The sequence below is a fragment of the Helianthus annuus genome, chromosome 1, assembly GCF_002127325.2.
Source record: "Helianthus annuus cultivar XRQ/B chromosome 1, HanXRQr2.0-SUNRISE, whole genome shotgun sequence".
Lineage (NCBI taxonomy): Eukaryota > Viridiplantae > Streptophyta > Magnoliopsida > Asterales > Asteraceae > Helianthus > Helianthus annuus.
In genome coordinates, this window is record NC_035433.2 from 81,278,733 (window position 1) to 81,350,821 (window position 72,089).

Here is a 72,089-nt window from a genome sequence, read left to right on the forward strand (position 1 = left end):
ACTTTTTTTAGTTTTTTATATTTTGAATTTTACTACTTGTCTTGTATAACAAAAAAGAAATACATATTATACAGTTACCCATTTTATATTAAACGAACCCTAACCCGAACCCAAACCGACAGATGAATTCGAACACAACATGAATATTTGTGGGTTGACACTAACACAACCCTTTTTAACCTAATTTGTTTATTTTTTTCGCATTTTAAATATGAAACTTTTCATTTTTACAACAAAAAATCCAAATTTATAAATAGAAAAAATACATTTTAATAATAAAAACTATATTTCAATTAAAATATTTTACTACGTTTCTATTTATTACATTTGTAATCATATGAAACTTAACTACATAAAAGAATGAATATACGTGATTTGTTTTAAACTTATCAATATATCTATCTGTATATAAGAAAAAGAAAAGAGGTTATAACGTTTCCAATTAAGAAAAAATATTAAAACAACATATCTGTATACTTAAAGTTTATTATTATTTTTTTCTTTAACTCTTGATAAATTCAATAATATACTTTAAAGGAAATTATTTCCATCCAATAAAATTAGGAGTGAGAAAAAGTAATTTTTTATAAAATATCCATTTTGGTAAATATTTTTTAAAGTATCCATTTTGGTAAATAAATTTTTGAGTAAAATGCACGGATAGTCCCTGTGGTTTTGCAAAATAACATCTATAGTCCCCAACTTTTGGAAATTACACTGGTACTCCCTGTGGTTTGACAGTTTGTTACTCGGATAGTCCCTGGAGTGGATGTCCGTTAGTTTTCTCCGTTAGGTGGATTAAAATGAAAAAATTACCCTTCATCTTCTCCATTCTATAAAAATAAAACAACCTATCCCCAATCCTATAATTAAAAGCCCTAGAAATCCCCAAATCCCCAATCCTATAATTAACAGCAGCATACACTACCTCTCCCATAACCCTAGCCACTGCAGATTCAAACTCCAGATAAAACACACACGCTTTACATACATATCCAAACAATTCGGCAGAAAACGAAGCAATTGAAGCGGAACCGAACGTATTCAGCCATAGTGACTGGTCAAATGAAGCTGGAATTGTGCGAATAAAGTCAATAATAATGGTTTGAGGACGAGTATCATTGTAATTACCGCATTTGGAGATGAATCTGGCTGTAATGAGGATTGCATTGAGGTGTTCAGGTGTGATTGTTGGAGATCTGGATGAGAAAGAGTCTGACGGAGGACATCGGTTGCAAATCCAGTCGATTTTGTCGGGGAATTGGCTAGGCTTTTGGGCGATCAGATCGCAGAGCTCCACCAAGGGTTTCATGATCTAGTTGTACTTGTTTGAAGATGATTTGGAGTCAGATCAGGTGTTCATGGTGGATTTTCTAGGGTTTTGAGTGTCTAGTAATTACAGGATACATGGTAGCCACGAAGATGGAGGAGAATAATTTCAGTGTAGAGGGACTGAATGTCGTCAAGGTAAACTGATAAACTGAAATGGACCAAACTGATAAACGAAGATGGTGGGTTGTTTTGATTTTATACGGTGGAGAAGACGAAGGGTAATTTTGTCATTTCACATCAACTTAACGAAGAAAACTAATGGACATCCATTTCAGGGACTATCCGAGTAACAAATTGTCAAACCACAGGGAGCACCGGTGTAATTTCCAAAAGTTGAGTACTATAGATGTTATTTTGCAAAACCACAGGGACTATCCGTGCATTTTACTCTAAATTTTTCAACAACACCTAGTTTAAAAAAAAAAAACTCTAGTTTTCTTTACCTAAAAAAATCTAAGGGGGAAACATGATAAAATTTAATGTATTTTTTTGAAAAAGGGGTATATAAAGTAATAAAAGGGGATATATTTCATCCAATAAAGTTAGGAGTGAAAACATTATATTCATTTATTGTATTGTGTTATATCCAATAAAGTTAGTATTGAGAAAATAATATATATAAAAAAGTTGACTTGTGGGTACATTTAACACTACTCATATGAAACCATCTAAATATATATAATTCATTTAATTTCGTATATGTAATTTATTAAAAAGAAGTTAAAAACTAAACTACTGAGTTGTGCTTGTAATAAATTGTGTTCATCATGTTTTCCGTGATACCATTTTTAAAGAATTCTGTTAGAATAGAAGAATAGAAGAAAGAATTCTGTTAGAATAGAAAACTCAGTTAACTTTGAAGATGAAAAAAACGGAATGGGGAAGCCAATTAAAAAAAAGTAGATGTCTAAATCGAAATTGGAGAATTAAAAAATATGCTAACGGTCATTACCAAAGATCCCAAAATCGAAATTCGAGAATAACTAGAGAAAGCCCTTTCAGCACTGTTACACAATTTCACCATGTCATATGATGAATCAATCATAAATTCATAATAACCTTTTCTATGCCACCTAAAACATTATAATTTAGCTTTTGGGTGGCATCACATACTCTTAATCACATTTTAATGTTTCAGAATCACATATTTTTTGTCACCAATGAACCTCCTAAACGTAATGCTCAAACTAAATTGATACAACATACCAAACTACAAATGAACTAAGAAGTCAAACTAACCACATAATGTAAATTAAAATTAATTTGTTTTATAATACAGAAGAATAAATTGGAAAAAAATCATGTAACACCCAAGACCAAGAACTACTCAAGAAGGTTATTAGCCACTGCATAGACCAAATAATCTTTCCGATTTATCAACCGTTCAGCCCATTGTTCACGTTTAAGTGGCGATCAAAGATTTGGACCTTAGAACTCTGAAATCTGAAGATTACCATTGATATTTTCCACTGTGCAAAACGATCTTCTCAGAAAATGAACGAAGAAGGTTTCAATTGGTGTGTTCTTTTCTTCTAATTACACAATTGTTGTAGTTTTGGCAATTCAAGAAATGATTTGATTTGTTAGAATAGAAGTAATATGATTTTGAGAAGGATTAACCAAAAAAAAAAACCAATTTTGAGAGGGCATATAAAGAGATTGTAACTAAAAAAAATGTAACTATGTAAAATAGTAGTATGTCCACTAAAATGCCGTTTATAAAAGTGATTGGTTACTTATAGTTATACTTATTATAATTATGTAGTTTTCTTATGAACTACTCTCTGTATATAAAAGTTATATATATAGAGGCCGATTATTGTACAAATTGCCTTAACGTACACGGTACACTGGACACCCGATACAGTATCAACATGCGAGGTTATTTTGAACATGCGATTTTGATTTTATAACATGCGATTTTTTTAACATGCGAATTTAATTTTTTTATAACATGCGATATTTGGTTTTTCAGAACATGCGATTTTCATTTTTGGTAACATAACGTGCGATTTTGCCATCACGTACGTTAAGGCATAGTGTGCGATATACTTTCTATCTCTCTCTCTCTCTCTCTCTCTCTCTCTCTCTATATATATATATATATATATATATATATAAGGGCTTGGCTATATAAGAAACTCTATCTTTTTAAGAAAACTATGCAAACCCATTGTCATCCATTGATTAGCTTTCATCTAACTTGATCAATGGCTCTCATCATTTTGGTAAGAATTAGAATTAAAAGAAATCTTATAATACACATTAATGATGCTGGAAGGGCATTTTCGGTAGAAGAAAAACACTTTTTGGCATTGGAAATGACAAAACCCACTAGTATCATCATCTCTCTCATCTTTCTTCTAGTCAAATCTTTCAATACACTATTATCTCTCTCCTCTTTCTTCATCATGTGAAAGAGAAAAGCTTCATGGTCTTCAATGGTGATCCTTCAATGGTGATCTTCATTTGAAGATAATTTCAGCATCATGTGGTCTGAAAAAATCAAAAAGACACACGCACGAGTGTGTGTGTGAGAAGAACGATGACAAGATGAATGTTTTTAGAGAGAGAAAGTTTCGATCTTCAAGTTCAGATCTACATTGTGTGAAAGAGAAAATGTTTGAAGATTGTTGTTTTAGAGAGAGAACGACAGCAGGATGAAGGTTTTTAGAGAGATGAATTTTTTGTTTTAGAGAGAGAAACAACAATCTTCATCATGTTCATCTATAACACCAAGAACACACATACAAGTGTGTGAGAGAGAAGAAGTTTGAAGTATGTTGTTTTAGAGAGAGAACAAGACACACGCACGAGTGTGTGTATGAGAAGAAGGTTTGAAGATCTTCTTCGTGTTCATCGGACGGTTATAGATCTGGTAAGTGTTCTTGAAATATCATTTCACACTTGATTTTGTGTTGAAATGGTTATTAATATGTTTTTGTGTACTGAAAGTGTTTTAGTAATGGTTGTTAATATGATTTTGTATTTTAAATAAATCAAAAACTTTAGGATGAGATTTTGAACGGGTTTTTTTTTGTTGGTTTGGTTGCTTGTTAGGGGCTTTTGATCTTAACAGTAGCTATTTTTTGTTGGTTTGGGTTGCTTGTTTGGGTTTTTGATCTGAACAGTAAGTGTTTTTTTGTTTGGTTGCTTGATTCACAGACTCAGGCCCATAACATGTGTTAAGCCCCCTGTTAGAATGTTATATAACGTGTGTTGATTTACAGAAACAAACCCATAAAGATATTCAATTGACAAGCTGGATGGATGTAGGCGAAGTTAATGCGTGTTCTAGTAATGGTTAATGTTCATGTATTTTAAATAAATCCAAAACTTTAGGATGAGATTTTAAACGGGTTTTTTGTTGGTTTGGTTGCTTGTTTGGGGCTTTTGATCTTAACAATAATTGTTTTTTTTTTGTTGGGTTGCTTGATTTACAGAGACATACCCATAACATGTGTTAAGCACCTGTTAGAATGATATGTAACGTGTGTTGATTTACAGAAGCAGATCCATAAAAGATATTCAATTGACCAGCTGGATGGATGTAGGCGACGTTAATGCGAGGAAATTGAATAAGTCACATCCTTTGGAAAAGAAGTCTTCGTTCATTTATAACATGTGTTGGTGGTTCATTCTGTAACAGAACACCAATGTAACCCAACTTGTATTCATGTATATGAAAGTGGTTTGCAAAACACCACGATGTGCATATACTGATCGTAACACGTGTACAAGTTAATATGGAACATACAAGTAAATATTGTAACACCGTATACCTGGGATAACATTTTGGAATGTATAACATGTGTTAAGCCTCTGTTATAATCTTTTTGTAACCTGACATGTATTCATGTATAAGCTAGTGGTTTACAAAACACCATGATGTGTATATACTGATCTAACATGTGTTACAATTTGTCTGTTCGGAACATGTAATTGCTTAACATGTGACAAGGGTAAAAACAGTCGACAGGGGCGATGAGTTTAATGGTGAGCTTAGTTAATATCGTAATCGTGTTGTAACCCCACTTGTACAATATCGTAATCTTGTTGTAACCCTACTTGTATACATATGATAACATGTAAGCATCCATTATAACCCGACTTGTATTCATGTATATGAAAGTGGTTTGCAAAACACCATGATGTGCATATACCGATCGTAACACGTGTATAAGTTAATATGGAACATACAAGTAAATATTGTAACACCGTATACCTGGGATAACATGTGTTAAGCCTCTGTTATAATCTTGGTTTAACCCAATATGGTGTCATGTATAAGATAGTGGTTTCCAAAACACCATGATTTGTATATACATACTGTAACATGTGTAACGTGTGTTAAGCCTCTATTATAACGTGTGTTAAGACTTCAAGAATGGATGCATAAACTCCAATAGTAACTTAATAACAACATAGTATACCTGATATAACGTGTGTTAAGCCTCTTTTATAACGTGTGTTAAGACTTCCAGAATGTGTTAAGTCCATACCGTTTTAACATCGTGTACTAGACAAAACAATAAGAGTCTCACATTACATATTACTAGTAAACGAAAATACATAGCACTAAGAAAATGATGTACTGGTAATTTTGGAATATATAATATGAAACGGGTCATTTGTTTTGCACATTTTGGAATGTATAACATGTGTTAAGCCTCTGTTATAATCTTTTTGTAACCTGACATGTATTCATGTATAAGCTAGTGGTTTACAAAACACCATGATGTGTATATACTGATCTAACATGTGTTACAATTTATTTGTTCGGAACATGTAATTTCTTAACATGTGACAAGGGTGAAAACAGTCGACGGGGGCGATGAGTTTAATGGTGAGCTTAGTTAATATCGTAATCTTGTTGTAACCCCACTTGTATACATATAATAACATGTACTAGACATCGTGTACTAGACAAAACAATAAGAATCTCACATTACATATTACTAGTAAACGAAAATACATAGCACTAAGAAAATGATATACTGGTAATTTTGGAATATATAATATGAAACGGGTCATTTGTTTTGCACATTTTGGAATGTATAACATGTGTTAAGCTCTGTTATAATCTTGTTGTAACCTGACATGTGTTCATGTATAAGCTAGTGGTTTACAAAACACCATGATGTGTATATAATGATCTAACATGTGTTACAATTTATCTGTTCGGAACATGTAATTTCTTAACATGTGACAAGGGTGAAAACAGTCGACGGGGGCGATGAGTTTAATGGTGAGCTTAGTTAATAGCGTAATCTTGTTGTAACCCCACTTGTATACATATAATAACATGTAAGCATCCATTATAACCCGACTTGTATTCATGTATATGAAAGTGGTTTGCAAAACACCATGATGTGGGTGTGCGTATGCCAGGGAAGTTATAAAAATGTGTTTTCATGTCACACGTAACACGTGTTACGTTGTACATAGGTTTCATGTCACATGTAACACATGCATATCCGAGAAGTTCAACCTATAACACGTGTTAGTTGTCTTCTGCTGTAACATAAACATGGTCATGATCCTTGAGCATCTGATCCACGTTTGACGAAACCAAACGGTCCCGAGAATTGGATCTTATTTCCCTTGAATCCATCACCGTCCTAATAACAAAAAGATAAGATAACCGTTAAGTCGTTAACCAGACATAAATATTAACACATTCATAGCCAGAAGTTCAGACCATAACACGTGTTACATTGGTTGTGCTGTAAGACAAACTTGGCTTAGCTGTGAAATAGGAGTTCAGACTATAACACGTGTTACGTTGGTTGAGCTGTAAGACAAACTTGGCTTTTCATTTTTAAAAACAGATGTGCCGATTATTAGACGTCTAAAAATAAAAAAAAATCGGGCATGTGTTAAACACGTCATAACTATTATAATTTAAACTGTATGGCTATGTCTAATAGGATAAAGTGTAACATGTATTAGGGTATGACGATGTTCAAAATTGCAATCAGATCCACATTGTTTGAGAATTAACCAAACCAACAAAAAACAATTATTGTTCAGAGATCAAAAGCCCTAAACAAGCAACCAAACCAAACACAAACTTTTTAACACAAAAATAAAAACCTACAAATTACATAAACATTCACCACTTTTTAGAACCATTTTAACAAAAAATCATGTTACTCTCTAAAACAGCCATTACACAAAAAACTATTAACAACTATTTTAACAAAAACATCAAGTGTGAAAATGATTTTTCAAAATAAAATACTCAAGAGATTGTTGTTTCTCTCTCTAAAGCAGCAACTTTCTCTCTCTAAAACACTAACCGGATCTAGAACCGTGCGATGAACACGATGAAGATCTTCCAACTTGCTTATATCTGTGTATTCTTGGTGTTCTTGATGAACATGATGAAGATTGTTGTTTCTCACTCTAGAAATCAGCTTTCAACAAGCATGAGCACACCCGAGATGAAGATGACGACGTGAGATGAAGATGAACACACCCGGAATCAGCTTTCAACAAACAGAGATGAAGTTCATGGAGTTTTGAAAATGGGGGAAGCTAAAAGGTAAAGAAATGGAGTTTTGAAAGTACATCTAGATGTGAGGTGGGTAAAGATCTAAGTAAAGACCTTGTTTAGGAAGTTGAATGCTCCATAGTATATTAATGGTGGATCTAGTATTAAAGAACTTGTTTAGGAAGATGAAGATATTTTGAAAAAAAAAATTAATTTTAAATACACTAAACGAAATGGAGGATGAAGGATGAGAATGATGTGATGGGTACATTAATGATGGTGTCAAATCATGTTGGTCAATAGATCTTTGGGGTGGGTAGGCATATGTAAATTTACCATAGTGCCCTCAAAAGCAAAAAAGGAGATGAAGTTGGGTGGGACATGTGGCCAAATGTAGGCCATGTGATGGGTTTTCAAGGTTTTCTTAAAATCTAAGGTTTCTTACAGAGCATTACCCTATATATATATATATATATATATATATATATATATATATATATATATATATATATATATATATATATATATATATATATATATATATATATATATATATATATATATATAGGGGAAGGTTCATTTGAGAAGAGAAGAAAACTTAATTGAGAAGAAAAAGAACAAAGGGTAATTTTGTAAAACATTAAATAGTTTTTTTCACTTGTCTCATTTATTATCATTTTTGACTAATTATTAGTCATAAAGACTAGTATCCTACACACTAACTTTTTTTTGCCTACACACATCAAAAGTTATCTTACATATTTCAAAATTCATCCTACACGTTGAAATTTATCCTACACAACTCGTAATTTACCCTACACAACTTGTAATTTATCCTTCACTTTAAATTATTTTGTTTTATTTTTTTTTGAAAAAATATATATTTTGAAGATAAGTTACAAAAAAATTAATGTAGTTAGCTATTAAAAAGGAAGACTACAAATTAATGACCTATGTAGATTTACCAATATACCCTTATAGTAACATTAAATACTTATATTAAATGACGTAAAATAAAGCATTCTTATTGGTTGAAATTTCTTCTTACAAAAATTTTCTTCTCATTCGAACTCTCCACTATATATATATATATATATATATATGGTAAGGTTATTGTAAAAAAAGTTAAAAGTGCGAGAAGTGTGAGAAATATTATAGAGATGACATGTGTCCTCATTCTAAATTAATACAAAAGGGTAAACAAGTAATTTTATCATTGATTTAAGTAATTGATAACCTTCCATAACCGCCACCCTTATTTATAGGAACATGATTTTTTTTAAAGATCTCTATAAAAACACTACGAATAACATTGCAACCACTATTCAGCACATATATAACACCATTCAATAATTATACAACACCATTCAATAAGTATATAACACCATTTTGGAAATCTCTATAAAAACACTACGAATAACACTGCAACCACCATTCAACACATATATAACACAATTCAATAATTATATAACATCATTCAATAAGTATATAATACCATTCAATAAGTATATAACACTATTTTAAAGATCTCTATAAAAACACTACGAATAACACTGAAACCACCATTCAGCACATATATAACACCATTTAATAATTATATAACACCATTCAATAAGTATATAACACTATTAAAGACACTAAACACCATTCAACAGTTCATAACACTGTAATAAGTACATAACACTACAAAACAAGATATAACACTAAAAATCAATATAAAAACACTATGAATAGTATATAACACCATATTACCCTATTATAACTCTGTATAAAACTACAACCCCGTCGTTCCACTGCCAGCACCACCACTGGCGCCCGCCGTCGTGGGGAGGTGGCCGGCGTCGCCTCTCTACAGTCTCTCTTCTTTTTCTCTCGCTCGAACCCAACCACCCGACACCACCTTGCCGTCGTTCCACTGTCGGCACCACCGCTGATGATGATGATGATTCGAGATGGACTGATTTGGAGAAGAATGAGGATTCGAAAATCTGGAGAAGAAAGAGGATTCGAAGATCTGGAGAAGAAAGAGGAATAAAAATGTAGGGATTTGATTTACAGTTTTCTATTTCAAGTGGATATTAAAGACTCTATTACTTCTACAATTTTCAAATCAGTCCAAAAAATAAAACACATTTTACAATTTGGTCCCTATTTGTCTCAACCATTAGATTAAAAGATCTAATGGTTGAGATGCTTTCTTACCTTTTTCACACTTTTGGTCTTTTTACAGGAACCTCAATCTATATATATATATATATATATACATATATATATATACATATATATATATAACCATATGATGAGGATCATTACAGAATACTAACTACTGCGAGAACAAAAAGAACAATTCTTGAAGAAACACTGGTTTAATCGACCGAATCAATTGAACTAGGGGGTTTGAATCTGCATAAAAGGGTTAGGTCTTCTTGTTTGATTCAAGGGTGAGTGATCTTCTTCTTCGAATGACAACTGCAAAACAAACAGCCGTTAGACTCGCCACGGGGAGAATGGGGGTTCTCTCCGTGACCACCCTCTGGCGTGAGAAAAGTATAGGGTTTGATGAAGAAGAAGAAGTAATAGTAAAGTGAAGTGTGTGTAACTTGAAGATTTATACCTGAATTATCCTTTATTTATAGCCGAAGTTTGGGCGGGAAAATCTGTTGGTCGAAAAGATGACGGAAAGTAATTTCCGTGAGCGGTTATTTCTTCCACCGTTAATCACTAACGGATGTGTGTACACACGGATCGCAATTATGATCAACGACTTGGGAGATACCACGTGGAAAGTGGGCAAGTGTGGATCTTGATTCAATTTTGGTGCCATCATCGTGACTTTGGGGAATGTCAAGGATGATGCCACGTGGCCATTCGGTTATAACCGAATGGTGATGCACGATAATGCCTTCTAGAAGGATTACAGCTGTAATCCTATGTGACTCTTCCTCATGATAATTCTGTTATGAATGAAAGGTTTATTCTTGTCCAAGTCTGGGTGACTTTTGCGCGGAGACATAGTTAGGATTTTATCATATTTGTTGCATGAGAGCTTGCGCAAGGATTTATTAGTTCCTTTTTGCGCGCGGATATTGAATACTGTTTTTCTTTCTAAGTTCTCTTTTAGAACCAGTGCGCGGCCACGCAAGGTCCATTCTAAAGAGGGTTTATTGACGAGGTTGTGGTATGGTTTTAAGCACCTGTGCAAGGTTTTTAGGACCTTACCCCTTCAAGTCCCCCAGTCTAGTGTTGCTCTTATGCAAGTAAGTGGAGCACTGGACTATGAGAGGTGGGGTGATTTTTGCTGTGGAGTTTTTAATGTTGGAAATCTTCTTGGAGAAGATCTTTCTTGATTGGAACTGTTCATTGTGTGAGAATGAAGTGTGTTTAATCATGAACCGTCTGAAGTGACGTGGCCCTATAGAGTAGGAGATGAACAGGTGTTTAGACTTATCACCTTCTTTCTGAAACTGTAGCTTCTAGGAATGCGTGTAGGCGCTGTCAGAGATCATTTAATGAAATGGATGATTATTGTGATGCCGCCATTTCATAAGGTGTTGATGTGACATTAATCATCATAATTTTTGCCATTTCCTTTAACGATGTTGACGTCAACTCGTTTTAATTATATATTGACAGAAAGGTTATTAAGATTTTACTAGATTTAGCAAAATGAGAACCAGGCGAAAGTTCCGTTCAAGGAAGATATCTGAAATTCTGAAGACCTTTGATGCTGCTGAAGCTTTGCTTCATCTTGGGGGTCTGACATCGGAAGAGGTTGCCGGAAGGAACGTTTCTTCCTTGTATTCAGGAGAAAATTATGCCTCCCTTCGTTCTAGAGGTGATAATGGTGAAGGGGTTACCCGATTATCGGCGAATGTCCTGATGCAGTCTTTTCCGTCTGATCGAAGGGGACGGTTCTCGGTGGTATACAAATGGCGTCAAAGTGGACGTACTCCTGTAGGCCCGGCCGACGTCCTGATGACTACTTCCACTATGGGTGATGGGGAGAGTGGAAACCCCTGGATTGTTGACCCTCATCCTTTGGAATGTTATGGTGAAGCACTGTATACTCCTTTGTAGGTGTTGGGCATGTTCCCAGACCCTTAGCTTATTTTGTATGCTTGTTTCTTTTTTGTAAATGTTTGTTCAATGCACTGTTGTGCTTGTATACTTTTGTTCTTGTGCCTGCTGCACAAGTTACTTTTTGGGTGCACTACTGTGCACATAAATTTTTGTTAATGCATTTGATACGCAAGTAACTACTTTGAATATATTATGTGTTTGGATTACAATATCTTGCATGTGTATAATTACTTTGTTTAGGTAAAGCGAATAAAGATGGTGTAAAGCTCATGTGCGAATGTAGGTCTGGATTGTTCGCGGGACTTGTACCCGTAGACCGTTCATGAGACTTGTAATGTTTTACCATAGTGTTTTCGCGTATACCAAAAGGAATTACATGCATTTTGTAATAAACAATAGAACATAATAAGGGTAGTCTTTGTATTGATAAGGCGCGGGGCCAATGGACACAAAGTGAATAATTTAAAATAATTATGTTTCCTGCGCATGTGTTCGGCTATCGTGTGAGATGGCTAGATTGGTTACATGTAGAACATGCGCAGTTGTTGCGCGTTCCAGGTGCGTGGCACATCCATTCCATCAAGCCGCTTTAAAGTGTATGCGCCTTTACCCAGGACTTCGTGAATGACATATGGTCCTTCCCATTTAGGCCCTAGTTTTCCTTGTTTTTCCGCATTAGATGCCTCGTTGTCTCGCAGGACAAAATATCCTGGAACGAAGGTGCATACGCGTACCCCCGCGTTACAGTACTTCTCTAATTTTGATTTATACCTGGATTCTGCAATGGCTGCGTTCTCGCGCCTTTCTTCAAGAAGGTCCAGATCAATTCTTCATTCTCGCTCGTTGTCTTGTTTTTCTATGGCGATCATACGCGGTGACAGGAGACCAACTTATGTTGGAATTACCGCTTCTGAACCATAGACAAGGCTGAATGGAGTTTCGCCTTTACTGGTTTTTGGGATGGTGTGGTGGGCCCATAAAATGCTTGGGAGCTTGTCCACCCACCCTCTGCGCGCGGTCCCCAGCCTTGCTTTTATTCCAACGACTATCCGCTTGTTTACGCTTTCAACTTGCCCATTCACTTGTGGTTATGCCACAGAGGCGAAGTTGTGTTCAATGTTCATTTCTTTGAACCATTTTTGTAGGTCTTCCGACGCAAAGTTTGTGTCATTATCAGAAATGATGCGTAATGGTAGCCTAAATCGGCAAATAATGTGTTCCCAGATGAACTTGCGGATTACCATTGTTGTAGTCGACGCCAGAGCCTTTGCTTCTACCCATTTGGTGAAGTAGTCTACTGCTGCCACTATGAACTTGACTGCGCCAGGCGCATCGGGAAAAGGACCGACGAGGTCGATGCCCCATTGCTGGAAAGGCCAGGCTGAGGTGACTGGGACCAGGGGATTCTTTGGGCGGAGCGTTTTTGGGGCATGGCGCTGACATGTTGCGCATTTGCGTAATAGTTCTACTGTGTCTACATGCATACCCGGCCAATAATAGCCTGCATTCATGATCTTTGCGACCACCATGCGTGGGCCCGCATGGATTCCACATAGCCCCTCATGAATTTCGCGGACTAAATATTGTGCATCGGTCTTATCTACGCAGCATAGAAGTGGACCCATGAATGACTTGCGGTATAAGATACCGTCCGCCATTTCGTAGTTCAGTGCCTTGTGCTGAATTTTCCTAGATTCCGCCTTTCCTTCTGGTAGGATCCCATGTTGCAAGTATGTAATGATTGGGGACATCTAAGATGGATTCCCGACTTCTATGATGTTCACTTGTCTTAAGGGAATAGATGGGTTAGATAATACCTCGATGCGGACTTCCTTCGCTAGGTGTTTGAAGCTTTTAGCGGCCAGCTTACTTAGCGCGTCTGCATGTTTGTTTTCGCTTCTGTTGATGTGAACTATTTTGAAAGTCTGAAACTGGTTGATAAGGATTCGTGCTTGTTCCAAATATAGAACCATGGCTTCGCCTTTAGCGTCGTAATGACCGTTGACTTGTTCTACTACCAATTTGGAATCAACGTGCGCTTCGAGGTTCTTCGCTCCCATTTTGAGTGCCAGGCGAAGAACCGCAAGAAATACTTCATACTCCACCTCATTGTTGGTACTCTTAAAGTCCAGGAGGATTACGTATGTGAGCTCATGAATGTCAGGGCTGACTAGGCGGAGACCTGCGCCTGCCCCATCGTCATTTGAGGCGCCATCTGTGTGTAATGTCCAAACCCTGTCATCGAAGACTAGGGTAGGATTTTGTATTGCCTCGCATTCTTGGATTTTGTCAATGGGAACTTCGGTGACAAAGTCTGCTATGACTTATCCCTTAATACCTGGTCGAGGTTTGTACAAGATGTTGTATCCGCCTAACTCGATAGCCCATTTGGTCAACCGCCCCGCAACATCTGGCTTTGACAAGATTTGTCCTAGATGATAATTTGTAAGGACGATGACAACGTATCCAGAAAAATATCATCGCAGCCTTCGCGACGCGTGCACAAGTGCAAGGACGAGTTTTTCTATCATAGAACAGCGTGTCTCTGGTCCAGTTAACATTTTGCTGATGTAGTATATCGAGGTTTGAACGTCATCCGTTTTTGCCATTAACACCGCACCGACTGCTACTTCTGTTGCAGATAGATATAGGATTAATGGTTCCTCCTTTCGTGGTGCTGTTAAGGTTGGTAACTGGATCAGACACTCTTTCATCTGTTGGAAAGCTTTCTCTGCTTCTGGCGTCCATTGAAAATGGCTCTTTTTAGCGCAGTTGCGCAACGTGCTGATGAATGGATAGGATTTTGTGGCTTGATTTGCCAAAAATCTGTTGAGTGCTGCTAATCGACCAGCGAGACGTTGCATCTCTTTAACTGTTGCTGGTGATGGCATTAATTGAATGGATTCTACTTTCTCTGGGTTGACCTTGAAGCCGTCTCTGGTTACTATGAATCCTAGGAATTTTCCCTCCTCCATTCCGAAGGAGCATTTTATTGGATTCAGCTTCAGGTTAACGCTGTGTAAGGAGTCAAAAGTGCGTTGAATGTTTGCAAGCATAGACTCTTCTTCTTGGATCATGATTACGAGATCATCCATGTAGACTTCTACTTTGTCTATGCGGAAGGCCATTTTGTCTTCGTCTTCCTCCTTCATTTGCACTTGATGGTAACCCTTATAGCAGTCTAAGAAACACTTCCAGCGGAAGGATGCTAAAGAATCGACTTTGTTGTCTATTTCTGGGAGGGCGTAACAGTCTTTTGGGTAGGCCTTGTAGAGATCTTTGAAATCAACACACATGCGCCACCCGCCGTTGTGTTTCTGCACCATTACTGGGTTGGCTACCCAGTTTTGATATTGCACTTCGCGCAACATCCCGGCTTGAAGTAATTCGGTTACTTGTTTGTTCATTGCGTTTGCTTTTTCTGCGCTAAGGCTGCGCCTTTCTTGCGTGACTGGTTCCGCAAAAGGTCGGATATTTAAGTAGTGTTGTGATATGTCCCTTGGTACTCTAGTCATGTCCGCCGGGGACCAGGCGAAGATATCCATGTTGTTAGATAGAAGTTCTTTCAACTTTATACGGATTATCGGGGAGATGGCGTGTCCTAACAAGATGGTTTGTTTAGGATGTTCCTCGTTGAGGACCCATTTTTCTGGTTCGTTTGATGGTAAAGGTTTGGCAACTTTTGCTGGGGGCTCGTCGTCCACATACATAACTTCTTTGCTGGAATATAAAATTGCTACCTCGGTTTCCGTCGAAAAACCGCAAGCGGCGTGTGGTATGGAGGTAATCATGCTGAACTCTCTATGAGACCGTCTCCCAAGTAATACATCATGACGCGATGTTGCTGGCATGACCATAAAATTGACTGTGACAGTGCGCGAATGCTCTCCGTCTGAGAGGGTTACAGGAAAAGCAATTTGACCCAGCGAGAAGACAGCTTCGTTACAGAAACCAGTGAGTGGAAAATCGACTGGTTTTAAGCTTGCCTTTTCTTCTTGGTCTAGTTGCTTAAAATGTGACAACCCTCATAATTCCATGTATTCCGTACAACTTATTAATGATAAATAAAGTGCTTGATGACTGTGCTGAATCATTTAACTGCTTTCTGATTTCGGTGTTATACTTACATGTGCTTGTTAACATACTAGTAGTATACAGAAAAGTTACTAAATAGTCCTGTGTTCCTAAGTGTTGAGAATTAAAAGTGTTACAAAAATATATATAAAAGACACTTTACAAATTAATTAAGCACTTTAACGGAACAGTATCAAACCGAACAACCGGACATTACCCGGAACACTAAAATATTGCAAAAAGCATTGTTTTATCATTACCAAGCTAGTTATGGTCCCCGAACATCATAATACACTATAAAAAATACCTAGTAACTAAATCCTAACTAATACTTGGATTTTTAACTTAATAACTAACTAGATAGTTTAACCTAGCATACTACCCCCCCCCCACCTATAATCGGCCAACACGCTTGGCCCACTCATGATTTTAATTGTTTATTTTATAAGATCTTGTCCCTTACTTTAAAACATATGAACCATTGGTTTTAGCCATGATAGAGGATATATACCTTAACCATTAGAACTTAACATCTCACTTTCATCATAACACACCACACAAACTTTCTTCTTCCCTTCCCCTTACCTCACGGCTGAACACCCATCTCCACACTACCATCATCCTCATTCAAGTTTCAAGCATTCTACAAGCATACAAAGGTGCTACGGATCATAAAACGAAGCTTGGTGCTCTCGGAAGTGGAAGGACCTTCTCCATTTGCTATTAACCATCACTTTTCTACACTTGAACTTCCCTAGTCTTGAACTAGTGGTAAGAACTTAGATCCTTGCATTTTACATGTAGTTTTAGTGGTTAATAGATGTATTATGAAGAAAACATATGAACACCATAAGATCTTGCACTGAAAACTTGAACATAAGCTTAAACAAGATGATACTTGAAGAAATGATGTTAAAATGATGTTGTTTGGTGCATGATGATTATGTGCTGATATATAGGACTTATAATCTGCTGTAAGTATCGTTATTGATCTCTAAACATGTTAACGGAACCAATATAACTCGCATTTGAATGTTAAAAAGCTGAAAACAAGGGCTGTTTAGTGATTACAGCCAACTTCAGTTGGCTGTAACCACACCATAACTTAACAAAAAACTGATTTTCTGAAATCTAGATTTATGTATTATGAAATACAGTTCTAATGGCACTGGAATCATAATTTTTGGGCTTCGTTTACTATTTTTAAAGACCCTGTTTGTAACAGCAACTAAAGCTGAGTTTTTACTGCAGAAAATGGGCGATATGTTTATAGTCATAACTTGAGTTCTGTGTTGAATCAGCCCATGAAATTTGTACAGTAGATGGACACTAATGTCGTAGTAATTGTCCCACTAGAATTACATCAGTCTGACTTACAATGATTTTTTAATGAATTATTCCGTGGACTGCAATCAGAAAAAGATGAATCTGATTGCAGTCCGGAAAATGAATTTTTTTAAAATATTGGTGATGAATTGGATCCCAAGATTTTTACACAATAATATTTGGATCGTTTAAGAACTTTGATAAAAAGTTGGGAATTTTTGGAACAAGTTAACTATTTTATTAAAATCCCCGAAAACAACCCAGTGTTGAATATATAAGCTGAAACGACATAAGTAGTAATTTGCGTGTCTAAATGTCGGGTAGGTTATCTGAGAATGATCTAACATGTTTTATGTGTTATGTGCATTATCGTATGTTTGTTTATGAGTGGGGAATGGATGGGAAGCCTACATGGGCATAAACCGTTAAAGTGATGCATGTTTTGTGCCACGTATAGGAACTTTGTGCTTATTTAAAGTCACTAATAAACTAACTGGTAATCATGTTAGGACGTGATTGACCGACTTTGATTGTTAGCTGTATTTGAGAATCTAACCGAGAAAACCAAGGTGAGTTCACACTTTCTACAAGGCATGGGATTCCCGGTGGTTTGGGAATGGGTTAATAAACTAAAAATGGAATCTACATATCCTCCTTGGGTAGGATATGTACGGCCATCCTCCTTGGGTAGGATGCCACTATAAATCCTGCGTATTCTCCTTGGGTAGAACTACGTACATTCGTCCTCCTTGGATAGGACAACAACCTTAAAACTTACTAGACAAAACTCTATCATTAAGTCCCTCATTTTATATCGACATAATCGCCGAGGCTGATGGCGAGCGGGTCATTAGTTAATAGCGCTATTAGGTTTAACAAACCTCACACCGTGTCGTCCGAACGGGCGTGTACTAATGGACTATGGCAAACTGTCAATGATGATAGAACATTGACGTAGGGCACAACAAAATTCGTTAGTGGTCGATATCATACAGTCTAGTAGTTCACATGGGGAAGCCCCCACTAATTATGGATATGGTTTGGGTAATAAAAGGATCTGGTTAAACATACTTTCAACTAAGGGGTAACCCCCACGGCAAATAAGCCAACAAAAGTCAAACCACGATTTCAGAAACAACTTAAAACTAAACAACCAACCATGAACTCACTCAACTTTGTTGTTGACTCGTTGTTACATGCCTTACAGGTCGCTAGATGCTTATGGAACTTGCACGAGGAGGAGGTTGTTGTGGGATGCGGACTGTTATGTCCCATGTTTATTAATTAAACTTTATAAACTTATGGAACCTATGTTTTGGGTCTTAAAACTTATGAACTATGAACTTATGTTTTGAACTTACATTTTATGCTTCCGCTGTTAGCTTAAAACTGTTTACTGTCTTATGGTCACCAATTGTATTGTAGTTGGTTTTACTTACTCTTTTACGTCGTTCAATATGATTGGTGGCTCGATCCTGGTCACGTCACGCCTCCAAGCGGTGGTACGCCGCATGGTGGATTTTGGGGGTGTGACAGATTGGTATCAGAGCCATTGGTTATAGTGAACTTGGTTTTAAAAAGGGGAAAAGCTTTTTGAAAAAACCAGACTATAACCTGTACAGTGCTCAACGATCCACAACGACGCTTCGCTCCACATGCAAGACTCAACACCCTAGGTGATATGGTTTATGTTTAGATTACCTACTTGTTAGTTACATGGTACGTTGTTCATGGTATGCATTAGTTAATGTGATAACTGCTATTTGAACCTTGTGTGATACTCTCTTCTGTCACTCCACACTTATGCACCTTGCGACACCTTTCTTACGTGTGTTCCTTTGATGTGAAGAGCATAGGGGGATGTCTCGACATGACCCAGGGTCAGCTGACGACCTTGATTAACGAACGGATTGCTGAAGCCTTAGCAACCCAAATAGGGAGTCAACCCATGCACCCTCAAACGCGCATAGGCACCCTCAAGGCATTCTTGGAGTGCAAACCTCCCACTTACGACGGCACTGGAGGGGCAATCGGCCTTCTACACTGGATCCGTAGAATCGAATATACATTTGAAGAAAGTGAAAGCCCTGCCAGCAAACGAGTACAGTATGCTACTGGCATGTTGCAGGGGAAAGCGTATTCTTGGTGGAACGCTCAAGTTCAGATGCTCGGGTTGGCAAACGCGAAAGCCACCCTCTGGAGCGACTTCAAGGATTGGATTAAGGAAGAATTCTGCCACCTGGACGACATTCTGGAATTGGAAATAGAGTATTATGGTTTGAAGATGGAAGGATCAGAGATTGAGGCATACACAAAAAGGTCCAACGACTTGGCTGCCTTATGTCCTAACATGTCATAACCCATATCTAGACGAATCAAGCTATACCTCAGAGGCTTAGCCCCGGAAATCCAAGGGTCTGTAAGTGCGGCCAACCTTCCCACAATCTAGCAAGTCGTTCGTTTGGCGCACCAACTCACCGATCAGGCGGTGGAAGAGGGCAAGTTGCCCAAGCATAACTCTTCCAATGCAAATGCTCTTATTAGTAATAAGTATATTTGGGGTGATCACCAAGGTGAAGGTCCTAGCTCTATACAACAGGACCCGCACAGGAAACCCGGGCTGAACTACCAAAATCAGGGGGGATACCTAGGGAATAAACCGAGATGCCGCAAGTGCCAATGGCACCACAACGGGTCATGTGCGGGATCGTGTTGTCATCGGTGCAAGAAGATGGGACATATGGCTAGAGACTGCAGGAGCCCATATCATGCAAACCAGAACCAGCAGCAGCAGGGTAGTAAGGAGGGGTGTTTTCGACGTGGTGCTGAAAACCACTTCAAGAGGAACTCGCAGATGAGACAGAATCGTAACAACAGCGGCAACCAGGGCAACGGGAACAATAACGGAGACAATATGGATAACCGCCGGACTGGTGAGCACGAGTCCCTGAATGGACAAAAGGAAGAAAGAAACAACCCCAACGTTGTGGCGGGTAAGTTCCTACCAGACAATTTCTTTGTTACTGTTTTATTCAGGTGCCGATACTAGCTACGTGTCCTTAAAAGTTAGTCAGATGCTTAAGCGCACTCCAACACTTTTGAACACCAATCACACGGTAGAACTAGCAAACGGTAAGATTCTTGAAGCCACACACATAACTAAAGGTTGTAACCTCGTCTTAGCTGGTCAAACTTTCTCTATCGATCTTATTCCCATCACACTTGGTAGTTTCGGCGTCGTTATCGGGATGGATTGGTTATCTCACACCAAGCGGAGATTATTTGCAAGGAGAAAATCGTCCGTATCCCTCGTTCTGATAAAGAACCCCTCGTAATTCGTGGTGACAAGAGTGGTGCTGTTGTAGGCATCATCTCATTCCTTAAGGCCCAGAAGTGGTTACGAAAGGGCCACACTGCCATTCTAGCACTCGTTACTGACGCATCAATGGAAGAGAAGACAATTGAAGACATTCCTATTGTGCGTGATTTTCCTGAGGTATTTCCTGAGGAATTACCTGGTCTTCCGCCTCATCGCCAAGTTGAGTTTCAAATCAAGCTAGCTCCTAGAGCAGCACCAATAGCTCATGCACCTTATCATCTAGCTCCATCAGAACTTGAAGAACTGTCCACGCAACTACAAGAACTCTTGGAAGAGGGTTTTATACGTCCTAGCTCTTCGCCCTGGGGAGCTCCAGTCTTGTTTGTGAAGAAGAAGGATGGTACTTTTAGAATGTGTATTGACTATCGCGAATTTAACAAGGTGACCGTGAAGAATCATTATCCTCTCCCACGCATTGATGACCTATTCGACCAGTTGCAAGGGTCGAGTTTCTACTCCAAGATTGATTTGAGATCCGGCTACCATCAACTGAGAGTCCGAGAGGAAGACGTCTCCAAAACATCATTCAGAACTCGTTACGGCCATCATGAGTTTCTGGTTATGCCTTTTGGATTAACGAATGCACCTGCGGTCTTCATGGATCTCATGAACCGAGTGTGCAATCCTTACCTGGATAAGTTTGTCATAATGTTCATCGACGACATCCTGATCTATTCTAAGAGTCAGGAGGAACACGAGCAACATCTGAGGCTTATTCTGGAACTTCTTCGAAAAGAGCAGTTATATGCCAAATTTTCGAAATGTGACTTCTAGCTTCGCGAAGTCCACTTTCTAGGCCACGTGGTAAACAAGGGTGGAATTCATGTTGATCCGTCTAAGGTTGACTCGATCAAGAACTGGCCTGCACCCCGCACACCAACAGAAATCCGCCAATTCTTGGGATTGGCAGGGTATTAAAGAAGGTTCATCAAGGATTTCTCGAAGATGGCGCAACCTCTCACTTCACTAACTCAGAAGGGAGTCACCTATCGCTGGGGTGATGCACAGGAATCTGCGTTCCAGCACTTGAAAGATAGGCTTTGTAGCGCGCCTATCCTCTCATTGCCTGAAGGCACTGATGATTTTGTGGTTTATTGCGACGCTTCCATCCAAGGACTTGGTTGCGTGTTGATGCAACGTGACAAGGTCATTGCCTACGCATCACGCCAACTTAAAGTTCACGAAAGAAACTACACTACGCACGACTTGGAATTGGGAGCAGTTGTTTTCGCGCTTAAGATATGGAGACATTACCTGTACGGTACCAAGTGCACCATTTACACTGATCACAGGAGTCTCGAGCATATCTTCAAGCAAAAGGAATTGATCATGCGACAATGCCGATGGGTCGAACTCTTGAATGACTACGAATGCGCGATCAAGTATCATCCGGGCAAAGCCAATGTTGTGGCCGACGCCCTCAGTCGAAAGGATACTATACCTAAGTGTGTACGTGCGTTACAGCTTACCATCCAATCTAACCTTCCCGCTCAGATTCACGATGCTCAGGTTGAGGCACTGAAGGCAGAGAACATCAGGGCTGAGTCCTTACGAGGATCGAGGCAACAACTAGAACAAAAGGAAGACGGCGCCTACTATGTTAACGAACGCACCTGGGTTCCATTTTTATGGAGGCTTACGCGAGCTTGTGATGGATGAAGCACATAAGTCTCGATATTCAGTACATCCTGGTTCGGATAAGATGTACCACGACCTAAAGACTACATACTGGTGGCCTGGTATGAAAGCCAGCATAGCAACCTACGTCAGTAAATGTTTGACCTGTGCTAGGGTCAAGGTCGAATACCAAAAACCATCAGGCCTACTCCAACAACTAGAGATCCCGAAATGGACATGGGAGCAAATTTCCATGGATTTCGTTACTGGCCTGCCCAGATCTCAACGCAGAAATGATACCATTTGGGTGATCGTGGATCGACTGACCAAGTCTGCACATTTTCTGGCTATCAAGGAAACAGATAATTTTTCTACTCTAGCAGACATCTACCTAAAAGAAGTGGTATCAAGGCACGAAGTGCCAACCTCCATCATTTCTGATCGTGACGCGCGTTTTACCTCTGAACTGTGGCAAGCTATGCACAAGTCTTTTGGCTTACGTTTAGATATGAGCACCGCTTATCACCCACAGACGGATGGGCAATCTGAACGCACCATCCAAACTCTTGAAGACATGCTTAGGGCATGTGTAATCGATTTTGGTAATGGTTGGGAAAAGCACCTTCCGCTAGTGGAGTTTTCATATAACAACAGCTACCACACTAGCATCTAGGCCGCTCCGTTTGAGGCATTGTACGGATGCAAATGCCGATCACCTCTTTGTTGGGCAGAAGTTGGTGACAGTCAAATCACTGGCCCAGAACTTGTGGAAGATACCACCGAGAAGATTGCCCAGATACGGCAACGAATGGTGGCAGCTCGTGACCGTCAGAAAAGCTATGCTGATAAGAAAAGAAAACCACTCGAGTTCCAGGTTGGGGATCGAGTGCTACTCAAAGTCTCACCTTGGAAAGGTGTAGTCCGTTTTGGGAAACAAGGCAAGCTCAATCCGCGTTATGTCGGACCGTTCGAAATCATTGAGAAAATTGGCAAGGTGGCCTACAGGTTGAATCTACCTGAAGAACTCAGCGGATGTCACAACGTATTCCACGTGTCAAATCTGAAGAAGTGTCTGTCAGATGAGACCCTCATAGTTCCCTTAAAGGAGCTCACTATCGACAAGCAGCTGCGATTCGTCGAAGAACCAGTAGAGATTACTGACCGAGACGTTAAGATTCTCAAGCGAACCAGAATACCTCTCGTCCGAGTTCGTTGGGATTCCCGTCGTGGCCCAGAGTATAACTAGGAACGAGAAGACCAAATGAAACTCAAGTATCCCCAGCTGTTTAAGAAAAGTGCGACCACTACTGAGGCTGAAGCTACTGCAGAATTTCGGGACGAAATTCCAAATCAACGGGGGGATGATGTGACACCCCAGGAAAACCAGTAAACCATGCAACTTAACTAGCTTCCTTAGTAACCACGAGCTAAATTTCGGGACGAAATTTTCTTAACAGGGGAGAATGTGACAACCCTCATAATTCCATGTATTCCGTACAAATTATTAATGATAAATAAAGTGCTTGATGACTGTGCTGAATCATTTAACTGCTTTCTGATTTCGGTGTTATACTTACATGTGCTTGTTAACATACTAGTAGTATACAGAAAAGTTACTAAATAGTCCTGTGTGCTTTCCTAAGTGTTGAGAATTAAAAGTGTTACAAAAATATATATAAAAGACACTTTACGGATTAATTAAGCACTTTAACGGAACAGTTCAAACCGAACAACCGGACATTACCCGGAACACTAAAATATTGCAAAAAGCATTGTTTTATCATTGCCAAGCTAGTTATGGTCCCTGGACATCATAATACACTATAAAAAATACCTAGTAACTAAATCCTAACTAATACTTGGATTTTTAACTTAATAACTAACTAGATAGTTTAACCTAGCCTACTACCCCCCCCCCCCGCCAACCTATAATCGGCCAACATGCTTGGCCCACTCTTGATTTTAATTGTTTATTTTATAAGATCTTGTCCCTTACTTTAAAACATATGAACCATTGGTTTTAGCCATGATGGAGGATATATACCTTAACCATTAGAACTTAACATCTCACTTTCATCATAACACACCATACAAACTTTCTTCTTCCCTTCCCCTTACCTCACGGCCGAACACCCATCTCCACACTACCATCATCCTCATTCAAGTTTCAAGCATTCTACAAGCATACAAAGGTGCTACAGATCATACAACGAAGCTTGGTGCTCTCGGAAGTGGAAGGACCTTCTCCATTTGCTATTAACCATCACTTTTCTACACTTGAACTTCCCTAGTCTTGAACTAGTGGTAAGAACTTAGATCCTTGCATTTTACATGTAGTTTTAGTGGTTAATAGATGTATTATGAAGAAAACAAATGAACACCATAAGATCTTGCACTTAAAACTTGAACATAAGCTTAAACAAGATGATACTTGAAGAAATGATGTTAAAATGATGTTGTTTGGTGTATGATGATTATGTGCTGATATATAGGACTTATAATCTGCTGTAAGTATCGTTATTGATCTCTAAACATGTTAACGGAACCAATATAACTCGCATTTGAATGTTAAAAACCAGACCATAACTTAATGAAAACCTGATTTTCTGAAATCTAGAATTATGTATTATGAAATACGGTTCTAATGGAACTGGAATCATAATTTTTGGGCTTCGTTTACTATTTTTAAAGACCCGGTTTGTAACAGCAACTAAAGCTGAGTTTTTACTGCAGAAAATGGGCGATATGTTTTTAGTGATAACTTGAGTTCTGTGTTGAATCAGCCCATGAAATTTGTATAGTAGATGGACACTAATGTCGTAGTAATTGTCCCACTGGAATTTCGTCAATCCGACTTACAATGAATTTTTAATGAATTATTCCATGGACTTCAATCAGAAAAAGATGAATCTGGTTGCCGTCCGGAAAATGAATTTTTATAAAATATTGGTGATGAATTGGATCCCGAGATTTTTACACAATAATATTTAAAAGTTGGGAATTTTTGGAACAAGTTAACTATTTTATTAAAATCCCCGAAAACAGCCCAGTGTTGAATATAAAAGCTGAAACGACATAAGTAGTAATTTGCGTGTCTAAATGTCGGGTAGGTTATCTGAGAATGATCTAACATGTTATATGTGTTATGTGCATTATCGTATGTTTGTTTACGAGTGGGGAATGGATGGGAAGCTTATATGGGCATAAACCGTTAAAGTGATGCATGTTATGTGATCGACGCGTGTAGAAACTTTGTGCTTATTTGAAGTCACTAATAAACTAACTGGTAATCATGTTAGGACGTGATTGACCGACTTTGACTGTTAGCTATATTTGAGAATCTAACCGAGCAAACCAAGGTGAGTTCACACTTTCTACAACGCATGGGATTCTCAGTGGTGTGGGAATGGGTTAATAAACTAAAAACAGAATCTACATATCCTCATTGGGTAGGATATGTACGGCCATCCTCCTTGGGTAGGATATGTACGGCCATCCTCCTTGGGTAGGATGCCACTATAAATCCTGCGTATTCTCCTTGGGTAGAACTACGTACGTTCGTCCTACTTGGGTAGGACAACAACCTTAAAACTTACTAGATAAAACTCTATCATTAAGTCCCTCATTTTATATCGACTTAATCGCCGAGGCCAATGGCGAGCGGGTCATTAGTTAATAGCGCTATTAGGTTTAACAAACCTCACACCGTGTCGTCCGAACGGGCGTGTACTAATGGACTATGGCAAACTGTCAATGATGATAGAACATTGACGTAGGGCACAACAAAATTCGTTAGTGGTCGATATCATACAGTCTAGTAGTTAACATGGGGAAGCCCTCACTAATTATGGATATGGTTTGGGTAATAAAAGGATCTGGTTAAACATACTTTCAACTAAGGGGTAACCCCCACGGCAAATAAGCCAATAAAAGTCAAACCACGTTTTCAGAAACAACTTAAAACTAAACAACCAACCGTGAACTCACTCAACTTTGTTGTTGACTCGTTGTTAGATGCCTTACAGGTCGCTAGATGCTTATGGAACTTGCACGGGGAGGAGGTTGTTGTGGGATGCAGACTGTTATGTCCCATGTTTATTAATTAAACTTTATAAACTTATGGAACCTATGTTTTGGGTCTTAAAACTTATGAACTATGAACTTATGTTTTGAACTTACATTTTATGCTTCTGCTGTTAACTTAAAACTGTTTACTGTCTTATGGTCACCAATTGTATTGTAGTTGGTTTTACTTACTCTTTTACGTCGTTCAATATGATTGGTGGCTCGACCCTGGTCACGTCACGCCTCCAAGCGGTGGTACGCCGCATGGTGGATTTTGGGGGTGTGACATAAAACATTGCTCGAAAATTATGTCTATGGAACTTCCTGGATCTATAAACATATAATCGGTGCGATAGTGGCCGAAGATACCAGTGATGATTACCAGGCGTTCTTCTTGAGAACTTCCTGGAAACGACTGGAAAGACTACTTGTTGCTCTCGCCAGTGCTGATTGTGATTCCGTTTGTGCGGCCTTCGTGAAGGTACTCCTTGTACCATATGTATCTGATGTACTTTGGTTTCCTGATGGTTGTTATCTTCTGAATTTTGTTCCATATATCTGAGTGGTTCCAGATATCCTTGGCTACTAAGTTGGATGTCCCACTGACATGTTGACTGTGGGTCCAACGTTGAGATGTCGGATCTTCTCTTGTACTCTTCTCGATCATTGGATCTGTTGTACAACAATTCAGATCTGGCATTTTGTGTAAAAATTTGGTTCATAGCGTTCTGGAATCTGGTGAACCAGTACTCTAGAGTGTCCTTTGAAAGTAGATCCGGACGATTGTGAACTCCTGTTTGCACAATGGAACTTTTTCCGTCAGGATAGGTACTTCTGCTATCTATTTTGCCCATGATTCCGTCGATCTGAATGTCCTAGGTCGGATTACCCTTGGTTTCAGATCGAGGACTTGATGGGTGAATTGACGAGTTCTTTGCCATGGAAAACAGGGAATGAAGAGAAACTGAATCGAAACGAGAAGATATGAATAAAAACTGAGAAATCGGTGGGCACCAATGAAGAAACACTGGTTTAATCGACCGGAATCAACTGAACCAGGGGGTTTGAATCTGCATAAAAGGGTTAGGTCTTCTCGTTTGATTCAAGGGTGAGTGACCTTCTTCTTCGTATGAAAACTGCAAAACAAACAACCGTTAGACTCGCCACGGGGAGAATGGGGGTTCTCTCTGTGACCACCCTCCGGCGAGAGAATAAATACAGGGTTTGATAAAGAAGAAGAAGTAATAGTAAAGTGAAGTGTGTGTAACTTGAAGATTTATACCTGAATTATCCTTTATTTATAGCCGATGTTTGGGCGGGAAAATCTGCTGGTCGAAAAGATGACGGAAAGTAATTTCCGTGAGTGGTTATTTCTTCCACCATTAATCACTAACGGATGTGTGTACACATGGATCGTAATTATGATCGTCGGCTGGGGAGATGCCACGTGGAAAGTGGGCAAGTGTGGATCTTCCTTCAATTTTGGTGCCATCATCGTGACTTTGGGGAATGTCCAGGATGATGCCACGTGGCCATTCGGTTATAACTGAATGGTGATGCACGATAATGCCTTCTATAAGGATTACAGCTGTAATCCTATATGGCTCTTCCTCATGATAATTCTGTTATGACAGAAAGGTTTATTATTGTCCAAGCCTGGGTGACTTTTGCGCGGAGACATAGTTAGGATTTTATCCTATCTGTTGCATGAGAGCTTGCGCAAGGATTTATTAGTTCCTTTTGGCGAGCGGATATTGAATATTGTTTTTCTTTCTAAGTTCTCTTTTAGAACCAGTGCGCGGCTGCGCAAGGTCCATTCTAAAGAGGGTTTATTGACGAGGTTGTGGTGTGGTCTTAAGCACTTGTGCAAGGTTTTTGGGACCTTACCCCTTCAATTCTAAAATACTAAATTTTGGGATTTAAAGTACATATTTTTAAATTTTATGTTTCTTACATTGATATGTGTATTAGTCTACACGGTATAGGGGTCGGCCTTGTACCGGCCTGAACCGGCGCCGCCTCCAACACCGTTTCCCCCTATGCGTCGTTGTCCTCTTCGTCTCTTTAGGGACGTTTGTGCCGTGCCACAAAAAGACAAAAAAAAACCATTTCAATGATGACCGTTGCAAAAATAAAAAAAAAATTAATTGCCTTAAATGAAAACTAACGGGTATAATTCAAAAACCAACCAAAATCACTAAACTTTTTATATAAATACCACATTTTTACCCCTTTTTTTACCGACTTCAACCCTATCTCTCTCTCAACTTTTTATAAAATCTTCTACTTTTTTTATAAAATATTCTTCTAATCTTTACAATGGATCCATACAGCCCGAACAACCTGAACAACCCGAATCCAAACCCGAATGTTTTTTTCGGTGCCCGGGTACTAATTTACAATGGAACCGAACCCTTTATCACAATTTTCCGCCAACGCTTTTGCGGGTTTCCACCGTTCTATGAACGTTTTTTCGAGTACGCAACAAACTCAAGCATTACAAAACTTGATGATGCGAAACCCGTTTAACATGCAACCTGTTCAAGCTTCTCAACCTCCACAACCCGTTCAAACTTCTCAACCACTAGAACCTGATGAAGACGACATTGAAGTCGTTCAAGAGATGCCACCACCGTCTTCTCAATGTAAAAAAGGAAAACAAGTGCTGGCGGCTCGGACGCAAGATGTCAAATTAATTTAAACGACGACGCCGAATTTGATGAAGAAGAGTACGCCGTACGAGAGGAGGAACGTCCCCCAAGCTGGGACAAATAAAAAACGGAGGCGGCTACAAAGAAAAAAAACGAAAAGGAGGACGATTCGAAGATGGAGGCGTTTATGGCCCAATTCAAAGCTTACACGGAGGTCACGACCCAAAAGGCAAAGGTGAAGGAACGCGTGGCGGAAGAAAGGGTACGCGTGGCGGGAGAAAAGGTACGCATGGTGGGAGAAAAGGTTTGAGTGGCGGAAGAAAAGGTTCGGGTGGACAAAGAAAAAAACGAACTAAAGGAATGAGACATAATGACGACCGATGTTGAAAGTTATCCCTAACAGAAACACGCTATTTTAAAAAAATGCAAGAGAAAATCATGAAAAAGTATGAAAGTTAGGATTTTTTTTTAAGCTTATGTTTTTTTTTAACTTATGTAATGTTTTGTTTTTTAATATTAATGAATTTATTTTTTTATCTTATTTAATAAATGTTAAAAAAGTAGATGAATTAAAAAAAATAAATAAACTTGGTGGGGTAGGATCATCCTCCCATTTCCAGTGTTTTACCATGACGGATCATCCTCCAAGGGACTATGATGTGGTAATTTAACATACACATAACTTACATATGTGTATGTTATACAAAAAGTGAAAATTTTCCATGTTTTGTTTTGAATTCTAGTGCAAGAAACAAGAGAAAAATGCCCGGATAGTCCCTGTGGTTTCGCCTTTTTTCACCTATAGTCCCCAACTTTCTAAAACTACCTGAATAGTCCCCAAGTTTTCATTTTTTGTTCCCGGATAGTCCCTGGGTCTAACTTCAGTTACTTTTCTCTGTTAAAATGATGTGAAATGACAAAAATACCCTTTTCTTAAAAGGCCAAACCACAGGGACTATCCGAGCATTTTTCTCTTTTTATTTATAAAACCCCACCACCACACTTCATCTTCAACCTCCACCCACCATCACCCTCCACCATCACCCTCTCTCTCTCCCTCTCCAATTCCGGCGAAAGTCCGGCGACTCACGGTGGAACCAGGGTTTTCCGGCCGTTTTTCATGGTGGAACCAGGGTGTACCCCCTTAAACCGCACCTCCCGAGACCTTTTCCAGCGTCGGTTTTCCGATTCGAGCTGCGGGGATGACACTTTCAGCTCCGGTAGCCGCGTTTCAACAGGTTCACTCCGGTAACATCTGAACTCGTCATCTTCTTCATCTCGTTTTTCATTAGATCCTTTTGGATCCACCCCTTTTCTGGTTCCTTACGTGATTTACAGGTGGTGTCGATAGTGGTGGTCGATGGAGAGGACGATGGTAGATGGTGGTGGCGTTCCGGCAACAGCAGCGCCGCTCGCGGCGGCTTTGGTTCATACGGGCTTCAAGTTTTGGTTTCATCTAGTTCAACTCAGGGTCTCGTTGGTCCAGGTTTGGAGTCTCGGCTCGTGTCTCGGTTTGATACTAGGTTCAGTTTCTACTCGGATCAGATTCAATGTTCGGTTCCAGTTCGAGTCTCGGTTCAGTTTCTGACAAGTGATTCCGGTGCAGGTTAGTCTTGGTTCAGGTTTTAGTTTTGAGTTTACTCGGTTCAGTCTCCGGTCAGTTTCATTTTAGTCATTTTTGTTCGATTCGTTGCAGTGGTGGTGACTCCGGCTCGAGTGGTGATTCGGTTCAGTTTAGGTCTTGGTGCAACTCGGTTCGGTTCCGGCTCGGGTTGATGGTGGAGGGTGGAGGAGGGTGATGGTGGGTGGAGGTTGAAGATGAAGTGTGGTGGTGGGGTTTTATAAATAAAAATGAATAAGATGCCCGGATAGTCCCTATGGTTTGGCCTTTTAAGGAAAGGGTATTTTTGTCATTTCACATCATTTTAACAGATAAAAGTAACTGAAGTTAGACTCAGGGACTATCCGGGAACGAAAAATGAAAACTTGGGGACTATTCAGGTAGTTTTAGAAAGTTGAGGACTATATGTGAAAAAAAGCGAAACCACAGGGACTATCCGGGCATTTTTCTCCAAGAAACAATAAATTTTATATTTGTAACATTTTCATTTAATTTTTAGGTTTTTAGGACAGAAAAAATTGGTGATTCATTGTGTTCTACGTGTTCTCGCAATATTTAGTGTTTTGCATAGAACCTTTCCTAACCATATATATAACAGATAAAAAAAAGTCGAGTCTAAGAATAGCTAGAGCTTAAAAAACTATTATCAATTCAAACTCAAACTTTAAAGTTAGAGCTCAAGATGCAAACTCAGTTGTTTAGCTCGATCTTCGCTCATTTACATCTCTATTCGTGTTATTTGGAAAAAAATGTATAGAATGACATAATTACCCTCGATCTATATATTTAGTTTGTTGGACCGAAGTCAAAGTATACTTGCACATTCAAGAATCAAGACCGTCTAAAGTTGGATACTTCCATATAATCATGGTATCAAATGGGATCTATCTTGCACATTCTATATATTTAGTTTCTTTATATGCTATTGAGGATTCAAGTTTCGTGACGAACATCATGTATAAGAGTAAAATTATAGAGTGTGTGTTTAGTTGTCAAAAAAAATATACTTATGGGTCTCAAAAGTCTTTTTGGGTAATCTTTTAAACTTAAAATTTGTTCTCTTATCCATTGCTAAGACCCGTCCAACGTGCACACAAATCCCAACACTAGAAAAACCACATATACCAAGAGCAGTGATCAACACATTACATAATATAACAACCTTCAAAATCAAACTTCGCAATCGGAGTTTAGAATATTTTCTTAACTAACATGAAGTATGTAGATGAAAAAAATATTTGATACCAGGCAGAAGTCGAAAAGTGCAATTTGTAAACTCAATATTTCAAAGGTACAGTTTTAATAGTTGATATAGATTTTAGAGAGACATTCAATAAAAATCAATTATTCATAAGGCTAAAACTTAGGTTCAGTACAGATGCCTTCAAAACAAAATTAAGAACATTTGAAAAGTCGACGACACATATGGGTGTAAAAGACGGACATCAAAATATAATTCAAGTATGACATTACACAAATACATGATACGTTGTAGTTATAATTCAAGTATAACATTACACAAATACATGATACGTTGTAGTTATAATTCAAGTATAACATACACAAATACATGATACGTTGTAGTTAAGCACCAATCCAAATATGCAAATAGAGATGAAAACTGGCAGTCCACGCATGACCTAAACATGTACAACAAACTCGTTAGCGTAATGCTAAGTACACATCCATATGATAACTACAGTGTTCAAAAAAATGTTTAAAACCATTTAGCATTCAAATATTGGGTCCATATGTTGTAAGGTTATGAGCCATACAGTACTTCTTTGTGACCTCTACTTCATACATCATATAGTTAACCTAAGGTAGGTGTAGAACACGCAAAAGCATAGGTTCTACGTACCCCCACAGTATGTTTACGATCAATCAGGGCTTTATTAATGAATTTTTCAACACATCCCCTGATTTTGTGGCAAAAATCCACAATTATCACCAAGTATCAAATATTTTCACACAGTCTAATATACTGCACTAAATGGTATATGGACCATGCTTCATTCTGATATGTTTTTAGGGTTTTGACGATATTAACAATGTGTGGAGGTGTGTGATACTTGTAAGGGACGTATGTGAAAAAGTTTTTGGTTGAATTGGTGTTTATAAAAGAATTGCATTTAGCTCCAACAAAAATTAAAAAGTGTTTAGTTTATAAGCTTATAAAATGATTTATAAAAATCAAACGTTAAAATTACCCTTTTAACAAACCCCCACCCCAATTCCCATGTTTTTCACTTACTCTCCCTAAAATTGATCAACCCTATTACCCTCTCCCTTGCCATCCACGTTGTGAAAGTGAAGATAGTCACTATATATCCACAATATACCGAATCTTGATTATCCAATATCCATTGATGTGTTGAAGTGATCTTAAAAACTAACTAATGGAGATTGAAGGAACTAACTCCCATTCATGTTTATCTCTAACCAATTAAACACGTCTTAAACAGACTAAATTTTGAATGCAATTTCTATGAATTTTCTAAACGATAATAACTCTTAACTAGTCTAAATGTGACATATATAAGAAAAGAAAAGTAGATAAAACTTACAATGTACTTCTACTTGTTTCTTTAAGTAGACTTAATCGTAAAGATGGTCTGAACTACCGTTACAGCAAATAGAATGATTCCAGCAACTAGAGCAATCATATTCCATGGACTGCTAAAGTAAGTCCTCTTCATGTTTGCTATATTTTTTGGCCAGTAAGCATCACAGTACTTATTCAGTTTTACCCATTGTTCTTCGTAAAAGAAATCCGGCAATATAGGTCCTTTGCATATGCCGTTGATCATATTAGCAGCTTCAGCATTAGAACCCAAAGCGTTGACAAGGACTCCTGAGTCTACCAGCTTTACAACATCTTCTTGAGTATCCACTAGTGTATCCATGGCATAAGCATATGACGTAACATAAGTATGAGTTTGACCTGACTGCTCGTAGGCAATGAGATTTCTTAAAACGATCTCAGTGGAATCATAAATCTCTAATACTGGGATTCTAAGAGTAGGCTTACTCAAAGACCCAAAAAAACATGGGAACATATATAATTCCACTTTCATCCCCATAAGCCATGTTGGATCATTATTAGGTTTGAAGTTCACCCCAGCCCTGTCTAAATTCATAACCGAAGGGATAGTTGACTTGAGAGAACCTTTTTTAATGTTATCCGGAGGCTTGTAGCATTGATGTAGAAGGCTAAGAATATGATGAGTATTATTAACTGATATAGCATTGATATTTATACGTTCTTTAAAGATGTTGGCAAAATCTAGAACTGGATAGATAAGTTCAAGAAGGGAGGCATTAGGTCTGAATTTCAATACCGTGCACTGAAATATTTCATCAAGAATAAAGAAAGGGATCTGATTTTCTAGCAATACCAAATCATAAAATATGACACTGTGTTGCAATACTCCTTCTTCATATACTTTTGCATCGTAAATCCAATACCTGAACAAGAATTCAAGTATGAAACAAGCATCCATAATCATCATGTAGGCAATTTCAGTATCACCACAGGCCTTCGTCCAAAGATAACAGGCCTTGATTTTTTCCAGTGAAGTGTACACCTTCTCTACACATAATTTCAATATTTCCTCTGGTGGGGATTTGGCACGTCGCATTAGGTCAATTAGATAACTTGTTTTCCGCACTTCAAATGCTTGCACTTTCTCATCTTCTTTGTGCAAAGGTCCAATAGAGACCACCTGAGGGTTGAAAGAACTTGGGCTCATATCACGTAGTGTACGAGGTGCCATGTAATTTGATGGTGAAAATTGGTTTATATGGCTCTCTTCTTTTTCTTTTTTGACATGACAAAGAAGACGTTGAACGACACTGTCTTGAATCATGTTTGTGTCTCCCACCATAGTGCTTGACATGATCTCTAAATAAGTGACAAAGCGAGCAATGCACATCCACCAACGGATTAGTAAACCTGTCGTATTCTACTTGTACTAAAATTAAGGTAAAAAGTTTAAATCTAAAGTTTAAAAAATAAACAAAAAATACATATAATCAATAAGTTAAAGCCTGTTACAACCTTATTACAACCTCCACATAACATGTCTTGACCCATTTAAAACTTTTTTAGAACCTATTTATACACCCTTGAGCCGTTTAGAATGTGTACAAATTTATTACAAACCACCAACTGGTTCGTGTTCAGGTTACATGGGTTAAAGTGTCTGGATTAAGATTGATATCTTTAACATTAATATACAATTATCTTGAGAACACTAAATGTTGCGAGAACCATGAGAACTAATGAAAAGCCAATCAAAATCAATTTTTTTTAATACAAACCTCGTTTTAATTAAAATATAACATCAAAAAAAGAAGAGTAAACTGTCATTTTGGTCTCTGTGGTTTGAACACTTTTGACACTTTAGTCCAAAACTTAAACCTTTTGCATATGGGTCCCTGTGGTTTCAGTTTTATTGTCATTTTGGTCCAAAAATGAAATTAGGTAATATTTGTCTTATAAAATCCTGCTATTTTGTCCTTTTCCTCAGGGGCAAAATGATCAATTTTTTATAAATAAATACCAGATTTTATAAGACAAATATGACCTGATTTGCCCATGAGGAAAAAGACAAAATTGCAGGATTTTATAAGACAAATATAACCTGATTTCATTTTTGGACCAAAATGGCAATAAAACTGAAACCACAAGGATCCAGATGCAAAAGGTTTGAGTTTTGGATTAAAGTGACAAAAGTGACCAAACCTCAGGGACCAAAATGGCAGTTTACTCAAAAAAGAATTAACAACATCAAATAGTAAATTTCTTATATCCAAATTACTCTTATTAGATTTTTTACACATGTGTAAATATAACAAATTTACACATGTAAATGGCAAACTTACACATGTGTAAATTTTCTATATTTACGAATTCATGTAAATTTAAATGTGTAAATTTAATTTCTAACATTGTATTCGAATAATAATGATAAGCATAAAAAAATTGAATTTAAATTGATTTTTGATTAAGTTCTCGTGATTTCTTCATTCGTTCTCACGGTTCTCACAATATTTAGCATTCTTATTTAAAACTTCCCCTATATATATATATATATATATATATATAGGGTAAGGTTCATGCGAGAACCACCTTTATTGCGAGAACCGCGAGAACCAATGTGAACACAACCTAAAATAGCCAAAAAAACAAAAAAAAAAACCTAAAAAAACCTAACCCCCCCCCCTTCAAAAAAAAAAAAAAACCTAAACCCCCCCCCCCACCCCCAAAAAAAACCTACCCCCCCCCCCAAGTTAAATGCTAAAAACTAAAACCCCCAAAAAACCTAAAAAAACCTAACCCCCCCCCCCTCCCCCCCCCCCCCAAAAAAAAAAAAAAAAAAAAAACTAAACCCCCCTCCCCCCAAGCTAAGCTAAAATGATAAAAACGAAACCCCCAAAAACCTTTAAAAGTCAAAAAAAATCTAAAAAAATCAAAAAAACAGACAAAAAAATTTTTTTTTGTATTTTTTAAGTTAAAATCGCTACTTTTAATAGAAAAAAATATTTTTTTTTTAAAATCTTTAAAAATTTTTTTTTCTACTAAAAGTAGCGAATTTTTTATAAAAAATATTAAAAAAAAATTGTGTGTTTTTTAGATATTTTTAGGTATTTTTGGTTGTGCTCACATTGGTTCTCGCGGTTCTCGCAATAAAGGGTGGTTCCTAACGGATCCTTGTCCTACATATATATATATAGGGTCAGGATTTATGGAAAACGGTGAAAACTGTGAGAACGGTAAGAACGATTTTGGTGTTGACATGTGGCATTGATGCTAAATTACATTAAATGTAATATTGTCAAAAAAACTCCTCACTGGATGTTCAAATAAAACGCCATAAAAACACCCAATTCAGTAAACGCAATGAAAATACCCGGTTAAAAACGACATAAAACATTCAGTTCAGAAAAATGCCATGAAAAACTTTGTTGAAAACGCCATAAAACATTTAGTTCAGAAAAACGCCATGAAAATACCTAGTTAAAACGCCATAAAAACACTTAGTTCAGAAAAACGCCATGAAAATACCTAGTCTAAAACGCCATAAAACACGCAGTTCAGAAAAAAGCCATAAAAACTCAGTTCAGAAAAGTATAACAATAGTATACTAGTTGGAAAGATAAAAAAAACACTGAGTTTTATGGTGTAATTTTTTTAGAAAAATAATCGCGTATAAAGAAGTTATTGGCTTTTAAATATGATGGGGGAAAATGGCATGTGATTAGCATGTGCACCCTTGTCTGTATCTCCCAATTTTACCCTTCCTAGTAGTTATAAGGTTCCCATTATTTACAAAAATGTCACCGCATCATCTTAGCCACAAATCACAAAGATCTTATGGCTGAAAATCGTTCTCACTGTTCTCACACTTCAAATCGTTTTCTCTTGATCCCATTCCTATATATATATATATATATATATATATATGGTTAGGGTAAAGTGAAAATTTATACGAATTGTGAAACCTTAGAGAACTCGATCGATCTTACGAAAGGTTATTTCAAAAAAAAAATATACAAAAAAACCTAAAAAATCAACTTTTCAATTTTTTTTTCATTTACGGCAACCTTAAATGCTGTAAAAAGATGATGTCATACTTATGTTATCAGATTTTACAGCAGTCGGAAAGGGCTGAAAAACACCCTTTCGAATTTTTTAAGATCGTTTTTGTAATATTTTAATCTAGGGTATGAAAAATGGGGGCAAAACTCGCACAACAAGGTCGAGTTCTCTAAGTTCTCACAAATCATATGAATGATCTTGATCCTATATATATATATACATATAGGAGAAGGATCCGTTAGGAACCACCCTTTATTGCGAGAACCGCGGGAACGAATGTGAACACAACCAAAAATACCTAAAAAAATCAAAAAACACACAAATTTTTCTTTTTAATATTTTCTTAAAAAAAATCGCTACTTTTCGTTTATTAATTTTTTTTTTAATTTAGACTAAAAGTAGCAATTTTTGTTAAAAAAATATTAAATTTTTTGTGTATGTGTGTTTTTAGGTTTTTTTGGGGTTTTATCTTTATGGTTTAGTTAGCATTTAGCTTGAGGGGGGTTAGGTTTTTTTAGGTTTTTGATTGTGTAGTGGGTTTATTTTGTTGTGTTCACATTAGTTCTCGCGATTCTCGCAATAAAGGTGGTTCTGACATGAACTCTACCCTATATATATATATATATATACACACACATATATATATATATATATATATATATATATATATATATATATATATATATATAATGTTTGGATTCATTAATTTTAACATGCCAACATCTCAAATCACCCTTAGCTTGTCACTTTATATGGGGAACGCTTGTTGGAGGGGGGGGGGAGTTTGTGAGCCCCGTACCCATCAACCAATCAAATGCATTCTTTTTCTTTTTACTTATTCAGTTTTAATATTGTTGTCAGACCACACGGTGTGGCAAGCATGGAAGAGACGTGGAGGCCTCAACCACGCTGCTACACCGCCCCTACAACGACGTGGAGCATGGCGTGGGAGAGGGGTGGTTGGTTCTTTCCCGGCGTGACGGTTTTGGTTATGATGACATGGCGACGAGTTATTGGATGGGGATATAGCCGTTGGATCTCCAACGGTCAATTTAAAAAAAACTTTATTAAATTTAAAAAATAAATTAACTTTCTCTAGTTAAATCCAACCCATTCCACTATTTTGTACCAAAAATTCTTCTACCCCACTCTAAACTTTATAAAATCTCCACAAGTTTTATTAAAATATACATCCCCACATCCAAACAACCCATATGGCCGAGGTGAAATATCGAATACTACTTCGCCTCAAAACCGCTCCCCTCTTCAAGTTCCAGGTAACTTACCCGCCATATCAGCTTATGCTCATCTTCTTGCAAACTAAAACATGTTCTATCCGTCGCAATTATGAATGCCTAACCTCCCCCCAACAAGTCGTTCCTATATCCCAAACGCCCCCTACACCCAAATCTATACCCGAAACGCACCCACAAAATATCGTTGAACCGTCCACACAAAAAAAAAAACATAAGAAGAAAACTGAGGCGGAGAAACAAAAAAACCTTGCGGACCGAGTTGTTCATCCATGGACAAATGATGAAGACGTGGTGTTAACCCAATCTTGGAATTCTATTTCGGAGAACTTGGTTTTAAGTATATTTTATTTTATATTTATTGTTAAAAGATAGATATGGTTATAAGTTATTATTTTTTATCTGAAAATTAATAATTTGTTTTTTTAAATATGTGCAAATCAACATAGTGACGAATTTTGGGATCAAATAAACGATCTTTATCACAAAACAATGAAACGAGAGTACTATAGTAAGTATAATAGTCTCTCGTCAAAGTGACATGAAATAAATACCGTCATGACCGCCTTGAACGGTCACTACAACAACATAAAGAACAACCCAAAGAGCGTTGAAACTAACGCCGATATGGTGACGCCGGTGTTTAGTCTTTATTCAGATGGCAAAAAAGGAGCGGCGTTCAAATTTATTCAATGTTGGGATATATGTGGCGAAGCACTCCTCAAAATGGGCAAGAGTGCCTCTAGCGGGACAATTATTGTTTAAAAGGACGAAAACGGGTTCATCTACTAATCGCTCGGATGCTCGTACCGAGTTTGAAATAAACTTGAGCCACGAAGAGGTTGAAGCGGAAACCCACTTGGTAGAGATAAATAAAAAAGAGGGCGCAAAAATCACATAGTTCGGGTGTAGACTATAAAGAAGGTTTAGCCGACCTAAATGAACAAATTAGTGCATTCAATTGCATCCAACAACAAAGGAACACCCAAAAAGAAAAGGTTATCAAATTGAGCGAAAAGTAAATTTGAAAAATGAGGAGTTGGCGAAAGAAAGGCGGGCGAATATGGAAATCCTCGCCATGAAACTAATCACCTTGGTGACGAAGAAATAGAAATTTACAAGAAATATAAAGAAGAACTAAAGGCAAAATATTGTACTTAGTTTGGTTATTTTTTATGTTTGTTTGTTTCGTTTTTATTATTTTCAGTATTTTTTAATGTAATGTTTTTATTGATTAACGTTATTTCTCTATTTACTTAATGTTTTAATTTAATTTAATAGATTTGTTTTATTTTTTATACGTCAATTGTGTATACCACGTGTCGCATCATGCCACATTTCCACGCTCCATCTCACCCCACGTTTTTAAGGGACTTGAAAGTGAAATCTGACAATGCTAAAGTGGTCGCCATGTGCTGCTTCATGCCCTTCTCACACCGTGTAGTCTAAAAGGGTGTGAAAACTTGTGAAACGATAACAGGGTGAATGGAAGTGGTTTGATGATGTGGCAGTGAAATAAAATGAAAGCAGAAGACCATGCGGTGTGGGCGTGGAAGTGCGGCATTTATGCCCTTCCACGCTGCACACACCACACCAACCCCCGCGTTGTTGATGGCGTTGTGGATGGGGCTTGAGATTTCAACCGACGTATTAATGATATATGGGCGTTGACATGGCATGTTGTTATTGGACTTGGCTACTAGCCATTGGACCCCAATGACATTATTTAAAAAAAAAAAGATTTTTTATTAAAATAATAATTCATTCCATCTATATAAAAAAACTCACCATTTTCACCTCACTCTCTTCTACCCAACTCTTCTCAACCTTCATTTATATAAAAAATAATGCATCCACACAACCGAAACTTTGATCCGAACAACCCATAGGGTTTCGGCGATCTACCGAACACTACTTCGCCTCAAGGGTCTTAACCGAACCAACAACGTTTTACCAATCCGAGCATCTTAGCGTACGGTCAACTTTTAATGAACCTACCTTTTATGTTTCCACAACAACCGCTCACTCCTCTATCCCAAACTCCACCTGCGCCCGAATTCGTACCGGAAACTCAACCTACACCACCCGAATCCTCTACGCCAAAAAATAAATAAACCATAAAAAGAAAAGCGGGGCCGACAAGGAAAAAACAAAAGAGGATCGTCGTGTACATCTGTGGACAAGCGAAGAAGAGTTGGTGTTGAAGAAAGATTGGCTTTCGATTACGGAGAATTCGGTTATAGGTATATTTTATTATATTTATTGTAAAAAACTTATTTCATATCTATAGTATATTTTTTAATAGGCATCAACCAACATAGTGACGATTTTTGGAACCGAATTAACGAGCTTTATCACAAAACTTTGGGACGATATATCTATTGGATAAATATAGTCTCTCGTCTAAGTGGTGTTAAATAAACACTGCCATGACCGCGTTCAAGGGCCACTAGAACAATCCAAAGAACAACCCAAAAAGTGGTGAGACGGACACCGATTTTGACGCGTGCAATGTTCTTGTATTCGGAAGGCAAAAATGGGTCACCTTTAAATTTATTCATTATTGGCGCATTGCGAAAAAACTCGCCAAAATGGGCACGAGTACCATTAGCGGGACAGTCGTCCTCCAAAAGGTCCAAAATTTGTGTTCCTCCACTAGTCGCTCGGATGCTCGTACCAATTTTGAGATCAACTTAAGTGACGAGGATTTTGAAGCCGAACGACCACCGGGAAGAGATAAGTCAAAAAAACAGGCCCAAAAATCATCCACTACGAGTGATGAAAAAAAACCCGCTTTGGCCGGCATCCAAGAAGAAATCCACGTGTTCAACAACATCCAACAAGAAAGAAACACACATAAAATAAAGGCTTTTAGCCTTTACGAAGAAAAGCAAAAGTGAACGGATATGAAAATACTCTCTATGAAGTTCGATCACCTTGAAGGCGAAGAGCGGGAAACGTACATGAAACTTAAAGAAGAAATCATGGATAAATATGGTAGCTAGTTTCAATTATTTTAGATTATGTTTTTATGTTTGTTTTTTAAGTTTAATTATGCAATCTCTTTTTAAAATTTTATAAGTGTTTTTATGATTGATAATTATTATATTAGTAATAATGCTATTTTATAAAAATTAGTACATAATATATAATTATTAAATAAAAATAATAATAAAAAATGTGTCACTTGTGGAATAACGCCCCTCTTCCACGCCTCTTCTCACCCCCCCCCTTCACCACGCCTATATTCTGACGCGCGCTGGCATGGTTTCCACATGTCGAATAACGCTCATTCTTCAAGCCTCTCCACGCCGTGTGGTCTAACACATAGCCTAAGATTTAACTAGTGATAAGACCTATGACCTAGTGCTTTAGTTGTATGGGACATGCCATCTACAAACAATGGTGTGGGTTTAAATCCTGGTAATCACAAATCACAAAGTTATGTGGTATTTAGGTGTAAAAACAATTTTCTTAAAATCACAAAATCAGTTAACAATTTACCAGGTTTCCTGTGAATTGATGAGAAAAACCGGTTCGTATGGTTGGCTTCATTATATACAAAATTAGAAAGACCTTGTGTAGAAAACGTAGAATGAATTCCATTATTCACAAGGATATGTTACATATAATAGAATAAGGTCTCATGTAATCAAGGAGATAATCATACTAGTCTAAAATACAAATTTGACTATCAACAGATTTGAATACATTGATATAGTATAATTAGCTATTAACCCCCCCCCCCCTTCAAGCGAACAGGTGGGGGACCGACACGTAGCATCGTATGAAACCGTTCAAAGAGGGGCCTTGGAAGACTTTTGGTGAAGATGTCGGCAACCTGGAGCGTGGTTGGAATAAACTTGGTGTAGAGACGACCCAATGACACAAGCTCCCAAACAAAATGATAATTAATGTCTATGTGCTTGGCACGTTTATGTGATACCGGAGTTTGGCTTAGAAATAGTGCACTTTTGTTGTCACATAGCAATGTAGGACGGTCGTGAGGCAATGCATGAAGCTCCTGTAAGAGGTGTGTTAACCAAATGATTTCAGTCGTGGTGTTAGCCATTGCCCGGTATTCAGATTCACAACTAGAATGAGAGACTCTAGGTTGCTTTTTGGCACTCCAAGAAACAAGATACCTCCTAAGTAGATTGAATAACCATAAGTGGAGCGTCTAGTTTCCACACAACGAGCCCTATCCGCGTCCGAATAACCAACTAACTTAGTGGTGATTGGCTTTTCAAATGTGAGACCAAAGGAAAGTGTGCCTGTAACATATCTTAAGATGCGTTTAACAAGCTGAAAATGAGATGTTGTGGGCGTTTGAAGAAATTGACTAGCTTGGTTAACCGTGTAGGATAGATCTGGCCGTGTGTTTGTTAAGTATTGTAAAGCACCCACCTATGATCTATAAAATGTAGGATCATGGAATGGTGTTCCTTTTGAGCTAAAAACATTAGTTATGGTGAGAGGTGTTGCCACGGGTTTGGCATCAAGAAGACCGACTCGTGCAAGTATATCATAAACGTATTTTGCTTGATTCAAGAATAGACCAGAAGAGGTATGCGTTACTTCAAGACCCAAAAGATAGCTCAAGGAACCCAAATCCTTAATGGCAAACTCGGTATGAAGACGAGAAGTGAAGTTTTTTATAAAGGTCTCATTGTTACCGGTCAAGATAATGTCATCGACATAAACAAGAAGATAGATGATAACGGAACCTCTTTTGAAGATAAAAAGCAATGTGTCGGCTCTACTACATTGGAAACCAAGTGTAGTAAAAAAAAGAACTAAAAGAAGATAGATGATAAGGGCTTGTTTTAGGCCGTATAGTGCTTTCTTGAGATAGCAAACATGGTTCGGATATTTCTAATCTATAAAGCCCGATGGTTGTTCCATATACACCGTTTCGGTTAGAGTACCATTTAAGAAAGCGTTTTTAACGTCCAATGGATGAAGGCGCTAATTATAAATGGTAGTAAGTGCAAGAACAACCCGAACGGTTGATGCTTTGACGACCGGACTAAAGGTTAATGAATAATCAAGACCGGGAATTTCGGTGAAGCCTTGAGCAACTAAACGAGCTTTATAACAATCAACTGAACCATCGGCTTTGTACTTCGCCCGATAGACCCATTTTGAACCAACGACATTTGAGTGCAAGGGATGTTCAACAAGCTCCCAAGCTCGGTTGCTATGAAGGGCCTTTATTTCCTTATTCATTGCAGCCACCCACTTAGGATGTTTTGATGCCGAGTTAAAACCTTTAGGATCATGGGCCACATATAGCGAATGATGTAATGGTGTAGAGTTAAACACCGATAAATTTGCGTAGTGTTTCGTCTTGAAAATACCTGATTTGGACCGAGTGGTCATCGGATGCGAGGAAGAGACGGGTGGTGTTGGTGCAGTTTCGGATTGAGCCGATTGAGGAGAGGATGACGAACATTGTTGAATGGAAGCGAGTTGGTAAGAGTGAGCTTGAGTTGATGCAAGCGGTTCGGATTCGGCCGCTAGGCCCGATGAAACCACTGGGCCCGACGATGGAATTGAGGCCGAAGAGTAGTGGCTTTGATTGGGCAGAATTGGACTTGTGTGAGGTGATGGTGAACTGTTGGTAAATACAGATTGCATGTGGTTTGATGATTGATGCATGTGAGCAACAGGTTGCATGAGAGTTGTATCTGGGAAAATTGTGCATGGAGTTGGAACATGAGTGGGGCAAGAATTAGTGGTTTTTGAGTGTGATAATAAAGGTGGCAGTGGAGTTGTTGATATAATAGGTATAACATTCTCATCAAAATTAGACAAGTTTAGAATCATCAACTGGTGGAACAATACCGTTAAAGGGAAAAGTATCTTCATCAAATTGAGCATTTCGAGTAATGTAAACTCGGAATGACGTTGGTTCTAAGCATCCATAACCTTTGTATTTCAGCCTATAGCCAATAAAAATACATGAAGAATTTTGTGGCGAGGGTTTGTTTTTAGCATAGTCCCGAAGATATGGAAAAATCCGACAACCAAAAGTTCGAAAGTTCGCAAGGAAGGAGTTTGGTGAAAAAGGGTCTCAAAAGGTGATTTGTTATTTAGAACTGGCATGGGGAGATGATTTATTATATACATTGTTGATGTAAAGGCGTCTACCCATAAGTTTGCCGGTGCACGAGAGTTGAACAACATGGCAAGACCCGTTTCGGTTACATGTTGGTGTTTACGCCCGACACGTCCGTTTTGTTCAGGAATATGAGGACATGACAAGCGATGTTGAATACCACATTGTTGTAAGAGTTTTTGAACCCGTTTGCTGGTAAATTCGATCCCCCGTCGCTTTGAAAAACTTTAACGGTACATGAAAATTGATTTTGAACAAATGGTAAGAAAACCGTCAAAATAGTATAAAATCCGATTTCGATTTTAGAGGATAGAACCACTAAACCGAGAAAAATCATCAACAAATATAACATAATATAAATAACCATCCGTTGAAGGAATACGGGCGGGTCCCCAAAGATCACAATGTATTAGATCTAAAGCATGCAAAAAACGTTTATTATTCAAAGCAAATGGCAAACGTCGTGCCTTAGATAATTGACAAGACGAACAAATTCCCGGTTTGGGTAACAAAGAAGTAACACAAAAATAACCAAGTTTATGCAATGCGGAAATAACATCAAATGAAACGTGGCCTAGTCGACTATGCCATCGTTCAAAGGAAACACAAAGGTGATGAGAGGAGAGGGCGGCAACAAGAGCTTTTTGTGCTTGAGAGAGAATGTATAGACCATTCTCACATGTTCCTCTTGCTAGAGCCGCTTTCATGTTGCGATCCTGAATGTGAAAAAATCATTAGAGAACAAGACATCAACAGGAGAATCATGTGTAAGTTTACTTACAGAAAGAAGACTTTTAGTAAGGTGTGGAACAACTAGAACATTTTCTAATTGATAGATTAGAATTTAAATAGGTATGTACCAATGGGGTGGTGGTCCATTGGCAAAGGCAAAGCCTTTAAAAACACCTAGGTTGGGAAGGGGAAGGTCTTGGGTTCAAGTCCCACAGACGATAGGTGATTAAAGAAATTAGTCGTTCAAAAAAAAAAGAATTTAAAGAGGTATGACCAATTTTCGTAATCGGTATCAAAAGACCATTACCAAAAACAACCGAATTATTACCCATATAACCATGTGAGGCATCAAGAGAATCCGGGGAGGGCATCTTGTCGGCTGTGGCGCCGGTGTCTGCGCACCATTCGGGAGAGTTTTCTGTCACATGACATTGAGCGTGGAAGGCTTGAGCAAGGTTGGAGTCAATCGGCGAAGCACGTTGCGCAAAAGTGGCTAAATTTGGACAAGCACTTGCATAGTGGCCTTCTTTCTACACAATTGACAGTGAGGCATGCGACGTGACCCGGATGAACGACCGCGTCTGGATCCACGATAACGACCATGATTCCCTGAGGAGGAGCCTCGTCTAGATCCACGTTGAGGCTAAGCAAAGTAAGCGGTTTGAGGAGTTGATGAACCATGAATAGCTTGCAAGAAAATCTCATGAGGCCTGAGAGAGAGTAGATCTCGAAAATGGGTTGCAGTCTAACGGTACATTGGGCAGTAGAAAAAGTCTCAAATTGAAACCCTAAGCCGCATAAGAAGCAATGAGTTTTGTCACTTTCGGCAACCGGATGTCCAATAGCCGCTAATTGGTCACATAGAGATTTAAACTTTCGTGTGTATTCAGCAACAGAAGATAATCCTTTCTGCAACTGATGAAGAGTATCACGCAGAGTATGAGTTCGTTCAACAGAGTGATGACTATAGGCCGTCTCTAGCGCTATCCAAATATGACGGGCAGTCGTAAGACCAATGGCCTCTGCCATGGCTTCTTCAGTAAGAGTAGCTTGTAACAAGAGAATGACTTTCTGATCATCTTTTCTCCAGGTTTTAAACTCGTCATAAGGAGAGGATTTCCCGTCAACCGTAACGGATTCTGATGGTGGTAAGGAGGTTTCAAAAACATGGCCATGGAGGTACAGGTAGGTTAAAAGAGGGAGAACTTGATTTTTCCAAACAAGATAATTAGTGGATGAGAGTTTAATGGTGAGAAGATGAAAAAGAGTATGTAATGGTACTTGAGAAGAAGCAGCGGATGTGGTTCCGGCCGCCATACTGGAAGTCGGAGATTTTGGGGAGGAAGAGTGGGTCGAGATTTTGAAGAGAGAGAGAGAGAGTGGATCGCCTAATTGGTTGATACCATGTAGAAAACGTAGAATGAATTCCATTATTCACAAGGATATGTTGCGTATAAATAGAATAAGGTCTCCTGTAATCAAGGAGATAATCATGCTAGCCTAAAATACAAATTTGACTATCAACAGATTTGAATACATTGATGTAGTATAATTTGTTGGAAATTTAGTGAAAATAAGTTTTTCACTAAATATTTTAGACATTAATAATATTTATATATGTGTTGTATAAATAATTATTTATGGGTTTGTGTTCAAACTATGTCCAAATAGAGCTAAGATGAATGAGATATGGAAGCTTGAAGTTGTATGTTTGGAACAAACAAAGATGAGAAAAATGGATTGAGATTTGTCACCTTGTCCCACATAGATGGGATGACAAAACTTAAAGTGGTATATAAGGAGCACTCCTTGTAAAATTGTTTCCTTAAAGGCAAACACTAGTGGGGACCAAAGGGTGCATCGCACCCGCACATATGTGCGCGTGACATGGGCTATAGGACCAATGTGGTGCACTTTGAACTTCGCACACCGCCTTTGTATTTTTGCCCATGAGCGCGTGGTCAGATACATAGCGGGTCCGCTTATGGCGCACCTTTGGGTGGCATAGGCGGATACCATGGCATGGCACATGTCGATGCGGCGCGAGCTCCTTAGGCGCATGGCGCACGTCATTGGCTATGGCGAAGTATACATAGTGGCGTCCGTGTGGCGTGCGAGTATGGATGGCGCATAACCAGGGGGCGTCCTGGTATGCATAGTAGCATCCGTGTGGCACGCGACTCCATATGGCGCAAGCTCCTTAGGCGCGCGGGCCTGGAAGGTGCATGACCAGCTGGCGGAGCTGGCATCCTGGTGTGCGTAGCGACTTCCAATTAGCGCGTGGCGCAAAAAGGTGTGTCTCCGCGGAAGCGTAGTGCAGGCTCAACTAAGGCGCGCCTGCATGCACGCTCGACCGGTCAAATCAGTCTACTTACTAGAGAGTTAATGTTAGACGGTTTCCACTAGTGTCATAAGTTGAATGGCAGTTTCTTTTTACTACCACTTAATATCAATTAAGTTAGAGTTTAACCCTTTTTATTACAAGATTAATTATCTTGTTAATTACAAGATTAATGATCTTGTTAATTACAAGATTAATGATCTTGTTTATGTCAAAATTAAGAGGGTTTAATGAGTCTTGAGGTATCTCATTATATAATGAATATGGTTTATTCACTTGAAAAGTAGAAGAATGATATACTAAAGAACAATCTCTACATCTTATGAGACTTTAGAGAAGAGCATTCTCTAAATTATTCACAACTTCATCCTTTTTACCAACATTTCTAAACACCATTATACCCAGTGTAATCTCGGGTTAGAGAGCCATCTCTGGCAGTACACATACTGTTCCGGTTGTCGTACCATGGGAGACAGAACCGTCTGAGAGGAGGCGCGAATCTGTTTTAAGGGAAGCGTGTTGAACACATGTCTCAGCCAAAACCGTCAACAATTTTGCTTGTCTTGCAGCGGAGTTTCGATCTGGAAGGTGCGGTTGAAGTTTCCAAAGACGCTTGCTTGAATCAAGATTGGTACAGTTATATTGTATTTTATATTCGTTTATTTAGTTTTTGTAACCGGTATTGTACTAGTCGAATTTCTCACAAACAAATAACGAGAGTCTCGTTATTATTTATTATTTATTATTTATTTTGTAATATCTATATATATATATATATATATATATATATATATATATATATATATATATAAACATGTTAAATAAGGGCTGAGGTGGCGCGTTATAAGAGCTTCTAATTTGATGTGGCGTGTGATAAGGGCATCTAGATGTGGGTTTGGGAGGGAAAAAATTCGGGTCTTTTTTTCTTGATATGGGCAGACACGGGATCCGGGTTCTGACCCGGATATAAATACCATCTAAATCACGCTCCTTTTGTAATCCCTGTTCTAAACCCTAGCCTCTCCATCCTTCTTCTTTCGCCGGCGCTTCTCATCGTGCCCTTGCCCTGAAACCTTCCTTCCCCTTTGTTGTTCTACTTCATCATCTTTCTTTTATTCTCGGTGAACTATGACATCTCTTCAAATCACTGACCTTTATCTTCAAGTAACAACCATTATCTAATCGATTCACACAAAAACCCTAACCTCTTCATTTAAATGCAACTCTTTACCCTTCTAATCGGCGGCTATGTACAATCTGTTCCGAATCAAACTCCAATTTCTTCATGTCAAGGTACTGTCTTTCTCATCTTTAGTCTTTAATTCAACGTACGATCTTTCTCATCTTCATTTTTTGAACATCCATATAAACCATAATTTTGTAACCAGTATGAATTTTCTGTATGTTTTATTCCAGGAAAATCATTTTTTTTTTCTCCGGATAGTATGACTTCGCTTCCATGGGATGATCGGAAATCGAAATCGGTGGCTTGGATGAAAAGAGCGAAGGTATGTAACTCAATCGACGGTAACCAGTGTGATTTCATTATTTTGTTGTTTATTTGATTCTTCATTCTTTGTAATTTTGTATATCGTGTGTGTTTTGATCGATAGGGAATTTGGCGATTTCGAAGAACAGTTCACGGTATCTCTTACATCAACGGTATGTTTATAGTCTACTTTTTATATAAAGAATCAATGTTTTTTTTATTTTTTTTTTGTTTTGTTATCGTTTAAATAATGGTCTGCATGTTTGATTTGGATATGTTTTTTTGAAGTGATGATTAATATTTAATAGTTTAAGAATACCTCTTATACTGAATTTAATGTTGATTTTGTTATTAATATGAAGCTGAAAGATGCGAAGATAATACTGGGTTCTTCTTCAATGGCTCGTAGAAAAATCTTACAGGAGATGGGCTTTGATTTCACAGTTATGGTCAGTCATGATGAGATATACACTAACTAATTGTTATACAGTTTGATGACTATTTGGGCTCAAATGCCTATGGGTTTTGTTTGGTTTCTAAAAATGAACACCATTTGGTTGTAGAGTTTAAATTTTATGGATTCTTACAGTAATGAGAATTGAGTTTTGATTTCAACAGTAGTTAAGTTTGTTAATATATTCAGTTAGTACATAACCCCCTTGATGTACAATATCTCTTTTTTTTAAAGAAAGCAATTTTTAACCAACCTGATCCGACCCGAAACCCATTCTGACCCGGACCCGTTTCAACCCGAACCTGTTCCGACCCGAACCCATTCTTGCTTAGTTTTGCTGACCTGGCTGCTAGCAGCCCCACCCCGTATACGAGATCCGATATCACACCATCGGTAAGAATTCTCGGTTTAAAAGCATTCGTCAGTTTAAAATATGTATTATTTACCAGAGGTTGTTATTTACAGGATACGTGAGGTATTATATTGGAAGAAGTAGACACCCTTGTGTGGAAGCTCAAGATTGGGTGAATTTTATACCAAACGACTGCAAACTTGTAAGATATATATTATTATGCCATTTATGACTTTTTTTTTGTTTGTACATTCATTATTATTTTTTTTTCTTTTCATAATTTAGTAGGTGAGGGGAAAGAGTTGGTTTCAAATTATCACCGGGCCTAACATGGGAGGAAAATCCACATTTATACGCCAGGTATTAAGCTCGGTTATCATATTATTTTTTCCTGATTAATCTTATTCGGTTGATACCGTAACATACGACCTTTGCAATGGTACATTAAGAATATAATGACCTTCTGTTTTTCCACTTGAAAATTTGTTATGATATTTTTTTGTTTATTTAGACAGATTGGTGTTTTATTTTGAACGGGTCAAACATGTAAAGATAAAATATTTAACTATAAACAATATGGGTCAAATGGGTTGATAGTCATCCGCCATGCACTCGTGCATTTAACCTCTGAAATTGTCTTAATCCTATTAAAATATTTGTGATCATATTTTACATGGAAGTTATTTATAAGATTAAAAAAAGTAGATAAATATGTTTTTTGCTGCTCAGCCCAACCCAGCCTGTTTTAATTCACACAATATATTTACTTTGACCCGTTGGTTAAGTGACGCATTTTGCCACCTATACTACTTTTTACCTTCGTTCTTTATTTTTGGGTTCATTTTTGTTCTCCTTATAGTGATGTGATACCCATTATAGGTTGAAGAAGATAGAATATGGAGGTGGCAAGATGGTCGGGTTGAAAACAAAATATCCAGGTTGGTTGAAGAAATCTTTAACGATTTGTGATTTTTTCTCATTCATGTATTTCAATTATTTAGTGTACTCTAATATTTGCATTAGTAGTTTAACATTTATATAATTAAAATATTTGTGTCAAATTTTAGACAAGTGTTTTGTTTTAAGTTGTTGTTTATGTGTGTAAATGCCTTTAATATGGGGACTATTTCCTGTTAATGTTATATCACAATAATAAGAAAATGTTGTTTGTTTTTTGAACTAGGGCTGATGTTTGAATGTTTGGAACTACTTACTGCATTTAAAATGAATTTGTACATATTTTTGAATGTTTTGGAACTACTTACTGCATTGAATTTAATAGCAAGTACTGGTGTACTGGAAATAGTATAATAGTGATGTGAAGTTTACAACAAGAAAAAGTTTAAGAAACCGAATTAAAAAGTGTGATGAAGATAAGGGAAAAAGAATACTTTAGAGGTTAAAAGTGTTTTTTATATACTTTTATTTATTGTAAATTAAATTTTTCTACCCGAAAAGTTTGATGTGGAAAGTTTTTGTTATGTTTTTACTTAGGTCATGTGTGGCTTCATGTACAATTACTTGGTTTAGGTAGCATTGGGTCAGGTTTGGTAATCGGGTTTCGGTTAAAAAGGTAAAAACATAAGTGCCTTTATTTCTTTGGGATTATGGTAAAAAAAGTGGTTTGGCTCAACTCATTTATTCATAAGTGCTTTGGCTTAACCGGTACCGTATCGCATAGCATAGAGGTGCACATGTAAAGAAAAGGAGGGAGGCGCACCATGGAAAAAAAGTGTTATTTTACGGCAAATAACGTTTGAAAACATGTCTTTTAATTTCAACATTGGTACCGCATAGTATTGACACCAAATTTTAACTTATTTATTTTAACACTTAATAACGTTTGAAAACATGTCATTTAATTTATTTAATGACATAATTAGATTATAAATTGATTTTTCCTGCCCGGAAAATTCCCGGGTTATAAAGATTCACAACTACATGATATATTTTTATTAATTAATATATATAGATGTATATTTATTTTTTAGATATAAAGATTCACAACCCGGGAGTATTCCCGGGTTATAACCTAGTATTTTAATAAAAAGTGATCCTTTACCTTGAATCAATTCTACTTCTCCAAACTCCAAATCGCCTCTTTCCATAGTGAATGTTGTTTCTTCTGCGATGTATATGAGTTATATTATAAGTATTGCTGAGGGCTATGTTACAATCTTTTTATTTCATTAGTTGACTAAGAGGGAAATAAAAAAAAAATTGCAAAGCAGTTAGCATATCCTGAATGTATGATGAAATAGCACATTCAATGCCACAAGAAAAAAAAAACTTAGGTTTACCACTTACCCTGACTTAAAACAGGAAATGGGAAATGAAAATCACAAAATCAGTTAAGACTTTACCAGGTTTCCTCCTGTGAATTGATGGTGAAAAGCGGTTCGTATGGTTTTCTTCATTTTCTACACCATTTTGAATCGAGTCTACTTCTCCAAACTCCAAATCGCCTCCTCTTTCCGTGGTGAATGTTGTTTCTTCTGCGATGTATATTATAAGTATTGTTGAGGGCTATATTACAACCTTTTTTATTTCATTAGCATATCCTGAATGAATCATGAAATAGTGATAAGAACCTATGACCTAGTGCTTTAGTTGTATGGGACTTGCCATCTACAAACAATGGTGTGGGTTTAAATCCTGGCAATCACAAATCACAAGATTATGTGGTATTTACACTACTAGAAAAATTAAAAATTTTGACACCTTTTTCCGTAGGAAATTCGTCACAACTCGCGATTTTCTATGAATTTGTGACAAAATGCATATGTAGGAAAACCACTCGTAGGAAACTGGTTTCTTACGCATTTTCTACGCATTTTCCTACCCATTTTTGACAGAAAAGAGCTGTCACAAATTGCTACACATTTTCTACGCATCTTCCTACCCATTTAACAGAAGTTAATTTTTAATTTTTACTACACAATTGTCACGAAATTTAATTTTTATATTTTTTCATAGTTTATGACAAGTTTCCGACTACCTATTTACTACGCATTTCTGACGAAATTTAATTTTTATATTTTTTCATAGTTTGTGACAAATTTCCGACTACCTGTTTACTACGCATTTCTGACGAATTTGTAATAAATAAAATGACAAAAGAGTCTTTTTATTTTTCATGGAATATAACGAGTTTGAAAATATTTAACATGGCTATTTATTTTTTAATTTAAAATGACGAATTTGATTGAATATCTCTCTCCCATATGGAATATAACGAGTCTTTTTATTTTTCATGTGTGTCTTGTATGTGAAAATACTTAACATGGCTATTTAACAGTCATCATATTTAAACTTGAATGATTATTTGCTACAAAACATTTAGGAAAGATCAATGGAAGGAAAGTAATTGTGATGAATATCATATAGTTGAAGGGCTCAAATGTAGCTTTGTGATTGACGAATAACTAACTTGTAGTTAGTCCTAAATATGATATTCTCTCAATTGTACTTAATATCAAATATGGAATGAGAAGCAACTGACTTTGAATCAAATCAATCTATTTTATCTGAATTCTTTCTCAACTTTGTCCTCCAACATTGGTATAAAAGCTGACGGTCGAGGACTCCATTGTTATCAAACTTTTTACCTCAACCTCCAATATGGCAGATAAAAATAGGAATCAAGGGATGGGGATGTTGTAAAACACCAAAGAAATCAACACTCAATTGAAAAACTGAATGATGCCCATTTTTTACTTTCTTAACCTCAATCATCTATCTATCATCTGAAGATAAGTAGCAGGAGAGGGAGAAAGATGGGAGGGGAAAAGAAGATTTGTTTTGTTATGTATAAACATTTTGTGTTTCTTGAAGTCTATTTTCATCCGTTGATTTAAAAGGATGTGAGCAATGGATCACCATAGGATTGTGATCCATGTGATGGCTAACCAAGCATTTTGATTGGCTCACATGTTTATATTTGAAAGTGATTTATTTAACATATGCCTCCATCACATTTTTTTAGTTGAAAATTGGAATCTATAAGTTTTATTATTGTTATACATAAATTATCAATATATTTTATAAAACATTTTTTAAACTATATATTTCAAAAATTGTATTCTATATACGATATACACGGACGAAGTAATTTTTTTAAATCTTATATTTATTATACAACTAAATATGTTTTTGATTCATGTTTATAATTTTTTTAAAATCTTATATTTATTATACATTCAAATTAGGGTTGTAAACGAGTCGAGCCGAGTCGAGCCAGGGTGGGGTCGAGCTCAAGCTCGAAATTAATTCAGGCGGTTAAACTTGGCTTAAGCTTTACGTCAGAGTTAAATGAGCCTAAGAACGAGCCAACGAGCCGAGCCATGGGCCGAGCCGAGCTTAGCTCGAGCTGGGCTTGGTTACAAAATGAGCCAGCTTGGTTCACGTCATCTCAAATTGAGTTTTTTTAGCTAGTTTTTCTCGAGTTTCTTTCGAGCGAACTACGAGCCGAGCTACGAGTCGCGAGCTTTATGAACAACCCTAATTCAAATAGTGCCATGTGTAAGGGCACTATTTCGACGTGAAGAAGCTTGATAACGGTTTGGTTTACAGTTCCTATCGTATAAAACCAGAAACAATTCGGTATTGAAAACGCCAAATAGCGAGTACCGAAAACAATTCGGTACAAATTTAAATATTTAAAATATGGTAATAATAAAACTAGTTAAATATTTAAATATAGTAATAAAATTTCCGTAACAAATGTGTAGCAAGTTGCTACGCTTTTCCTACGCAGTAATTAATATAATGCATCCGTCATAAGTGTGTAGCAAGTTGCTACGCATTTCCGACGCAATAAATGTTTTGTCAAAAATGCGTAACAAGTTCCTACGCATTTCTGACGCAACAATTAATATTTAAATGAATTCAACATATAAATATAATTCCAACAAATAAATAATAGTTTCATTGGAAATGCGTAGCAAGTTACTACGCATTTTCGACGCAATAGTTAATAACAACAATAATTAAACTTTAAATATAAATCAAATACAAATATAATGCATCCGTCATAAGTGTGTAGCAAGTTGCTACGCATTTCCGACGCAATACTTAGAATTAGTATTTCTGTCGCTATTGCGTCACAAATTGGCCAAAAAAATCAAGGCTTTCTTTCTGTAGGAAATGCGTAGTAAATGTGTTAGAATTTGTGACACATTTTTTTGCGTAGGAAAATTCTGTAGCAAAATGACCACTTTTCTAGTAGTGTTAGGTGTAAAAACACTTTTTTTAAAAGAAAAAAAAAACTGATAAGAAAAGAAGCTACAGATTTTGACCATTTTTTGAAAATCAGTTAAGAATTTACCAGGTTTCCTGTGAATTGATGAGGAAAACCGGTTCGTATGGTTGTCTTCATTTTCTACAAAACTAGAAAGACCTTGGATGGTGTCTTGAATCAATTCTACTTCTCCAAACTCCAAATCGCCTCCTCTTTCCATGGTGAATGTTGTTTCTTCTGCGATGTATATGAGTTATATTATAAGTATTTTATATTACATTCTTTTTATTATTTCATTAGTTATTGACTAAGAGGGAAATAAAAAAAAATTGCAATAGCAGTTATCATATCCTGAATGAATGAATGATGCACATTCAATGCCACAAAATAACAAATTAGAAATCAGAAGACAAGCAGCCGTAGACTTTCTCGACCAAAAAAAAAAAAAAAAAAAAAAAAAAAAACTCAAAATCACAAACGCATCGAATTATATAATCAAACAAAAAGCAACTTGAGTTGTGAGTCTACAAAGTAACCGCCAACGCACCGTTTGAAAAGAATTAACGCTATGTTCCTGAGTTTCATTAAATGAGAGAAAAGAAAAGATTTGGAAGAAAATAATTTTTAGTCGTGTTCCAGAGTTTCATTAAACGGGAGAAAAGAAGAGAAAATGAGAGATTTTTTGTCTAAAATTAATATTTCCAATTTGGAAAGAAACTCAAAGAAAAGAAAAGAAAATGAGAGAATCTTTTCTTTTCTCTCTTTAAGTTAACTCGGGAACACAGTTTTAACAGTTCACAAAAATGGGGATGGTGGTAGGTTCAGGAGGTTGTGATGGACCGGGAGAGAGCCATGGATATGTGGTGTTGGCTGGCGGTGGGTGTGTGGTTATATGTAAGAGAAGGGGAAGGAGTGCTAATCATTTATGAATTGCAGGGCTTTTAGTTGGTGGTGGTTGTCAATAGTTTTTAATCTGTCAAAATATCTTTAGTATAAAATATAAAAGAAAATTATATATAGAGGTCGGTTATGGTTATTGTATAAAATGTCTTAACGTACGAAGTGTACGAGAGTTAGTATCAACGTGCGAAAAAAACTTTATAACATGCGAGTTTGGTTTTTTTAACCAACATGCGATTTTTTTATTAACATGCGAAATTGTTTTTTTTTTATAAACATTTGATTTGTTTTTCTTTCTTTTGAACATGCGCTCTTCAAATTTTTACAACATGCGACCTTTGATATAACATGCAAATTTGTCATTGCGTACGCTTTGTACGTTAAGGCAAAATATAAGATACACTTTCTATATATATATATATATATTTATATATATATATATATATATATATATATATATATATATATATATATATATTTGTATTCACGTAAAATTGAAAAAAAAATAGCATATAAAGTACATAAAGTTTACTATGGTATAATAACTATTTTATATGACATTAATACTTATATTATTTAATTAAAGAGTAAATTACAAGTTTTGTCCTTTATGTTTGCATCAAATTTCAGGCGCTATCCTTTGTCTTTAAAATTGTCAGGCGGTGTCCTTTATGTTTCCAAATCTTGCAAGTTTTGTCCTTTAACCCAAACCAGGTTAGAATTCTCAGTTAAATTAAGGCATGTGCAAGGCACATGAGGGTAAAATGGTCATTCCCTGTTAAATCATTTAATTCCCCATTTATATCCTCATTTATATTGCACACCAACCACAACACAAAATCATCTATCTGCATTTGATCAAATTAGGGTTTCTTCAACCTCCAAAGCATCGTTGATCATGGTTTTTTGCCATTGTGGAAGAGATGCAATAATACAGACGTCATGGACAAGCAAGAATCCTGGTCGTCGTTTTTATGCTTGTCCTGTCCAGGTAATCTTTCATCTTCAAAATTAGGGTTCATCGATTAGATTAGGGAATGTCGTTTGTGATTTTAATGTTTTGATTTGGTCAATTGTAGGGTTCAAATTGTCCATTTATTGGATGGTTCGATCAGCAAAGGTGCCAAAGGTGCATAGATATCATACCTGGATTGCTTAGGGCTAAGAACAACTTGGAATCGGAGAAGATGCAGCTGCAATAACAGAACATGAATCTGGAAGAAGAAAACTGATCGGAGTGTCGAGCTCCGGTCAAAGATAATATTTATAAGCCCAAGTTACCCTTAACAATGTGTTAGTGGTAGTAAGGGGTCGAACCACGAAGAGTATGTGGTTTGTGTGTGGATTCGAATGAATTAAAACAGTCGTCACAATTTATGAAGCTTGCTAAAGTATTTTTGTGTTTTCGTTTAATTGAGAGATATGATTTTTAACTCAATGGATTGAGGAGAATGATTGGCAAATACTACTTAACGATTGCAATAAAAACAGTTACTAGAACAATAATAATAAAAAGGAATCACGCCCGGTTTCGGTAATTGTAAACCTAGGATTTCTACAAGTTTTAGTTTCAACTCAAATGCATTCGATTAACGGATTTAGTGTACCATGACTTAGGTGCTACTAGCTATCAACGCCCCGAAGAACGGATAAAAAGACACTTGTAATCAACACAAGTAAATCCTAACAATGATAACGTACAATTACTTATCACCGTTTCGCAAAGTCATAACTTTTAACATCGTTCGACAATTCACGAATTCGTAACAAATGTAATACTATTGTCAAAAGTTTCAAAAACCAAATACAAATTGTCACTAAGATGAAACAAGAACAAATTGAAACTCTAACATTAACAACTACCTACACCGGGGTGAAACCGAGATGATTAGCCGCTCATGGTTGAAGAAACTTGATCACCGGATGTTTGGAATGCGGATTGCACCATCTTGAAGCTTGAAGGATGGAGGAATGATGAATGATTAGGTTTTATGGAATGATTGGTGGTGATGAAAATGGTGAATGGATGAAGAATTAGGGTTATGTAGGAATTGGGGATTATCAAGAATTGATGATGGTGATGTTTCTTGATTCGGTTGCTAGCGGTTGTAATAGTTGAATGGTAGATGATAGATGGGTGGTTGTGGCTCCAAGAACAAGATTCAAAACCCCCAAGATGTGTAACCCCCGGAAATCAATGCCTCATGACCAATAGAACTCGATCCTTAAACCCAAAAACCAAAAATTCACGCCAGCAAAATCTGATGCCCGTCGCCGACGGGCCTGACCCCGTCGCCGACGGGTCCCCAAAAACTCAAGTTGTGCCGACGGGTTAATTGACTGGTTACGGGGGGTTTTGGCCGACGGGGTTATCTAGAGCCCGTCCGGGACGGCCTCTAGCCCGTTGGCGACGGCCTCTTGAGTATCAACTTCTCATTTTTCAATCCTCGCACCTCCGGTTGATCCATAACGCGTCCCGATGCTCCAGTTTTCGACCCGGTGACTCGTAAAGCTCTCGAAAAGCTCCTTAAACTTCATCAAACCTGCAAAACACATATTTGATTAAAAGTAGGCTATCCGAGTTTAAAACCTATGTAAAAACATCAAGTTATGCAATAACAAACACCGGTTTTCAACCACGTATCACATCCCCACACTTGTCTTTTGCTTGTCCTCAAGCAAATCTGTTTTTTTCACTTTCACATGGGTCGAACAACGAATATACATCCCATTCCCCGAGACAAGGGTTAAGGTCTATTATCATACAAAAGTTCACATTCTTTACAATCTCCACATATTTACCGGTAAAGTGAATAATCACATATAATAATGGTTATCCAAGATTAACCCGCCCGTAAAACTAACAAGTCATGCATATCCCTCACAATATTCTCTCCACTCGGCTTAAAATTTGGCTAATATGTATAATGTATTAGCACTACAATCAATTAATCGCTCAAAACCGGTTAGAACACGTACCCGCATAGGCTTGCAACTCAATCATTCTCCACCATTGATTACGAATACTAAGCACAAGTCAAAAGGTCTTTGAAGGGTTGTAACGGGGCTAGGCTAAGGGTATGGAATAGGATATTTTTAAAATGGCTAAGGTGATGAAAAATTCGATTTTTATTACGAACCACTAAACTAAACAAAACTAAATATAAACATCAACTATGAGGCAACAACTTTCGCCTTTTATTCAACAATTACTAGAACATCTTTTTGTGTTTTTCTTAATGAGTTTTCATCATTTTTTTTTCATATGAATCACAACTATACAAACTTAAATTCCTAAAATCGAATTTTCATCACACGGGTTTAAAAAGAAAAGGCTTATGGTTATGGGTTAAGTGTGTTGTCAAACGAAAGGTTTAGGCTTAAAGTTGGCTACTAGGGGATAATTTTTGGGTAAGGATATAAAAATGGTGTAAAAGGAAAAGGTTTACCTAATGCCTTAATCATTCTCGTGCTTGTATTCGGTCTATGGTCTCGAACGTATCAAAAGTTGCAAGTTCTACAATACGCGACTAATGGTCCACTCAACAAAGAAACATGTAAATGTAGCTCTATGATATAAAAGTGGCTCAAAACTCACGTATAAAGGTATGATATGTGATATGCATGATATACTAGTTTCTTAGGCGGATTATTCCCGAATAACCACCCGCTAAATATCCGTCATGCTATTAATTTGAACTTGACCATGACAAAAGACCAAATGGGTTGTGCCATCCCTCATTGACTTGGTTACTTGTGCTTTTAAGATTGCTTTTGAAACAAGACATTTTTGAAAAATTTTTGAAATTTTCCCCCATCCCCACACTTGAGGCAAACATTGTCTTCAATGTGTAGTGTTTAAATGCATGGGTAAAAATCGAAAATTTTTACTACTCCCCCATCCCCACACTTGAAGTACATATTGTCCTCAATGTGTAAGAACTAGAGTTTAAAAATGCACAAGGGATGTGACACGACTAACCTTCCCAACTTTTCACCCCGGAAATTAAAATACACATTACAATCCACTTATTCCTAACTAACAATCAAAGAAAAAAGAAACACATGCACCTGATTTTTATCGCTTGATGCTCATGTCCTTCGTCTCTTCATAAAAATGGTTGTCCCGCAAACATGTTGTACCTACAAATTCTAATCCTTGTGTAGAAGCATGCTTCTCACAACCATCAAAATTTGTTAGTACGTAGTTCTACCCTTTTTATGAGCACATTACCAAGCCATGCATTATTTCACTTCGATTTTTTTTGGAAAAGATTTTACAACAACAACAAACCTAACTCACTTTCGTAGGAATCACGGTTGCATTTAGCTTATGCAACAAGCCCTTTTAAACCCCCCAATAGCTTGGGAGGACGAGAGGTCTCGTGAGGGTTATATAGGGAAGACACCCACAAAGTTCATTTAACTAGACATAAATTAAATAAAAACGACAATAAATAAAGGAACAAAATATACAACAACAACAACAACAACATAAAATATACCATACCTCTACCGCTAATATCACTCGTTTGGATCCATTGGCGGGTTGGGTTGGTATGGATAACCAGTGAGGGCCTCGAACATCTCCCTATAGTTATCGAGGGGACTTTGCTCCCCTTAAGGCGGCGGTTGGTACGGGATCGGGATAAAGCTAGACCCTACCGCTTCGGGCCAATGTGGAGTCGGGTCGGATGGGCCTTGCGGGTGAGGAAGTTCGGAGTAATTTGTCCACCCCGAGTGCTCGGCATATGGGAGGCCGGCTTGGTAGTCTCTTTGGTGCCGCTCCTGATCGTGGAGCACTTTGGCGTTATTAATCGCCATTTGTTGAGAGACGTACATGGCACTCCAACGGCGTCGGTTCAATTCTCTTTCTTCCTATTGACGCGCTGCCTCTGCTTCTTCCCATGCCCGTCTTCGGGCTGCCTCATCCTCCTGCATCTTTGCCAACTGTTCCATGTGTGATCTTTGCATTGCTTGGAACAGTTCTTGCTCTTCCACAAACTTGTTCATTCTTTCCCTCTGGGCTGCTTGAGCTGCCCAATACTCTTGCATTGAGGATCCATGGGACCCCTCCCAAGTTTCCCTTCTTCGATTGTACTCCTGTCCTTCACCTATGCAAGCAGAGATATTGTCATACATCTCCTGCTGCCCCCGATCGAAATTTTTGTAGGAGGGCACCCGTCTCATGGTCACAAAACCCACCACATCTGCGTTAATTTCCCTATGTGGCCGCATGTATCGTTGCCTTGGTCTTTGTGCACCGGAGGGTTCAACTTCCTCCTCTGCATCCCGCATTTCTTCATCTTCTTCCGATGCTGGTGGTGCTCCAGAAGTACGGATCTCATACTTGTTGCCCAAATCATCGGTCACAACGTACTTGTTTCCCGAGAACTTAACTTCTATCTTCCAATTCTTCCTCATGTACGCCATGTTAAATTCCTCCAACGGCTTAGGAACCCATAGTGATTCCGCGGGTAAGCAATTTTGTTGCACAATCATGGCGCTAATGAGGCGTGCGTACGGAATAAAACGCCTCTGGGACGACTCCCTAGTAGCCCACGTGTTCATCATCACTATATGTCTCCACGACAATGTTGGGGTTCCATAAAGCAAGGCGTGCACCACCCTACAGTCACTCACTCTAACACCTCCACGATCACCAAACCTCGCCAAGATGTTCTCAACAGAAATCCCTTGAAGAATCTTTCCCTCAAGCGACATTTGCTTTCTTTTCAATTCTCCCCCTTTGTTGAACGGTAAGATAACATCTAACAGTTGCTCGGCATCGTTGTTGTTCAAATGATTATCCAAAAAATGTTCGATGGATGGGTAATCATATGCTTGTACCCCCAAGGAGTCGAAACGAGCAATACAATTCATTGTCTCGAAGGACATTGTCATGTTCCCTCGAGTAGTCTTTCCCACCAACTTCCACTGTGATGGAGATTCATTCTTGTTCACGAGCTTCAAGGTAGATAACCATTCACATACTTCCGCTAAGTATATCCTGGAGGTATTATCTTCACACCAATCAAGGACACTTTCCCATCCGAGACGTTCAAACATCTGCACAATCCCAATCTGACGAAATTCTTCTACGTTCACCACCCTTTCACATATTACCCTTGTTGGAACTGAAGTGTTCACACCGTTCACCATCTTCCACTTCCACAACTTAGCCTCTAACTTCCTGTCTTGATAACCCGACAACGGTTTGTTCTTCTCGTCATCCCAAATTCTAGCACTTTGGCTATCCCTAAACTTCGCCCATTCCCAATCCTGCCTGTACAATCTTGCATCGTTCTCCTCTACGGAGCTTAGTTGCTCCCACTTCTTCGGTATTAAACCGGAAGAAGAACCGACCCCTGATGATGATGCTTGGCCTGTAGTCTTTTGTCTCTTGCCACCCGCCATAACTACAATCACAAACAAGCAAACATCAATGCAAACTCAACCTTCATTAAACTCCCAAACTTTGAACATGAGGTGCGATGTTGAAATTTTTAATTAACAAGTGAAAGTAAAATCGCATTTTTAAACTTTAAAAGTCGCAAATTTTATCATGAACTTATTAATTTCCTTGTCAATCTTACAACTTCTTATAATTTCAACAATGTATTCAACATCACTTTCATGTTCAATCATGTGCATATCAAGTGTAATTACTTCACTATAGTTACAACATGCTCAAATTCCATTCATAACAACTAATCATACTTAAAATCATGCTAGATCAACACACATTGTCTAAACAACCTACTCTTAAACTAAAAAGTTTAAAACTTCGGAAGAAAAACATTACATATATGATAATCAAGCAAAAGATTAAAGAGAATCCATACCTTGTGTTGTTGAAACACGAAAAACTGTGAAAAGATGTAAAGCAAGTAAATTGATGAACACCCCGTCAAAAACCCTAACTACCATGCCCAGAAATCTTACAAAGTAGTAAGAATTGATGAAAACCGTGTTGGGGGTTTTGTTCCTCTTGAAAAATCACCCAAGATAGACCCAAAAATCAGTTGATTTGGTGAAGATTTGAGAAAGTTACAAGAACTTGAAGGTCTAGGGTTTTAAGGTGAAGGATGAAGAAGATGAAGAAGATATGGAGGTTAAGAGAGAGAGAGCAGGGAATTTGTGAGGTTGAAGTGAAGGGAGATCGAATATAGGGTTAAAATCACGTTTGAATGATGTTTGGATAGGTGAGAGGGTGTTTGGGTTCGACTTTTATGACTAAAAACAAGGCTGATGCGGCATGAAAAAGGAGGCCCGTCGCCGAAGGCAGTGAGCCCGTCGCCGACGGGTTGTGGAAAAAACTTCTGAGCCGACGGGTTAATTAACTGGATACGTGAAATGAGTGCCGACGGGTGTAATGCAGACCCCGTCCGGGACGGGCACCACCCCGTCGCCGACGGGTCATGGTTTTCCAAATTTTTTTTTTATATGAAAACTAGGAGGAAAATTATGACTTTTTAATAAAGGGACTATGTACACTAAAAAATCCTAAAAATTATTAAAAATCTTTTTGTGAATTTTTATAAGTTAAAATTTTTAAACATGAACATCGTTAACGGCCCTACCACCCCCCAAAAAAATTGTGTATTGTCCTCAATGCACATAAACAAGTCTAAAACATACCTTGTACCTTCATGACCCATTCGAAATGTCTGGACTTCACACAATCAAGAGAGATTAGTAGGACATGAAAACGATTATCCTTGAAACACACAAACAATTAAAAAAAATTGTACATAACTTTACACAAAGTGTTACCGGTCCTTTTCATTCGACCTCGTAAACCGGGAAACTTACCACGAAGCTCACCGATTCCTTGTTTTCATCCATTTTCTCGTTACCATCGAGAAACGATTTAAGCCGATGACCATTTACCGTTTGCCGCACCCCATCCTTCGGGTCCTCGATAGTAACATCACCCAATTGTCCGACCCGGGTGATAACATAGGGTCCCATCCATTTGCTCCGGAGCTTCCCGGGAAAGAACTTGAGCTTCGAATTGTAGAGCCACACCTTTTGACCCACTTCAAACTCTTTCTTCCTCAACTTGGCATCATGCGCTCTTTTCATCCCATCCTTATACTTGGACGCGCATTCATATGCCATCTCCCTTAGCTCCTCCAATTCACATAACTTGAGCTTCCGTTCCTTACCTGCATCATCATATTGCACATTAACCTCTTTAATAGCCCATAATGATTTATGCACAAGTTCCACCAGTAAATGGCAGTTTTTACCGTAACCAACCGGTAAGGTGTAATGCCTATGGGTGTCTTATGTGCCGTCCGGTAGGCCCATAAAGCATCGTTCAACTTAATTGACTAATCCTTACGGTCCACCCGCACGGTCTTTTGCAAAATCTCTTTGATTTGCCTATTTGACACCTCAACTTGCCCCTTGTTTGCGGGTGATAGGGGGTGGCAATCCTATGGTCAACACCAAACCGCTTTAGAAGTTTTCCAAACCGAAAATTTTTAAAATGGGATCCTCCATCACTTATAATGACACGAGGAATCCCAAACCTTGAGAAAATATTGGTTTGGACGAAATTACATACTACGGAATGGTCGTTTGTCTTGGTGGCTATTGCTTCGACCCATTTTGACACATAGTCAACGGCCACCAAGATATACAAATTGCTATAGGAATTGTGAAATGGGCCCATGAAATCAATACCCCATACATCGAAAACATCGACTACAAGGATTGGTTGCATGGGCATCTCATCCCTTTTTGAGATACCCCCTAATTTTTGACACTCTATGCAATTTTTGGCAAACTCATTTGCATCTTTGAAAATAGTAGGCCAATAAAGGCCACTATTCAACACTTTGTGACCCGTTTTGTGACCACTAAAGTGACCACCACATGCAAACGAGTGTAGATGCTGCAGCACGCTTGGAATCTCTTCGTCATCAATGCATCTTCGTATTACTTGATCCGCACACTTGTTGGAACCTGAAGGTTTATTCATGTAGGTTAGTATAGTTTAAGGGTTGTTTATGTCTTTGTTAATGTACATGTATGGGCCGAATTTGTGTGGTTTGGGTTAGTGTTAGATGTGTCGCAATTGGGCCTAGGCATAGTCTAGATGTTTAGTATTTAAACAAACCTCAACCTTAGGGTTGAGGTTGTTGGTGAGTTATTGGTTGCGACACAAGAGACACAAGGAACCGAGTTCCTGTTGAAGTTTTGTATCAGTCTTTGCTAGTCATTGAATGCAAGATTTCGGTTTGTGTTTTGCTTATTGTTTTTATCTTGATTATTAGTGTATGTTCTTGAATCGACTTGTGATTGTTTTCCGCACTCTCACAAGTTAAAGTTTGATATCATTGAGAGATCCTAAACGGGTTTTACAATTGGTATCAGAGCCATTGAAGCCATTCAAGGGCTCGGTTTTGATATCATTCAGATTCAAGAACTGGTTGTGCTACTGATCCAGTTTTGTTGCTTGTTTTTGCAGTGAAAACCATTGAAATACTTAGTCTGTTCTTGATCGAATCATTAAGAAATTTTCTGATTTTGGTTTGTTGATTTCAGAAAAGGGTGTTTGCTGATTTTACGGAAAGTTGGTGTTCAACAAATTCAAAGATTACAATATCTTTGAATTTTTGGAAGTGCTGAAAAATAGGGATTGCGAGTCAACAGATCTTATCTCTTATTTTTTTGCAGGTTTCGACTCGCAACCATCACAGTTTCGGCTCATCTCGTTTGGTTTCGACTCGCAACCACAGTTTCGGCTCATCTTGTTTGGTTTCGACTCGCAACCATTGTTTCGGCTCATCCTGTTTAGTTACGACTCGCAACTATAGTTTCGGCTCATCCTGTTTCAGTTACGACTCGCAATCATCAGTCAGTCTCCACTCGCAACCACAGTTATTACGACTCGCAACGACACTGATCACGGACTGTTGAACTGTTGACTATTTGGACTTAAAATTTAATTAATTAATTAACTGATTAATTAAACATGTCGACAAATAACAGTGAATTGACTGCCCTTAATCAACAACAAGAATTGGATTCAAAGCTTGGAACCACAACACGCATTCCTAGGTTAACTGATGCAAATGATTTTCCCGAGTGGAAGTGGCGCTTTGAACAGCACTTGAAGGTCAAAGATTATAAACTGTGGCGAAGCATTTTGAGAGGTCCAAGGGAGATTATGATGGAAAGCTCCACTGAACCAGGTGTTAAGGTAAAGAAACCTAGAGATCAATATACCGAAGATGATTTGCTTATTGTTGAAGAAGATGATCGAGCTCTTTCTTACTTGACCATGGGTTTGGGTCCTGATGTTGCTATTGGATTTCGCACCTGCAAATCTGCTAAAGAGCTGTGGGATTCTCTGGTCGAAGTGTATGAAGGAAATGAAGATATGAAAGAAAGTCGAAGAAATTTGCTGCAACAAAATTTCAACAATTTCAACCACATTTATGGTGAAACGGTAGACAATCAGATTCAGAGATTTGTGAAGCTGGTAACCCAAATGCAAATGGAAGAAATTCATACAACCAATGCATCCACAAACCGACAACTTCTTAATGCATTGCCAAAGAGTTGGGATCATCATGTTGCCATGATCAAGAAAACTAAAGACCTCGCAAGATGCACTCTGTCAGAGATGATCTCTCATATTAAAGCATGTGAATTAGATGACAAGCAAAGAGAAACAAACTACAAGAACAGTTTGCTAGCTGCTGGTTACTCCATCGCTCCCTCTTCATCTAACAACAACAACACAGCTTTGTTGTCTCAAGGAGGGTTTCAAATGTTTCGCAACACATCTGCTGCTCCAACTTCAGCAAATGCTTACTGCTCTGGATCTTCTAATCAAGTGGTCTCTCCTGCTGCTCCTGCTTCCATTCCAAATGCTGGAAATATCTCTACTGCTGCTTCTGCCTCCGCTGCAAACAACGAAATGATAGCCTTCTTTGTTAAACAATCAAAGGAAAACTTGGATATCGCAGCTTCAGTGATAAACTGTTTGAATGCTTTCGTTGCAGGAAAACTTGATCCTCCAAAGTGGAGTCCCGATGATCTGACACAGGTTCATCCAGATGATGTTGAAGAGATGGACATCACCTGGCAAATGGCGATGGCAGCCTTTCGAGCTCAAAAGTTTGTGAAAAGGACAGGCAAAAACAGGTGGGGAAATGCCTGGAATGGAGCTGCTAAGGTGCCTTTTAACTTACGTTGCTACAACTGTCATGAAGAAGGGCATTATGCTCGAAACTGCCCAAAGCCACTGATAAACAGAGAACAAACCCCTGCTCTGCCTGCAACTCCTAATCGAGAAAGAGCGCTTGTGACCACTACTGGTGTAGCAGATGCTGCTGCTGCTGGAAGCCCTCAGCCGCAAGGATTGGCGCAAGCACTGGTGGTTCAGCCCAACATCAATTTTGATTGGACTTCAGAAATTGAACGTCTGAACATATCAGCTCCAGAGAATCAAACTGCTGCAACCAACATTGCATTCATGACTTCAAGTGATCAAAGCCCAAAGCCTGAAGAAGAGACTGCAGCTGATGACTTTGCGTTCATGACTCAAATTCTTTCAGCTCCTGTTAAAGGTCTCACCAAAAAAGAGGTAATTTCCGTTTTCTGTACTCCTGAGTGTAGGGAAAGGGTTGAGGCTTACAGAATACACAACGCTGAGCTCATTCAAGATTATAATGACATAAAAAATAAGAACTTTACTTTGTCTAAAAATGAGAAACTGTATAAAGAAAAAATTGAGGCTCAGCGAAAGGACATCATCAAACTAAAGGATGATGTGAGTGTAAAAACAGCCCATTTCCTAGAAGCTCAAGAAAAGGTGTGCATTTTAACAAAGGAACTGGAAGATATTAGAAACAGATATCAAATTAATGAACTTAATATCAAGAAGTTTGATTCTTCCAGTAAATTAGTTAAAAATCTTTGTGATCAACAAATCGCTTTTAAAGAAAAGAAAGGGCGTGGCTTGGGTTACACTCAGACTCCTCCTCCGTACAATGATAATTATACTTATCTACCAATGACCGAGGAGGAGATGATAAATGAGAGTAAAATGACGTATGGTTCGAAAAACCACAAATCGTCTGTTCATGACAGACATGTTGAGCCACAAAAGTCTACTCCATTGAATTTTGTTCACAAAGGCACAATTGATCCTAATGTTTCATCTTCGTGTGCAGATGATAGCTCTGAAGTAAAGTGTGATGATGTTCATGGGAGTGAACCGGTTATTATTTCAAATGTTTCTGAACCCTATTTTGAACCTTATTCTGAACCAACTGAGTCAGACATTGCTTTTAGTCGTTCTTTGTTTGCGTCGTTTTCAGCTTACGTTTCGTCTTGTGAGCCTGTTGTTTTGGGCAAAACTGATAATGTTTGTGTTGATAACTTGAACAATAAGTGTGGTGATGATTGCTTTTCAGCTAATGTGTGTGATACTAATATTTCTAATGTTTCAGCTTGTGAAAATGTTACAGGTGAGGTCCCTCAGGATGCATTCAGTGAAACCACTGAAACGACTTCTAAAGAAAATCAAGAGTGTCCTGATTCTTCTGAAGAATCTGTCTTAGTGGGTGTCCCTAATGTTGAATCTAGTGGGACCCCATTGGAAACTGTAGTAAACAGTGAATCTGAAACTGTGTCAGAAAAAGAACCTGAAACTGCTGTAAACAGTGAACCTGAATCAGCGTCACATGATAAATGCTCTGAGGAAATGCATATTGATGAAACATCTTCATGTTCAGAAAATGAACCTGAATCAGTTTCACATGACAAATGCATTGAGAAAAAGCATATTGATGAGACTTCCTCTTGTTCAGGAAGTGAACCTGAACTAGTTTCACATGATAAATGCCTTGATAAAACGCATTTGGATGAAACTCGTACATGTTCAAATTCTGAATCAAAATTAAGTAAAAATGAAAAAGATGCTGATCTAAGTGAGATATCATTAGAAGAAAATTCATCAAAACCACCACAAATCAAATCATCTAAAGCCTCAGAAAAATCACAAGTCAAACATGTTCAGAAAACCAAAACATCAAATCACTCGAAATCAAGCAAACAGAGTAAAAATTTTCAAAATAGGCACCATGTCAAGCGTCAAACATGTTTTAACTGTGGCATTGCTGGTCACATTGCCAGAAATTGTGGTCAACTCCCAAGGGCATCATACAAGAAAACATCAGGGCAAAATCAGAAGATTATGTCTAACCGATATCACTGTTCGGAGTCCATGATGTCTGCAAGGACTAAGACAATGAAGAACAACTATCACAAGACCAAACCTTCTGATCAGGATTGGAATGCAGCCAAACGCTATAATCAAAATCAAAATAGACAAACCAATTTTCAGCACCATCGATGTAATGCTTTTGGTAATTACAATTCCAATTGGTCAAGACAGTTTTGGAAACCTAAAGCTAATGGCATGCAATCCAATTCAATGAAATCATATTATAAAGATTTCGCCACTAGAGGTGCTTCGAAATTTCTGAATAAAGATAATTTAGTGTGGCAGAGAGTGACCTATATTGATGCACAAGGAAAACCCAGATCCACTATGGGCTGGGTTCCTAAATCTAACTAATCCCGCTAATCGTGCAGGAACAGCTGTGGAGGACTACCGTGCGCCTCTGGTACATGGATAGTGGCTGTTCCAGGCACATGACAGGAGACTTATCCCAACTGGTGAATGTCAAAGAGTTTAATGGTGGATATGTCTCATTTGCGGGAGGAGAGTCAGGCAGAATCACATTAAAAGGAACTGTTCAAAACGGCGTCTTAAGCTTCGAAAATGTTAATTATGTTCCAGAACTGAAACACAATCTGTTGAGCATTTCTCAGATTTGTGATCGAGGGAATTCAGTTCATTTCACAAAGAAGGGGTGTCATGTTCTTAAACCTGGGATTGTTATTCCAGAAGACTAGTTCTTGATGACAGCTGAGAGAAAGGGAAATGCATACGTTATTGATATGAACAAGAAACCGTGTGAAGAGATCACTTGTCTATTTTCAAAGATTTCGGAGCATGATGGTCTGCTGTGGCATCGTCGTCTTGGGCATGTGAACATGAAAAACTTGAACCGTCTAGCTAAAGGTCAACTGGTACGTGATCTTCCAATCAAGGACTTCATGTTGGTGGAGAAATGTGTTGCTTGTGCGAAAGGGAAAGCTCATCGAAAACCCCATAAGACTAAACCAGCACCTTCGACAAAAGTTGTACTCGAGCTACTTCACATGGATCTTTTTGGCCCAGTGAATGTGCTAAGTATTGGGAAGAAAGCTTATTGTCTGGTAATCGTCGATGATTACTCTCGCTACACCTGGGTGTACTTTCTCAGTCATAAAAATGAAACTGCTGTATTGGTGAAACAATTCATCACTTTGGCTGAAAATCAAGCGAGTGCTAAGGTGAAGGTCATTCGATCAGACAATGGGACAGAATTCAAGAACATTACTTTGGATACATTCTGCATTGATAAGGGAATTGATCGTCAGTACAGTGCGCCACGAACTCCTCAACAAAATGGAGTTGCTGAAAGAAGGAATCGTACTCTCATCGAGGCTGCGCGAACTATGCTGGCTGATTCGAAGCTTCCTAGCTTCTTTTGGGCTGAGGCTGTTAGCACGGCTTGTTACATCCAGAATCACGCTTTAGTAAACAAACGTCATATGAAAACGCCTTATGAGATTCTGGAGGGACGTAAACCTTCGGTTTCACACTTTCGTATCTTTGGTTGTCCATGTGTATTATTACTCATGGACTCCAACGGAAAGTTTGAAGTCAAAGGGGACGAATGTTTCTTTGTTGGATATGCTAAGGGCTCTGCTTATAGAGTATACAACAAAGTAACTAAAAAGGTCGTCGAGTCGTGCAACATAGAGTGGCTTGAAGAGAATGCTACGGATGCTAGAGTCGGTCCAGATTGGTTATACGATTATTCTGAATTGTTTAAATCATTTAACACTTTGTCAAGTGATTTCTCAGGTGCAGGTACGTCTATTCCCAAACAACCATTGTCATTTGAAGACACTGAAGACGAAGAACAGATGCAAGAAAGCGTGAGGCATCATACCATTGATCCACCGGGAATGTCGTTTATGCAGCATCCTACGCCTCCGCCGACGTTCAATCGATCCCCTGAAGGTGCCCCAACTGGTGGTTCTGCATCAAGCAGTTCTGATAATGTACTGTTTCCTGAACCAATTCCTGAGGATTGCATTGTCACCACTCCTTTAGCTCATAGTACAGCAGCACCTAATGAGGGGGAGTCTAGCAACACCACCACTGAAGAGGAGATCGTGCCTGATTTGGCAATACCTACAAGTGTACAACGCAATCACCCAATAGAGAATGTGATTGGTCCTGTAAATGCTGGAATTTTGACCAGGAGTCAATCGGGAACCATCAATACTTGCTTATATTCTTGCTATCTTTCTCAAATCGAACCTAAAACTGTTGATATAGCTTTGCAGGAACCAGGCTGGGTAGATGCTATGCACGAAGAGCTGAACCAGTTTGAAAAACTTGGAGTATGGAAACTCGTCAAGTTGCCAAAAGGAAAGCGTAAACTTGGAACCAGATGGGTTTTTCGAAACAAGCAGGATTCTGCAGGGGTCATCGTTCGAAACAAAGCAAGGCTGGTGGTTCAGGGATTTAGACAGATAGAAGGTCTAGATTATGATGAAGTATATGCTCCGGTTGCACGACTTGAAGCCATCCGGATCTTCTTAGCTTACGCGTCATACATGGGATTCACTGTTTATCAGATGGATGTCAAGACTGCGTTTCTCTATGGAGATGTGAAGGAAGAGATTTTTGTCGAGCAGCCACCAGGGTTTGTACATCCAGACCATCCAGAGTATGCTTACAAGCTAGACAAGGCGTTGTACGGTTTACTCCAAGCTCCTCGGGCTTGGTATGCCACCTTAACAGAACATCTT

The 72,089-nt window shown here is 38.0% G+C and overlaps 2 protein-coding genes and 1 long non-coding RNA gene across 15 annotated transcripts; 2 read left to right on the top strand and 1 right to left on the bottom strand.

Moving 5' to 3' along the window:
* Positions 1–19,178: 19,178 nt before the first annotated feature.
* On the top strand, positions 19,179–19,667 carry LOC110917309. The gene has a single exon (XM_022161913.1). The coding sequence runs from the start codon at positions 19,179–19,181 to the stop codon at positions 19,665–19,667; it is 489 nt and encodes a 162-aa protein (XP_022017605.1).
* Positions 19,668–32,069: 12,402 nt separating this feature from the next.
* LOC110870101 (UPF0481 protein At3g47200) lies at positions 32,070–56,153 on the bottom strand. 11 transcript variants are annotated; one of them, XM_035987769.1, is made up of 7 exons: positions 55,774–56,153; positions 55,314–55,463; positions 52,586–52,642; positions 52,351–52,482; positions 52,050–52,112; positions 33,209–34,596; positions 32,070–32,281 (listed from the first exon to the last, which is right to left on the bottom strand). In XM_035987769.1, exons 2-6 carry the CDS (start codon positions 55,444–55,446, stop codon positions 33,230–33,232), a joined length of 1,752 nt encoding a protein of 583 aa, XP_035843662.1. In that variant the 5' UTR covers positions 55,447–55,463; positions 55,774–56,153; the 3' UTR covers positions 32,070–32,281; positions 33,209–33,229. The 11 variants fall into 11 exon arrangements, with proteins under 11 accessions (XP_035843662.1, XP_035843972.1, XP_035844305.1 ...); XM_035988079.1 differs by lacking the exon at positions 52,586–52,642; XM_035988412.1 differs by lacking the exon at positions 52,586–52,642 and having other exon boundaries at positions 55,386–55,463; positions 55,774–56,150.
* Positions 48,696–51,702, top strand: LOC110870126. Of its 3 annotated transcripts, none has more exons than XR_002553111.2 (7): positions 48,696–48,985; positions 49,109–49,200; positions 49,306–49,354; positions 49,544–50,028; positions 50,101–50,189; positions 50,273–50,347; positions 50,867–51,702. It is a non-coding gene; the product is annotated as an uncharacterized LOC110870126 (long non-coding RNA). The 3 variants fall into 3 exon arrangements; XR_002553112.2 differs by having other exon boundaries at positions 49,544–49,630; XR_004890975.1 differs by having other exon boundaries at positions 49,544–50,189.
* Positions 56,154–72,089: the final 15,936 nt, after the last annotated feature.

Excerpts from the sequence above, each read along its gene's own strand:
- LOC110870101 (XM_035987769.1), bottom strand. The coding sequence starts at position 55,446 with ATGGAAAGAGGAGGCGATTTGGAGTTTGGAGAAGTAGAATTGATTCAA. Across the intron at positions 52,483-52,585 it reads CCATACAACTAAAGCACTAG|AAGAAACAACATTCACCACG; the intron begins GTCATAGGTTCT and ends TATACATCGCAG. Across the intron at positions 34,597-52,049 it reads AGAAGTAGAATTGATTCAAG|GTTTACTAATCCGTTGGTGG; the intron begins GTAAAGGATCAC and ends AGAATACGACAG.
- LOC110917309 (XM_022161913.1), top strand. The coding sequence starts at position 19,179 with ATGACCCAGGGTCAGCTGACGACCTTGATTAACGAACGGATTGCTGAA.